Below are 71,816 nucleotides of genomic sequence, written 5' to 3' on the forward strand. Positions count from 1 at the left end.
CTCCCAAGCACCTCATCTTCCGCACTGCTCCAAGCAGGTGCTCAGGAAGTGCTGCTGGGCCCATAAAGAAGTCGGCTGGGCCAGCTTGGGCATTATCAGATCACCAGGCTCCCAGGCCCGTGCCCGATCCGAAACCTAGTTCAACACCGGGAGCTAAACTAGATCAAGGAATTTCTTCCCTGCCTCTCCCCAGTCACTTCTGAGCAAGAAATCCACTCTCCCTTAGTCACTGCTTCCTCTCAAAGCGCCTTCATCAAGCCAGTCAGCTGTTTCCTGCTCAAACCATTCTCTCATGGGCTGAGGATGACTAAAGGGGCAAATCGTGTCCTTAGCCCTTTCTTCGATACCTAAGAAGTTTTCTGTTGTGTTTCCTGTTCTCGCCGGGCCCTGCAATCTCTATGCTTCCTTTCCACACCCTGTTCTTGCCTCTCCTGCCTTGCCTTCTGTCATTTCCCCCTCCTCTCTCACCCTCCTCGTTCACTTCTCGGGACATGGCCACGAATATCCACAAAAGCCATTTTATGACCCCACCTGATTATCTTGTAACTACCTGAGACCTTAGTACAGTGCCCGGGACATAATAAGTTGGGTTTTTGTTGTTGTTGTTGCTATTATTATCAGCTTTGGAGACTATCGAGTGAATTACTGCTGAAGCGAACTACGCGTCCACTGTTGGCCGAGACTTTTGAATGTATCTTCTGAAGTGCCGGTGTAACAGCCGAGAGGGATGAGAGTAATAATGAGCAGCAGCGTGGCTCAGAGGAAAGGCCATGGGCCTGGGAGCCGGGGACCTCAGTTCTAATCCTACCTCTGCCACTGGCTTCCTGGGTGACCTGGGACAGTCTCTTAACTTTCCTGTGCCTCAGTTTCCTCAACTGTAAAATGGGGATTAAATACCTATTCTCCCTTCTATTTAGACCGTGTGGGACAGAGACCGTGTCCAACCTGATGGACTTTACAACAGCGCTCGATGCGTATTCAGAGTTTAATAAGTGCAATAATAATTATTACGGTATGTGTTAAGAGACTACTCTGTGCCAAACACTCAACTAATCAGCCGGGTAGATACAAGATAATCAGGTCAGACACAGTTCATGTCCCATATATGGGCTCACAGTCCAAGGGGGAGGAGGAACAGCGATTTAATCCCCATTTTATAGATGAAGAGAGTGAGGCACAGAGAAGGTCGCACAACAAGGAAGTGGCAGAGCTGGGTTTAGAACCCAAGTCCTCTGACTCCCAGGCCCTTGCTCTTTCCACTGGTCCACGTTGCTTCCCTAAGTTTATTGTTGTACCGTACTCTCCCAAGCGCTTAGTACAGTGACTTTCACACCGTAAGCGCTCAATGAGTACGACTGAATGAATGAATGGAACATCTATCCATCAGCCAGGGGTATTTAGTGAGCACCTACTGTTGGCAGAGTATTGTAGAAATTTTCCATTCCACTTTCTCCACGGCAAAACCGAACTATTTCCATGAAATTTCCCCCTGCCTCTATCATGTAAACGTATCTGTATATCATTTCAGGGTCTTATTTTCCCCTCTAGATTATATAGGTTTGCAGAGAAGACCTGCGTCTCCTAGTTAATAGCGTCAGTAGAAATAGTATCAGCAGTAATGAGAGCAGAAGTAATAATTTTAGTAGAAATAATAATAGCAGTAGCAATAACAGAGAAGCAGTAGACAGTAGACAGAAGCAGCATGGCTCAGTGGAAAGAGCCTGGGCTTGGGAGTCAGAGGTCGTGGGTTCTAATCCCGGCTCCACCACTTGCCAGCTGTGTGACTTTGGGCAAGTCACTTAACTTCTCTGTGCCTCAGTTACTTCATCTGTAAAATGGGGATTAAAACTGTGAGCCCCACATGGGACAACGTGATCACCCTGTATCCCCCGGCGCTTAGAACAGTGCTTTGCACATAGTAAGCACTTAACAAATACCACCATTTATTTCATTTATTTAGAGAAGCAGCATGGCTCAGTGGAAAGAGCCCTGGCTTGGGAGTCAAAGGTCGTGGGTTCTAATCCCAGCTCCTCCTCTTGTCAGCTGGGTGACTTTGGGCAAGTCACTTCACTTCTCTGGGCCTCACTTCCCTCATCTGGAAATTGGGGATGTGAGCCCTATGTGGTACAACCTGATGACCTTGTCTCTATCTCAGCGCTTAGAACAGTGCTCGGCACATAGTTAGCACTTAACAAACACCAACATTAATATTAGTAGTAGTAGCAGTAGAGATTGTAATAATCACAATAGTAATAATAGTCTTATACTATCATATTAATAATAATGTTGGTATTTGTTAAGCGCTTACTATGTGTCGAGCACTGTTCTAAGCGCTGGGGTAGACACAGGGGAATCAGGTTGTCCCACGTGGGGCTCACGGTCTTAATCCCCATTTTACAGATGAGGTAACTGAGGCACCGAGAAGTTAAGTGACTTGCCCAAAGTCACACAGCTGACGAGTGGCAGAGCTGGGATTCGAACCCATGACCCCTGACTCCAAAGCCCATGCTCTTTCCACTGAGCCACGCTGCTTCTCTGTCTACTGCTACTACTGTCTACTATATTATACTTGTTAGTATATTATATTACATAATGTATTATATATACTATATATGTATTATATATACGATCTATATGTATAATGTATTCTATATACTATCTATGATACTATACTATACTATACTATCTATGATACTATACTATATATCAGCATATATATATATATATATATATATATATATATATATATATATATATATATATTACACTATATAGTATATAATTTAACATATTACTATATGTTGCATAGTGTATATATATATATATATATATATATATATATATATATATATATATATATATATATGCTATATACACACTATACTATATATATATATATATATATAGTATAGTGTGTGTATAGTATATCATTTATATTATATTCCTATACATCATTTAATGTATTATATATATTATATATTATATAATGTGCTATATATACTATATACAGTATGTTAAATAATATACTAATATATAGCACAGTCATATATACAGTGTGTATATATATATACATATATGTGTGTGTGTGTGTGTGTATATATGCGTGTGTATAATAATGTTGGTATTTATTAAGCGCTTACTATGTGCCGAGCACTGTTCTAAGCGCTGGGGTAGACACAGGGGAATCAGGTTGTCCCACGTGGGGCTCACAGTCTTAATCCCCATTTTACAGATGAGGGAACTGAGGCACAGAGAAGTTAAGTGACTTGCCCACAGTCACACAGCTGACAAGTGGCAGAGCTGGGATTCGAACTCATGAGCCCTGACTCCAAAGCCCGTGCTCTTTCCACTGAGCCACGCTGCTTCTCTCTCTCTCTCTCTCTCTATATATGTATATATATATGTGTATATATATGTATATATAGTATACCATGGTATATATTAGTATTATACTTATACTATACTATAGTAATAGCAGCAATAGCTATAGTAGTAATCTTGATAAACTCATTGTGGGCAGGGAAAGTACCAGCTAATTCTGCTGTATTGTACTGTCCCAAATGCTTAGTACAGTGCTCAGCACGTGGTTAGTGCTCAGTAAATACCACTGATGGACTGATTGATAGATAATAGGTAGTAACTGCAGCCATAGCGTTTATTGAGCTCCTGCATGGTCTGGTGCCAGATGTTTGGGAGGCCCAGAATGAAGAAATGAAGATGTGACACACTCCCTGCCCACAAGAGGTTTAGACGCTAAGCGGGGAGACATACCGACTTTACAACTAGAGAAGACTAAATTAAAGACAGTGAGCAGACATATTTATGGGTTAGTGCTGAGGGAGGTGTAAATTTGTTCAGAAGCACTAGACTTGGCTGAAGGGATGATGGGATTTAGAAAGTGGGAAGTTAATTGGGGAAAACTTGTGGAGGAGGTGAGATTTTAAGGAGGGTCTCTTAGTACAGTGCTCTGCACCCAGAAGGCCCTCAGTGAATGCTATTAATCGACTGACTCATCGATTGATTTCCAGACATTCCCACTTGTTTTCCTCTCCTACAAGCAGCTCCAGCTTGCTTGAACCTTTCTGGAGGAGCAGCGTGGCTTAGTGGAAAAAGCGCGTGGGTCAGAGGATTGAGTTCTAATCCCAGCTCTGCTACGTGCTTGCTGTATGACCCTGGGCAAGTCACTTCACTTCCTGTGCCTCAGTTATCCCATCTGTAAAATGGAGATTTAACACCTGCTCTCCCTCCTACTTAGATTGTGAACGCTGTACCTGTCTGACCTGTTCATCCTGTACCTTCCCCCAACGCTTTGTACGGGCGCGTACGATTTATTTATGGTAGTCCTTAAGTGCTTACTATGTGCCTGGGACTGTACTAAGCCCTGGGGTAGATACAAGCTAATCAGGTCGGACACAATCTCTCTCCCCAGTGGGGCTCGCAATCTTCATCTCCACTGTATAGATGAGGTAACTGAGGCGCAGAGAAGTGAAGTGACTTTCCCGAGGTCACCCAACAGACAGGTGGATTAGAATCCAAGTCCTTCTGACTCCTAAGCCCATGCTCTATCCACTAGCCCATCGGATACCAGATACCATTATTATCATTATTAGTGTTGCCATTGTTATTATTATTATGATTACTACTACATCTTTGGGATCTCCCTTGCCGGATTCACAGTGCTCAATTCCCAGCGAACCACGGGGCGGCCCCTCCCTGTAACTCCGTCTTTGTCTTTACTCTCACAACCCTCGGGCTCCACCCAAAGTCCTTCCACTCCACTTCGTCCATCGGCTCTTTCCTTCTCTCTCCCGGCCCCCGTCTCCCTGCCCACCTCGTGAATCGCGGTCCTTCTTACGCTCCCAACCCCTTCCGAAATCCCGTCGGTTCAGGGATGGCTCCTCCGTGGGCTTTCCCCCGTCACGGAGTTCGTTTCAACTGGCGTGGCTTGTGTCACGCCAGCCGTTCGTGCCCAGACAGGAATTCTTCGAGCTTCCTTCCTTGTGCTGACCCCTCCGCTCTTGCCAAATTTAGAGGATTCGATGAGGCCCCACTGAGCACAGCGACGTTTGTTCTAGAAAGACGCCTCTTGGTTCTGGCCCAAACTTGCCCCTGCCATCTCAGGAGCGCTTTTTGCCTTCCTGTCTCCTCACCTTATTGTAATCTCCCAAGCGCTCAGCCGTGCAAACAATAGGTGCTCAATAAATACCTCTGACTGATTGATTGATGCCCAAGTTTCTTCACCTGTAAAAATGGGGCCGGGCACTCTCTCCCTTCCCTAAAGGGACTCTGCCAGAGAAGAAATTTGTTCGCACTGACTTGTGGTGTCATGGGTTAGGGTTGTGTAATAACTAAGTATCGCTCCTAGGCTAGAGTTCAATCTTGCCCCTCCCCCCTCCCCTCTTCCGACCAAGGGCCCGGTGCTCTGACTTTAACTCCTTCGTTTCTGGAACTCCCTGTAGCCTCTCGGAACTCAGCCACCCCGCCCACGGTACTTACGTGAACATCTTTAAATCATATACTATAAATTACTTATCCTTTCGTATTAATGTCCGACTCCCACCCTACACTGTAATCTGGTTATGGGCAGGAAACGTGTCTGCCAATTCTCTCGTATTCTACTCTCCCAACGGCTTAGTACAGTCCTAATAGTAAGCGTTTAAGCAATACAACTGTTTGACCGATTGACTGATTGAAGTTGGCACTCTCCATGCCTTGAGATAGTGGCCCTATGCACCGTGCAGACAGAACAATAATAATAGCAATAATTGTGGTATTTGTTAAGCACTTACTATGTGCCAGGACCTTATTAAGCTCTGGGGGGATATAAGCAAATCAGGTTGGACACAGTCCCTGTCCCACAGTCTTAATCCCCATTTTACAGGTGAGGTAACTGAGGCACGGAGAAGCGAAGTGACTTGCCTAAGATCACAGAGTAGACAGGCGGCAGAGCCAGGATTAAAACCCATGACCTTCAGACTTCCAGCCCCATGCCCTCTCCACTACGCCATGCTGCTCCCCCAGACTCAGCAGGGCAGAGTTGGGGCAGCAGTGAGCAGTGAGTAGGTTGGGGTTCGAGGAGTGGAGTCATTCAGTCAGTCCATAGCAATTATTGAGCACTTACTGTGTGCAGAGCACTGTATTCAGCGCTGGGGAGAGTACGATGTAACGATAGACATATTCCTTTGAGTGTGGGGGTTGGGATGGAGTAGGACGCCAGCGAGGTTAGATGGGAGGGAGAGAGACGATTGAGGGCCTTGAAGTCGAGGGTGAGGGGTTTCTGTTTGATGCAGAGGCTGAGCCGCAGGCCGCTGGGCCCAAACCTTGCTCGAGACATGACCCGGGCTCCGTCGAACTCCCCGCGGATGCTGCCTGGACACTCTGAGCCAGACGGTGCTGGGAGGGGATGTGCGGGGATGTGTGGGTGTGCTGTTGGAGGAGGGAAGGAGGAGGGTCTCAAGAGGACCCCTTGAAGCTGCCCCCGTCAACAACAATGGAGAGGAAAGATGGGGATAAAAGGCAAACGTGGAAAAATGAGTCTCCTCAGGTCCCTGGACTGTAACCTCTCCGTGGGCAGGGAACGTGTCTACCATCTCCGTCGAATTCTATTCTCCCAAGAGCTTAGTACAGGATAAGCGCTCAATAAATAGCAAGGATGATGGGTCGCATCTAAAGAGGACTGCAGAAGGAACCATTAACATCTCCTCCAAGAGGCCTTCCCAGACCAAGCCCCCCCTTTCCTCTTCTCCCACTCCCTTCTCCGTCGCCCTGACTTGCCCCACAGCGCTTTTGTAGGGTCTGTAATTTATTTATTTATATTAATGTCTGTCTCCCTCCCCCCGCTCCAGAGTACAAGCTCGTTGTGAGCGGGGAATGTGTCTGTTTATTGTTGTGTTGTCCTCTCCCAAGGGCTTAGTACAGTCCCCGGCACACGGTAAGCGCTCAGAAAATACGAATGAATGAATGAACGCGCGTTTGCGATTGTCGCCGACTCTGAGCTTGTGAACGGAATCGTCTCCCTCATTTATGCCGCAATGTGACAAGAAATCTATTATACGCCTCATGAGAATTTTGCCTATGATTTGGGATGGTAAAGTCGAGGACTTAAAATTGAAATTGCCCCCTGCATAAAAAATCCTGGTGGTAAAAGAGAGTCCAGCGGCCACACGATGCATTAAAAAATGAGTATTCCCACAGTATCTAGGCTCTTCCAAAGCGTGGTCATGTCTTTCTCTCTCTCTCTCTTTCTGTCTCTCTCTCTCTCCCTCTCTACTGTAATAAATTCCAAACTCTGGCTATTTCCACCTTGACTTTGCTTCCAAGTGTATTCTGGCTCATTCATTTACAGGAGTTTCACGAAAATGCCTTCTGACTGTCTTAAATCACGCTTTTGCGTGTTTTTTGGCAAATAAAGGGTACCATTTAAAAAAGACAATGGCTTATAATTAAGTCCAATGAATTTAGTTCATTTGCTTCATTTAACCGTAATTAACTCTTCTTAAGGATGAATAGTGCCCTAGGGCAGGAGCTGTCTTGTTGTATTCTGAGAGCCAACATCTCTCTCTTTACATAATCTTTGTGTGGGAGAACAATAAAATCGTTGCAAAATTATGTGGTTAAAATGCAATATCATTTACATCCCCATTTTACGGTGCTAATGCTAATAGCAGTGCTCTTTTTAAATTTACTTTTCCCATAAAAAACAAGACTGTTACTCCCATTGTGAGAAAATATTAAACGGAAGCGATGAATATTTCGTTTCTTCTAAAATGTCAAGTTTTGTCTCCCATTCTTTCACTCCCATTTGGAGGGCTCGGACATTCTTGCGATCACTGAATCTGTGCTGAGGACTTCCAATTCGGAGCCACGGCATGGCTCAATGGAAAGAGCACGGGCCTGGGAGTCAGAGGACCTGTGTTCGAATCCCAGGTCCGCCACAGGCCTACTGTGGGTAAGTCGCTTCGCTTTTCTGTGCCTCCGTTCCCTCATCTGTAAAATGGAGATATGACACCTGTTCTCTCTCCTACTTAGTGAACCCAGTGTGTGACAGCAACTGGGTCTGACCTGATTATCTTGTATCTTCCCCAATACCTAGAACAGTGTTTGTCATAGACTAAGCACTCATCATCATTATTATCATTATTAACGTTATTATCGATAATAATGATAGTAACTCTTAAGGGTTCCATCGATGGATTAAAAATATCAGCCATTTCAGGAATATCTGTAGCAGGAAAAAGTCACACTGGTGTCTAAAACTTGGAAGTTGTCTTTAACCTGGCCTGCTCTTTCCGATCCTTTCGGGTTTCCTGGGGAGAGAGCGTGGCAGGGGGTTGAGAGTCAGGAGACCCAGCTCGGCCACCCCTCTGCTGTGTGATCTTGGGCAAAGCACTACCCTCTCTGTTTCCCCGTTTTCTCATCAGTAAAACAGGGATGAGAAGAAAACCAAAATTCCACTTACCGGTACATCGTTGGTGAAATAGGCGAGGGTAGAATAAGGGAGACTTCTGGCAGGTAGTTCCCCGATTCAAGGCTCACGGTCAAATGTGTTACCCCGAGTGATAGTTGAGCTTTATGGGCTCGGTAAAAATGCGAGAAAACAATTAAGGATGAAACTCGTCTGGCCGGTCTACTTGACGGCACCTTTTGTATGGGCTCAAGGAAGGAATTAACCAAGGAATGAAAATTTCCTTGTGTTACCCATTTAGAAATTAAAACGTCAACAACAATAGCCCCAACTTAGATGGATGACCTCACGCCCGGACAGAACCTACCTAAGGGGCTTCTCTGCAAGTGGGTGAATCAGGATGCTGAGTCAGTCGTGACTAATTTCCACGCCATGCTAACTCAGGGAGTTGGGGGACCCATTTGGCCCCTAGAATCGGCCCTGCCGATTGCCCATGGAGAAGGATTTTCAGCCTGGATTGCCGGGCCAGCGGAGCAGTGCACGGTATTCAGTAGCCATCTCTAGCACTTAAAAATAATAATAGTATCTGTTAAGAGCTTACTTGGTGTCAAGCATTGTTCTAAGTGCTGGGATAGATACAATATAATCGGGTTGGGCACGGTCGGTGTCCCACAAAGAGCTCGCAGTCTTAATCCCTATTTTGCAAATTAGGCAACTGAGGCACAGAAAAGTTAAGTGGCTTTCAAGTGGTGGAGTCAGAATCAGAACCCAGATCCTTCTGACCCCAGATCCACGCTCCGTCCACTAGGCCATCCTGCTTATCATTCACTTACTTATACCCCACATCGACACTTAAGTATATGAACTTTTTCCACGGTATATTTAATTATTTACTCTGTTTACTCTTTCATGGCATTTGTTAAGGCTTACTAGGCGTCATGCACTGTTCTAATTTCTGAAGTAGATACGAGTTTATCAGGTTAGACACAGTCCCTGTCAGTGAGTCAGTGGGTCATATTTTTCGAGTGCTTACCGGGCACAGAGCACTCTACTAAGCCCTTGGAAAAGTACAATTAAACAATAAACAGACACATTCCCTATCCACGGTGAGCTTATAGTCCAGAGGGAAAGACGGACATTAATATAAATAAATAAATTACAGATATATACTTGACTGCTGAGGGGCTGGGAGGGGTGAAAAGCAAAGGGAGCAGATCAGGGTGATGCAGAAGGGAGTGGGAGAAGAGGAAAGGAGGGCTTAGAGAAGCAGCGTGGCTCAGTGGAAAGAGCACGGGCTTTGGAGTCAGAGGTCATGAGTTCGAATCCCGGCTCTGCCACTTGTCAGCTGTGTGACTGTGGGCGAGTCACTTAACTTCTCGGTGCCTCAGTTACCTCATCTGTAAAATGGGGATTAAGACTGTGAGCCCCACGTGGGACATCCTGATTCCCCTGTGTCTACCCCAGCGCTTAGAACGGTGCTCGGCACATAGTAAGCGCTTAACAAATACCAACATTATTATTATTATTATTATTAGTCAGGGAAAGCCTCATGGAGGAGATGGGCCTTCGATAAGGCTTTGAAGGGGGGGAGAATAATTGTCGGTCCCTGTCTCACACGGGGCTCACGGTCTAAATAGGAGGGAGTAGGATTTAATCCCCATTTTATAGTTGAACAAACTGAGGTTCAGACAAGCTAAGTGACTTGCCCAAGGTCACGCAGCAAGCAATTGGCAGAATCTGGATTAGAACCCTGGTCCTCTGACTCCCGGGCCCATGCTCTATCCACGCTGCTTCTTGTAAGTATGTTTAGCTCTGTCATCCTATTAGAGCCTAATTCATTTAATTGTACTTACTGAGTGCTTACTTTGTGCAAAGCACTGTACTAAGAGCTAGTCTAATCTCCTCGTGGGGAGGAATGCATCGCATCTCTGCGTTCCATTCTCCCAACTGCTCAGCGCAGTGCAAGGCATCCGGTGGACGGTAGATTAATGTTGTCACCACTACAAGGATAGCTAAGGCTGCTGGAAGGAGGTGGAAGGAGAGGGACGAGGGAGACAACTGCCCCAGAGAGTGGGGAGGAATCCAGGACGGCTAAGTCACAGTCCCTGTCCCACATGAGGCTCCCAATCTAAGAGGCAGGGAGTGCAGGGATAGTAATAATAATAATAATAATTGGGGTATTTGTTAAGCGCTTACGATGTGCCAAGCACTGTTCTAAGTACTGGGTAGATACAAGGTGATCAGGTTGTCCCACGTGAGGCTCACAGTCTTCACCCCCATTTTCCAGATGAGGTAACTGAGGCACAGAGAAGTGAAGTGACCTGCCCAAAGTCATACAGCTGATAAGCGGCAGAGACGGGATTAGAACCCACCACCTCTGACTCCCAAGCCCGGGCTCTTTCCACTGAGTCACGCTGCTTCCCTATATCACAGCCCCGGCTTACAGACGTGAGAAGCGGCGAGGTCTTGTGGATAGAGCAGTGCCCGGGAGTCGGGGACCTGGCTTTTAATCCTGGCTCCGCCACCTGTCTGCTCTGGGATTTTGGGCAAGTCACTTCACATTTCTGTGTGTCGGTTACCTCATCTGTAAAATGAGGATTAAAACTGCAACTCTCATATGGGACAGGGACTGTGTCCAACCTGATTATCCTGTATCTAGCCCAGCGCTGAATACAGGACCTGGCACATAGTAAGCACTTAACAAATACAATTAAAAAAAAAAAAAAGAAAAAAGAGACACAAGGGATCGAAGTGACTTGTCCAAGGTCACGCAGCAGACCAGTGGCAGAGCCGGTGGTCTTCTGACTCCCAGACCTTTGCTTTTTGCTCTAGGGTGTGCTGCTTCAGTGAAACATAGGATTTATGAAGCCCTTGCTGCGTAGACAACATGGCAGTCAGTGGTTGGGAGAGTACGGCGGAGATGAAAGACACGGTCCCTGCCCTTGGAAAATGTGCAATCTAATGGGAGAACTGAGCAGACAAAGAGTATTTACGATTAATGGGAATGGGAGAGGGGAATTAAGTTTTAGCTGCTGATGGCAAGAATAAAACGGACAGGTGAATAAGTGAATAGAGTAAGTTGACAGATCTACGCTCATTAGGGCGGCTGGGGAGAGCCGCACCTTGGGCGATTCGGATCGATACGTACAGCGATCAATGGTATTCGATGAGAGCTTGCTGCGCGCACAGCGATACGCTAAGCGCTTGAGAGAGGACGATACGCACGAGTTGGCAGACACGTTCCCTGCCCACAGGGAGCTTCCGGTCTAGAGGTGTAGGCAGACATTCACATAAATAAATTTGGAGAGGGCGTTTCAGGCTCTGGCCACGGCCGGGGGGCGGGGGGAGAGGGGGTGAACGTGGGGTCATATTTGGGACAGACAAGAGCGAGGCACAATGAGAACATGGATTTGGGAGGAAGAATGAACACCGGCTGGGGAAGAGCGGAGAAAGAGAGCAGACGTATAGGAAGGAGAAAGTTGGCAGGCGGCCTCCAAGTCGGATGTCGGGAGTTTCTGCTTGACGCGGATGGAAAATGGGAGGTTTATGACGTGTGGAGAGATGCTTTGAATCTGATAGAAAGAGGGTTCCAGAGTGTGCTGAGGCAGTATTTTAGTCAGAGCTGGTTCCAGGGTGGTGGCCGTTTGGGTGAAGAGGAAGAGGAGGATCCGGGAAGGAAATGTGGTAGAGGAAAGACCGGCGGTATTTACCGCCAGGGGTAATTTATGTAAAAACCGATCCACCGGGAACCCCAGGAAGGTACCGGCCGTGCGTTGAATTTCCACACACATCTTCTTCCAAATCCACAACTGCGATACTCAGATTACCAAGAAGTTTCGTCTTCTCCCAAGCGCTTAGTAAAGGGTTCCTCGCACATGAGAGCTCAGTAAATACTACTCCGATCGATCGATTGACTGACTGAGAGTAGGAAGCACAGAGAACTCCAGCCAATGATCTCTCTTAGTCTCTCCAAGTCCCAGGGTCTTTGGGCTCCTTTCTCCATTACTGATTCCAAACGCCGGGACGTGAGAATGAGGCTTTCTGTGTCTCGACCAGGACCATCACTGGTGGAGAGGCCAGGGCTAAGCGGAAGGGAGGACAGGAGGTCAGAAACAGCTAAATAATAATGATAATGTTGGTATTTGTTAAGCGCTTACTAAGTGCAGAGCACTGTTCTAAGCGCCGGGGTAGACATAGGGGAATCGGGTTGTCCCACGTGGGGCTCACAGTCTTCATCCCCATTTTACAGATGAGGGAACTGAGGCCCAGAGAAGTGAAGTGACTTGCCCACAGTCACACAGCTGAGGCAGTGGGAGTGGCTACCACCACCCGTCTTACAACCAGGGTCCACACTGTACCTGCCGAGGGTGTGGTTAGGTTGATGATGACGACAGAATATGTGGAAATCCAGGATATAGGGAACTTCACACCCAGTGCTTCTCTGCTTCCTCCTTAGATGGAAAGGAACTCTGGGGGACTAAGGATGGAATTATGGAGACCTCTTTTAGTGGGGCTCAATCGATCAGTGGTATTTATGGAGCGCTTACTATGTGCAGAGCACTGTACTAAGCGCTAGGGAGAGTACAACGGAATTAGCAGGCGCGTTCCCCGCCCACGGCGAGCTTACATCACAACCCTCTTCTACCTCCCACTACCATCCTGCGCTATTGGAGAGGCCCATCTTCAGAGTCAGGCTCAAAGATGAGATCATAAAAAGGCAGTCAGTCAATCCATCGATCGATCGGTCGCATAATTGAAAGCTTACTCTGTGCTAAGCACTATACTCACGAAGCGCACGGAAGAATACAACAGACTTAGAAGGCCCGATCCCTCGAGGTGAGGAGTTTACACTCTAGTGAGGGGTTACAGACATTAAAAAGACTACAGATAGTAGTTTATCTGTAGAGAAGTGATATTACCTAGTGGATAGAGCACGGGCTTGGGAAGGATCTGGGTTCTAATTCCGACTCCGCCACTTGTCTGCGGGGTGACTTTGGACAAGTCGCTTCACTTCTCTGTGCCTCGGTTCCCTCATCTGTCAAACGGGGATTAAGACTGTGAGCCCTATGTGGGACAGGTACTGTGTCCAACCTGATTAGCTTGGGTCTACCCCAGTGTTTAGTACAGAGCCTAGCACACGCTATAAATGAAAAAAAAAATAGGGCGAGCAACGGAGCTTAAATATAGGAATATAAGTGGTACCGGGGAGCACCCATGTGATTTGGAGGTGATTACCCTATAACATGACGTGGAAGCCCTGAAGTGGAAGTAGGGGAAGTGGAATAGAAGCGAGAGAGTCGAGAGCCCAGGGCGGTGAGAACTGGGAATTCCCAATGCCTGACTCAAAGTCTCCCCGGTTTGACTTACTGTTCACATACTCACTTCTCCCGTTCTTCCATCTGTTCAGAACTCCCTCCAGCCTCGGTCCGGCCAGAGCACGTCCCTCCCCACCTTCAAAACCTCCTGCGATATCAACCTCTCCCGGTGACATTCCCTCATTCATTATCATCTTCCCGGTCATGTTGTCTCATCAGCCACTTTAACCCAAGGGTGGACAACTGTTTATGGCCTGCATTTATGCATTTGTTGATTTCTTTGTTCATTCATGCATGCGTTTCTTTATTTGCTTGCTTTTGCTTTCATTATTATCATTAATGGTATTTGTTAAGCGCTTACTATGTGCCAAGCACCGTTCAAAGCGCTGGGGTAGATACAGGGTAAGCAGGTTGTCCCACGTGGGGTTCATAGCTTTAATCTCTAGGTTACAGATGAGGTAACTGAGGGAGAGAGAAGTGAAGTGGCTTGCCCAAGATCACACAGCAGACAAGTGGCAGAGCAAGGTTAGAACCCAAGTCCTCTGACTCCCAAGCCGTGCTCTTTCCACTAAGCTACGCTGCTTCCCTAATTTATTCCTCCCAACCTCCCCAGCCTCTAAGTTCCTTGTGGGCTGGGAACGTGTCTGCCAACATTATCCTATGTTCCTAAACCTGTATTCCATTTGTTGTGATACATTTGGCAATTTCTTTGTGCTTATCTCCGCCATTAAGATTGTAAATCCCTTGAGGGCCGAGACTCCCAGGATTTTTCCTTCCATTGTATGTTCCCAGGGTAATGTCAGTGTCCTGCGCACAGAGAGGATAAATGAATGCTGAGGAGGACAAGAATGATGATGATGCCCATGGTGATCATGAAGACGGTAATGATGGAATGGTAACGGTAACAAACGCCAACCGATCAATCAGTCGTATTTATGGAGCGCTCACTGCGTGCAGAGCACTGTACTAAGTGCTTGAGAGAGTACAATACAATATATCATATTAAAAAAGTGTGGCGATCGGAGCTTGAGATGCCCAAGGTCATTGATAAAGTGTGGCGATTGGAGCTTTAGATTTCTAAAGTAATTGATAAAACCATAAGGGCTTCAGAAGCAAAAGGTTCCCCCATCTTGCCCCGGTCACTGTATGTCATAATAATAATAATAATATTGTTGGTATTTGTTAAGCGCTTACTAAGTGCAGAGCACTGTTCTACGCGCTGGGGTAGATACAGGGTAATCAGGTTGTCCCATGTGGGGTTTACAGTCTTAATCCCCATTTCACAGATGAGGTCACTGAGGCACAGAGAAGGGAAGTGACTCGCCCACAGTCACACAGCTGACAGGTGGCAGAGCCGGGCTTCGAACCCATGACCTCTGACTCCCCAGCCCGGGCTCTTTCCACTGAGCCACCCTGCTTCTCCAACCCATCAGTCAGCCAATCGAGCGAGGGTTATCAATAGTTATCAATATTTTAGTATTATTATTTAAATGTGGCTTATTGTGGATATGAATACACGTATCAATATGTATCCACCATTCTATTACATTATATTAATGGATTGTATTAAACATTTAACCCAATATTTATCGAGGGTTACTCTGTGCAGTAACCTCTCCTAAGTGCTCGGTAGACAATCGCTCTCTGAATTGGTAGACGGGATCCTTTGAGGCAACAAGCTTCCTCCACTCATCGAGTCACCAATCACTCAATCAGTGCTATTTACTGAGCGCTTGCTGGGTGCAGAGAACTGTCGTAAGCACTCGGGAAACTACGGCACAACAATCCACCCATCAGTGGCATTTACTGAGCGCTTACTATGTGTTTTTGAGTGCTTGCTATGTGCCGAGCACTGTTCTAAGCGCTTGCGAGAACGTTCCCGCCCGTAATGGTAGATGTGATCTCTGCTTACCAGGAGCTTACAGTCAGTCTCCGGAGAGGAGACAGACCTTCTTAAAATAAAATTAGTTCGAAGAGACCCTTTGGGTTAGAGGGATTTCAGGAGGCATTTGAAGGTGGGGAGGGTTGGGGTGTGGTGGATGTGATGGCCGAGGGGAGAGGGAGTTTCAGGCCCGGGGGATGACCTGAGTGTAAACTCGCTGTGGGCAGGGAATGGGTCTGGTTTTTTTAATATATCGTGCTCTCCTAAGTGCTTAGTACAGTGCCCTGTAGGTGCTCAATAAATACGACTGACTGACAAGGAAGCAGAGGCCGGCGAGAGATGGGCTTGGGAGCAGTGAAAAGTGGGCCCAGGGAAACAGAAATAGAGGACAGCTAATAAGAAAGGTCGAGAGAGGTAGGTGGAGAGCCCTAAATCCAACGGGAAGGAGTCTTGCTCGACGCGCAGGGAGACGGGCAAGAGGCTTCCGAGAAAATACCGTCCATCCTTCCGTAAGACACGTTCACGCCGCGCGTTTTGGATTGAGAAGAGGGTGGGGAACTGGGCAGGTTCTTTGGGCAGGGTTCTTTCAAAGAGGCGTGTTTGTCAGGAGAAGACGCAGTGCAATAATGGAGATAACAGCTGTGTGCCGATTCGAGGCCTAGGTTACAGCTTACACACCACGCTGCAAGTTTTCCTTAACTCGGGGTTTGTCAAAACCATCACTTCCGTGTTAACAGAGAACAGACCCACGGAAACCCATAGCAACGACAGCGACGACGGGAAAAATCAAGTTCCGCTCACTAAGGCCCGGCTGAGTAATGAGTTAGCTCATTCTAGGCTCTAAGCTCTTTGTGGGTTAGGAACGTGCCTAACAATTCAGTGAAATTGTTATATTGTACTTTCCCAAGAGCTCTGTGCAGGGTTCTGCGCACAGTAATCGCTCAATACAATTGATTGATGGACTGAGTAGTACTGTCATTGGCTATTTGAGGGGCTACTTCAGAGAATGGATTATTGTTTTCATTTTAAAAAAATCGAATGACGGAATAAAGAACATCTGATTAGAAGCTAGAATTCGCCACACGATTTTGACTGAGGTTTTTTTTAGGAATGAAAAAACAACTCAAATAGAGCGGTAATTGTTGTTTGTTTATTTAGCAGTAATTCACAACTTCTTCCATTGCAACCACTTTTCTTCCTCGTACTCGTGCGTCTTAGTGCTGGACATTAATGGTTAGACCGGTTTTTTTCCTTCTGGGGAAGTTTCATAATCTAACCTCTTTCTGCCATCAATTTGCTAGCAAGTCCGTGAGCATTTAACCTCAAAACAGATAGCCGCAGAGTCACAAAGCTCTCATTAAAACTGAAATCTCATTTCCAACCTATTTTCAACTTTCCCGGAATAAATGATTTGTACCTGAGGTTCTGAATGAGCAAAAGAGAATGAATCCATGTTGATAAACTTTGAAAGCAATATCAAGTTGACAAGCTAAGCAGCAGTGAATTATTTCCATAGACCTAAATCACGAGGTACTAGACAAAGACATATAAATTATATCCTCACACCCAAGTATCTGGGTGATGCATCTTTGAGAAATGGGTACCTGGAAATGGTATTTATTAAATGCCTCCTAAGTACAACTTTGGGGCGTCTATTAAGTACAATGCCCCGGACGAAGCCTTCGGAGGGTGCAACGGAAGCAGAGCAAATCAGTGGGAGCGAATCCCTCCCGAGGTTGGTCGCGTGGGGTCATTCCAGGTTTCTGAGGCTTCGGTTCTATCCGGTTCTCCAAACTGTCACAGAATCGATAAATCAATGGTGTTGACTGACCGCTTACGAGAACATTGTAATTTCCTCCTTGGGAGAGTGCAAAACAACAGAGTTGCAGACCCGTTCCCTGCCCACAAGGAGCTTACAGTCCACAGGGAGAGACAGACAATATATTAAATTACGGTTAAGTCCGTAAGTGCTGTGGGGCTGAGGGTGGGGTGGATATCCGAAAGCAGCGTGGCCTAGTGGGCCTGGGCGTCAGAAGGAAGGACCTGGGTCCTAATCTCACGTCCGTCATTTGTCCGCTGCGTGACCTTGGACGAAGCACTTCACTTCTCTGTGCCTCAGTTACCTCATCTGTGAAACGGGGATTAAGACTGTAAACCCCATGTGGGACAGGGACTGTGCCCAACCTGATTTGCTCCTATCCACCCGGGCTTAGTACGGTGCCTGGCACATAGTCAGGGCCTAACAGGTACCAAAATCATCACTATTATCAGGAGTAAAACCCATTCAGAATTATTTTGTGCGACGAAGCTTAGAAAACTGGTTTGAGAAGCAGCATGGCCTAGTGGAAAGAGCTCAGTCCTGGGAGTCGGAGAACCTGAGTTTTAATTCTGGCTCTGTCGGTTGCTTTCTGTGTGATCTTGAGCAAGTCATTTGGCTTCTCTGTGCCTCAGTTTCCCCAACCGTAAAATGAGGATTAAATGCCCGTTCTCCCTCCCTCCTTGAACCGTGAGCCCCATGGGACAACGCCCAGCCTAACTTGTATCTACTCTACCACTTAGAACAGTACTCAGTGTTTAACAAATGTAATAATAATAGCATTAAGGAAATACCAATATTCCCCCCACCCCCCTCAAGTGCAAAGGTTCTGCGAAGGGAAATCCAAGGTAAGCTCGTTGTGGGTAAGGAACGTATCTACCAACTCTGTTGCACTGTACTCTCCCAAGAGCTTAGCACAGTGTTCAGCACACAGTAAGTACTCAATAAATCCCATTGATCGATAGGGAAATGAATAGACAATTATAGGGTCCGGACCTACACGGCCTGTGGAAATCACTGGGCTGCGTAGGTCACGGTTCCCAAAGCACTTAGTACGGACAGTCCGTTCCACAAGGTATGCACTCAGTAAATGTCACTGTTTGATCAGTAGAAGGGGTTTTCATTAAGATGATCTGTAGGAGAGTGTGCGAGATTGGGAAGAAGATGGAGCAATCTCATTTGGCAGGTGAATTTAAGCCCAGGGTGGAGTGGGCGAAGAAGGTCCCTTAGGATCGAATGGTGGAAACAGCAGTGCTCTTTAAGGGTCAGACCTATGGGATTCATTCAATCGTATTTATGGAGCGCTTACTGTGTGCAGAACACTATAGTCCTTAGCAGGGGATGGATATGAACCCGAATCAATTCACCATGGCTTCTGGGGGCATTTGGGTAACTCACCATCCTTCCCTGAATAAATCTGAACACTCCTGAGTATTCCAAGGGGCCTCCCCATCCAACTGGGAAGGTCTGTCTAACTAGGAGCACCTTACCTATCAAGACTAGAAACTCGCGGGCGGGGAATTTGTCTGTTTTATATCTTACTCTCCCAAGCATTTAGTACAGTGTTCTGCACAGAATAAGCACTCAAAAAATACGAGTGACCTGTCTAGTTGGGAGGAACCAGTTAGACTGTAAGATCCTGGAGGATAGTGATCAGGGAGTGACCGAAGCAGCGTTGACTGGTAGAAAGAGCCCCGGCCTGGGAGTCAGCGGGACCTGGGTTCTAGTCCCGGCTCTGCCGCTTGACTGCTGCGTGACCTTGGGCACGTCGCTTCGCTTCTCTGGACCTCAGTTACCTCATCTGGAAAATGGGGATTAAGACCGCGAGCCCCACGTGGGACGTGGAGTGATTACATGGAGTGATTATCGTGTATCCAGCCCAGCGATCAGTGCAGTACTTGGCACATAATAAGCGCTTAACAAATACCACAGTTATTATCGGGTTTACCAATTTTCTTGTAGGAGCAAGTACTTAGTAGGGTTCTCTGCGGAGAGGGAGTGTTTAATTGAGGATCACTGATTGACTTATTAGTCGATTGGAGGAACCTTCCATCTTCTCATTTAGATAGATGAGCCGATGATGTCGTCTCTGTTCCTAGCATGGGAGGGGGACGCACACCTGTTGGTCCTCTGCTCTCCCATGTACCGAGGGGGTTGCAGAAGTAGTGATGGTATTTACTGGGCGCCTATTTTGCGCAGGGCCCCGGACGAAGCTCTTGGGAAATACTGCAAAAGCGCAGTCAATCAGCGGTATTTATTGAGTGCTTACCGCGTGCGGCGCACCGTACTAAGCATTTGGGAGAGTAGTGATAATAATAATGTTGGTATTCGTTAAGCACTTACTATGTGCAGAGCACTGTTCTAAGTGCTGGGGTATACAGGGTAATCAGGAGGCTCACAGTCTTCATCCCCATTTTACAGAGGAGGTCACTGAGGCACAGAGCAGTTAAGTGACTTGCCCACAGTCACACAGCTGCCAGATGGCAGAGCCAGGATTCGAACGATACAGTAGAGTTGGTAATAATAATAATTGGGATACTCGTTAAGAGTTTACTATGTGCCAAGCACCGTACTAAGCCCTGGGATAGATAGAATAATCATCAGGTCCCACAGCCTAAGTAGGAAGGCCAACGGGTATCGAATTGCATTTTGCAAATGAGGGAACTGAGGCACAGAGACGCTAAGTGACTTGACCAGGGTCACACAACAGGTAAGTGGCAGAGCTGGGATTAGAACCCAGGACTTTCTGACTCGCAGGCCCGGGTTCTAGCCACCAGGCTAAACTGCTTCTCTGGACACAAACCCTCTTCACGAGGAGTTTACAGTCTAGAGGGGAAGGCAGACAGTAATATAAATAAATTACAGATATGTACATAAGTGCCGTGGGGCTGAGGGACAAGTGAATATAATAATTATGGTATTTGTTAAGCGCTTACTATGTGCCGAGCACTGTTCTAAGCCCTGGAATAGATACAAGGTAATCAGGTTGTCCTACGTGAGGCTCACAGTTTAAGGGCTCACAGTTTAATCCCCATTTTACAGATGAGGTAACTGAGGCACAGAGAAGTTAAGTGACTTGCCCAAGGTCACCCAGCCAGACAAGTGGCAGATCGGGGATTAGAAGCCACGTCCTCTGACTCCCAAGCCCGTGCTCTTTCCACTGAGCCACGCTGCTTCTCAGAAATAATAATAATAATAATGTTGGTATTCGTTAAGCGCTCACTATGTGCTGAGCATTGTTCTAAATGCTGGGGTAGATACAAGGTAATCAGGTTGTCCCTCGTGGGGGTCACGGTCTTAATCCCCATTTTACAGATGGGGTCACTGAGGCACCGAGAAGTTAAGTGACTTGCCCAAAGTCACCCAGCTGACAGGTGACTGTCTCTATCTGTTGCCGACTTGCGCGTTCCAAGCGCTTAGTACAGTGCTCCGCACAGAGTAAGCGCTCAGTAAATACTGTTGAATGAATGAATGGTGGAGCCGGGATTAGAACCCATTCATTCATTCATTCAATCATATTCATTGAGCGCTTACTCTGTGCAGAGCACTGTACTAAGCGCTTGGAATGGACAAATCGGTAACAGTGCCCTTTGATAGGCTTACAGTCTGACCTCTGACTCCTAAGCCCGGGCTCTTTCCACTGAGCCAAGCCGCTTCTTGTATATCAGGCGCTTACGCATCCCCTGCCCACAAGGAGGGTGCACTCCAATGGGGGCGGATAGAAAGATTCACAAGCAGTGGAGACCCGCTAACGTTACCGAAGGTGCAGGCTCCGTCGGGCCCAAGTCCGGCGAGGGAGACATCGGGCCCGAGAACCGGAATGAAGCCGTGGGTTTCGGGGCTTGGTTTTTTCAGACGCCCCCCGCCCCCCCCCCACCGTGCCCTCTCATCCCCCACGGGCCACTTCCCCGCCGAGCGAGTGGGCAGAAACGGGAGCAGGCGGCGGTTTCCCAACCCTAATTAGTCACCTGGCATAAATCGTGACCTGCCTTGACGAGAGGCCTCCACAGCTCCGAAAGCCGCAACCTTCGTGTTTCCTCCGTCCCTCGCTCACCTTCAGTTTTCAGTCTGCTGCTAAATCCTGTCAGCTCTTCCTGCGCAGCACTTCCCGGAGACACCCCTTCCTCTCCATCTCCAAATGGCCGCCACCCTGGTCAAGGCGATTATTATGTCCTGGCTAGACTACTCAGTCAGCTTCCTCACTGCTCTCCCCTCTTCCGCCCTCTCCCCTCTCCGGGCCGGATTCCTCTCTGTTACCGGATCATTTTTTTTCCAAAATGGCTTGCCAGTTCTCAAGGACCTACGGTGGTCACCAGTTCCTCTCCATATCGAACAGTAACTCCTCATTACTGGATTTAAGAAGATCCTTCGGCTCTCTCCCTCTGAAATATCAACTCTCTTCTCTTGGGAGAAGCAGCGTGGCTTAGTGGATAGAGCAGGGCCCTGAGCGTCAGAAGGACCTGGGTTCTACCCATGTCTGCTGTGTGACTTTGGGCAAGTCACTGAACTTCCCTGGGCCTCAGTCACCTCATTTGTTAAATGAGGATTAAGAGTGAGAGCCCCATATGGGACAGGGACTGTATCCAATCTGATTAATTTATATCTATCTTAGCACTTAGAACAGACCTTGGTATCTAGTAAGCATTTAACAAGTACCATTTATTTCTTCTCCCACTACACCCCAGCTCACACCACCATTTAAAGAAGAATAAAGCCAGCCTGTGATAACAATCTAATAAAATATAACGGAACCAGCTTAACCGTTCTGCACAGTTCTCCTCCAGGATAATTGGCAAACTCCCTGGCTATCGTAGCTATTTCCCTCTCCCCAAAGTCCTTTATCTTTAATGAGCGAGGTCTGGTGAAACACTTTCCATTCTACTATTCGATTCCTATTTGATTTAAATATGGTTATCGTTAAAAATAGTAACTCACTCTACTTCTATGTTTCATTCTCTACGTATACCCGATTATTTCGAACTGCATTCTCATCGGGCTAGGCCCAAGTTCACGTCGATATCTCCGGAAAGGTAAAAGTGCAAAGTGTGTGATTTCTAGAAGTCAGATTGTTTATGTTTATGTCTCGTTTCGTTCTGTTTTGCTTTGCTGTCTATCTCCCCCGTTCAGACTGTGAGCCCGTCACTGGGCAGGGATCGTCTCTATCTGTCGCCGAATTGTACCTTCCAAGTGCTTACTACGGTGCTCTGCACGTAGTAAGCGCTCAGTAAATACTATTGAATGGATGAATGAATGTTTAATAATAATGTTGGTATTTGTTAAGCGCTTACTATGTGCAGAGCACTGTTCTGAGCGCTGGCGTAGACACAGGGGAATCAGGTGGTCCCACGTGGGGCTCACGGTCTTCATCCCCATTTTACAGATGAGGTCACTGAGGCACAGAGAAGTGAAGTGACTCGCCCACAATCACACAGCTGACGAGTGGCAGAGCCGGCATTCGAACCCATGACCTCTGACTCCAAAGCCCGGGCTCTTTCCACTGAGCCACACTGCTTCTTTAGAAATAATACCTGCCCCCCCCCCCCGCCCATTGCAATTAGAAATAACATCTCGCCCCTGCCAGATCCCAGTTGGAAATATCTGGCCCTTCCCCGATCCCGGTTAGAAATCGCATCTGCCCTCTCCCCAGACGCAGTTAGAAATAATATCTACCCACTCCCCGATCGCAAATCCTTTTAAGGGTTTACAAGGGGAATTTCCCAAATCGGGTACCTTGCAAATTTCCTTTTAGTTCGGCCTAATCTCCCTGGACACTTTGATTTCAGGGTTACAGGGTGCAACGCGTTCCCACAGGCTCCCAGAGAAAGGAGCATGTTTATCGAGAGGCTGGGATGGGCCCGGGGGGGGGGTCTGGATCGGGCCTGTTTTACAGGTCGGCGATGCCATCTACAGGACGATGCCTTTCAGGACAAAATGCCCAATCGATAGTATTTGATAGTATTTATTGAGCGCCTACTACTACTACTAATGATGTTGGTATTTGTTAAGCGCTTACTATGTGCTCCGAAGCACTGTTCGAAGCGCTGGGGTGGACACAGGGGAATCGGGTCGTCCCACGGCGGGCTCGCAGTCTTCATCCCCACTTTACCGGTGAGGTCACTGAGGCCCAGAGAAGTGAAGCGACTCGCCCACAGTCACACAGCTGACAGGTGGCGGAGCCGGGATTGGAACCCGTGACCTCTGACTCCAAAGCCCGTGCTCTTTCCACTGGGCCACGCTGCCTACGTGCAGGGCACTGTACTGAGCGCTCGGAAAGTACAATTCGGCAACGGAGACGATCCCCGCCCGATGACGGGCCCGCCGTCTAACTGCCCACCGTCTTCTGAGACACGGTGCGGACCTTCGTGATGTAGACAGATCGCGTTTCACAGTGGGAAGGGTCTTCCGGTGGTCTATTTCATTCATCCATTCACCCAATAGTATTTATCGAGCGCTTACTACGTGCAGAGCACCGGACTAAGCGCTTGGAATGGACGGATCGGTAACAGATAGAGACGGACCCTGCCCTTCGACGGGCGCGCGGTCTAATCGGGGAAAGAAACGTCCGCCCGAACGGGGACGTGAACCCCGGACCCTCAGATTAAAAGTCTGATACTCTACCGACTGAGCTATCCGGGCATTTCCATTTTAATTTGAAAAATCGGCTCTTGACTTGGGCCCTGAGCTCTCTCAGATCATTCCAGGGCTTCTCCTAAGAAGAACTGAAGCGGCGAGGCCTAGGTGGTAGAACTCGGTCCCGGAGACAGAAGGACCCGGCTTCTAATCCCGGCTCCGCCACTCGACTGCTGTGTGTCCTTGGCCGAGTCACTTAATGTCTCCATACGTCGCTTGCTTCATCTGAAAGATGGGGATTAAGACTGAGCCCCGTGTGAGACGGGGACCGTGTCGACTGCGCTCGACACAGTCGCGCGACATTATTAATACTGTCGACGGTCGTGTTAATAAATACTATTACTACGAGCGCCGACTGACCGATTTGAATGTCGCGGCTCTGAGCGGGACCTGAGGGGTGAATTTGGGGTGGGACTACAGAGGGAGGGGCCCACGGGGGTGAGGTTAAGAGAGAAACGATTGACTGAGGGCCAATAATAACAACGGTATCCGCGAAGAGCTCAAACGCCAAGCGCTGTTCTAAGCGCTGGGGGAGATGCAAGGTTATCGGATTGTCCCAGGTGGGGCTGACAGTCTTCATCCCCGTTTTACAGATGAGGTAATCGAGGCACAGAGAAGTTAAATTACCTGTCCAAAGTCACACAGCTAAGTGGCAGGATTAGGACCCGCGACCTCTGCCTCCCAAACTCCACTAAACCACGGTGCTTCTCACAGACCCACCCACAAGGGCCCAGATACGTGGATCCACCCAAACATGCACCCGTACCCTCACCCGCATTCTCTCTCTCTCTTTCTTTCTCTCTTTTCAGGCAATGACACGTAGACACGAGATGTTGGGTTGGTGGGGAGTGAAGACGAGACTGGACTCCACCCGTTCTGAAGAGGTTGTTCCTCACTAAGAATGATGTGGAAGAGTCCCACCCCCACCCAGGAGCCCTGAACTGCCTCCTTCTTCCCTCTGACCCACTTAAATAATAATAATAGTAATTGTGGCATTTGTTAAGCATTTACTATGTGCCAAGCATCGTACTAGTTAGTGCTTAACAGATGCCATAATTAGTACGCTCCGGGCTGGATGCAAGCAGGGTTGGACCCAATCTCTGTCCCACGTGGGGCTCACGGTCTCAATCCCCATTTTACAGATGGGGGAACTGAGGTCCAGAAAAGTGAAGTGACTTGCACGAGATCGCAGGGGAGAAAAGTGGGGGAGCCAGGATTGGAACCCAAGTCCTTCTGATGCCCAGGCCCGTGCCCAGGCCACGCTACCTCTTACCAGGTGGGATGGGACTGGAGACCCAAGAAGCTGGGAGGGCGTAGACTGGTCCTTTCGGTGCTCGTGGTGCTGTTTAGGATGCTGGCTAATGATAATAATAATAATGTTGGTATTTGTTAAGTGCTTACTGTGTGCCAAGCACTGTTCTAAGCGCTGGGTAGATACAAGGTAATCAGGTTGCCCCACACGGGGCTCACCGTCTTCATCCCCATTTTACAGCTGAAGTAACTGAGGCACAGAGAAGTTAAGTGACTTGCCCCGGGTCACACAGCTGACGATAATTGGGGTATCTGTTAAGCGTTTACTAGGTGCCAGGCATTGTTCTGAGCGCTGGGCTAGATACAAGATTGGATACAGTCCCTGCACCAAATAGGACTCACAGTCTTAATCCTCATTTTACAGATGAAGGAACTGAGGCACAGAGAAGTGACGCGACCTGCCCAAGGTCACACAACAGAAAAATGGTGGAGCTAGGATTGGAACCCAGGTCCTTCTGACTCCCAGGCCCATGTTTTATCCACTAGGCCACGCTGCGTCCCTGGCAGCGTGGCTCAGTGGAAAGAGCCCGGGCTTGGGGGTCAGAGGTCATGGGTTCAAATCCCGACTCGGCCACTTGTCAGCTGTGTGACCGTGGGCAAGTCACTTCACTTCTCTGCGCCTCAGTTCCCTCATCTGTAAAATGGGGATTAACTGCGAGCCTCACGTAGGACAACCCGATTACCCTGTATCTCCCCCAGTGCTTAGAACGGTGTTCTGCACAGAGTAAGCGCTTAACAGATACCAACATTATTATTATTCATTCAATAGTATTTATTGAGCACTTACTATGTGCAGAGCGCCGTACTAAGCACTTGGAATGTACAAGTCGGTAACAGATCGAGACAGTCCCTGCCCTTCGATGGACCTACGACGACGGGCTTACAGTCTGACAATAATACTATGATTATTCTTATATGATGATGTACAGAGGTTGTCTGCTCGTGTCCTTCTGAATTCCTGGATCCCTGACCCTCCCACCCTGGCTCCAGAGTTGCTGCATTCCATTCCCAGATCCCGATGACCGCGGGGCCATTTCGAACTCAGGCAGAGGAGGCTGGCTCCTTTCCGGTTTTCGGGCACTGGCGATCCTTAGTTTGATCCTAGGCCGTGACTTTCGGGGCTGCGGAACCCCTTCAGCACCTCTGAAAAGCCATGAATAATGATTGTGGTATTTGTTAAGCGCTTACACACGCCAAGCAATATCCCAAGCCCTGGGGTAGACAGAAGATAATCAGGTCCCACGCGGAGGTCCCATTTTAAATAAAGTGGAGAACAGGGATTGAATCCCCGTTTTGCAGATGAGGGAAATGAAGCCCAGAGAAGTGAAGTGACTTGTCCAAGGCCACTCAGCGGGTAAGTGGTGGAGCCGGAATTAAAACCCAGGTCCTTGGACTCCCAGCCCCGTGATCTTTCCACCAGGCAACGCTGCTTCTCTTAAAGTAAGGTACCGAGCCCCGGTGAGAAGGGAAAGGCAGGTAAGGCTTCCCCAGGGGCAATTTGGCACCTCCCTCCAGGAGAACTGTGACCAAGAGCGAGTAATGGGATGGAATGAGGATTTCCCTTTCCTGTGAGAATTTTATCGATGAATTTCCGGCGTCACGTGGGGCTGAGCGTCCGTCGTGCACTCGGCAATTGCAGCACTAAACATTTAATGTGAAATTTCAGAATGAGCAGCTTTCAGAGACCGTAACTAAACCGTATACGGTACTAAATATCGATGAACAAGAAAGGGTATCCCTCCCTTCGCCTCCCTCGTCCCCTCCCGCCACGCGTTGCCTCGTCCCAGGAACTCCTTCGTCAGCGATGAATGAGTCTTCCCTCGGCTTACCATTTCCGTTCACTGCTGCGAACCGTGCCCCTCGGATTTTCTTCGCTAATTCTGATTGCCCGCTTTCTCTCATCTGCACTAGAAAAACCTGGTTGCTCTTCTTCGCCCCCCCCCCCCGTCCCCCCCCCCGCCCGGCAAGGGCCCTCCGTTCTTCCAGAAAACTCTGAGCACCTCAACACGGAGCTATATCTTCTACCACATCGTATAACGTTCTGGTTCCTTTCGTCCTTCCCCCTCCCGGCCCCCAACGCCGGTTCATCCGACGGAGAGGGGCAGTGAGAGGGATCCCGGCGCCCAGGGATTGAGTGGGAGAAACGAGCGGGTTCGTCGCTCGGAGCTGGGACTTCCCCGACCGGGGCTTCCTGAAGCACAGCGTGGGAGGTAGAAGCAGGGAGGGCCTGTAGCGGGTGTCGGGGCGAGAGGGTGGACGCCGTGACCATCCCGCCTCAGAGCCCCGTTTTGGAGGCGATCCAGTCACGGTAGGCCGTCACTCGGGTGTAGACGCCGGGCTTATTGGGCTGAGCGCACTCGTCGCCCCAACTCACGATCCCCATGAGGTACCAGATGTTTCGGACATCCGAGCTGACCAGCGGCCCCCCGGAGTCGCCCTGCGGGGAGGAAAGAAAGGCGTGTTTGTCGTTCGCGTTCGGCATTAGCACGGGAGGCGGCGAGGCCGGCACGAGAAGCGGCGTGGCTCAGTGGAAAGGGCACGGGCTTTGGAGTCGGGGGTCGTGAGTTCGAATCCCGGCTCTGCCACTCGGCAGCTGTGTGACTGTGGGCGAGTCGCTTCACTTCTCCGGGCCTCGGTTACCTCATCTGGAAAATGGGGATGAAGACCGTGAGCCCCACGTGGGACAACCTGATTCCCCTGTGTCTACCCCAGCGCTTAGAACGGTGCTCTGCTAAGCTGTTTAGTGTGAGCGCTTAACAAATACCAACATTATCATTATCACGGAGCACGGGCCTGGGAGTCAGAAGGTCATGGGTTCTAGTCCCAGCTCCGCCACTTGTCTGCTCTGTGACCTTGGGCAAGTCACTTCACTTCTCAGTTACCCCGTCGATAAAATGGGGATTAAGAGTATGAGCCCGCTGAGGGACTGAGTCCAAACTGATTACTTCGAATCTACCCCAGTGCTTCGTACGGTGCCTGGCACAGCGTAAGTGCTTAACGAATACCATAAAAAAGGGAGTTGGATGTGTAGGATACTATATTTAAGAACTGAGGGGGAGAGCCAGATTGACTCCCTTGAGGGCCTGTGCCTATTCGATTCTGTGTCACCCCCCGCCCCCCACCACTCCCCGTTTAAATCTTTTCCCGAATTTAAATGTTAACTACCGTAATGAACGTTAACGAAATGGGAACAGTGCTGACATTGAGGCTAATTATGCTGTACTGAATTTGCCTTTCAGTGAGCAAGAAGCTGATCTGTGATTACAATTCTGCCTTCAAATAAATAACGTGCATATATTTCGTGAATTTAATGAAGGCTCTATTTTTGAAGGTGGGAGGAGGCCCCCCTTAGCCTAATGCCCCTTAAAGCCCCCGCATTAATACAGTCAGGATGCGGCGGTGTCAACCAGCTCTGACGTTCGTGCTTTTTAATCAATCGATCGTATCGATTCGGTGCTTACTATGTGCAGAGCACTGTGCTAAGCGCTTGAAGACGCTAGATACCTCTGTCGGCTCCGAGCCGTCTGTCACCTCAGCGCTCAATAAATCCGAGCGACTGACTGACTCGCGTGCTCTTCGCTTTTCCTTCTGCTGTGATGAGTCGACCGGAAGCAAACACTCACTTAGGCCCCTCGCCGATTAGACCCTTTATTTCCCGGCTCGACTCTCCCTCAGTGTCATCAACGAAGTTGGATCTGTGACCTTTGGGCGTTTGATATTCGCCCACCCCCAACCCCACAGCACTTATGTAAGTATCTATAACCTACACATTACAAATTATTCATTTATATTAACGTCCGCCTCCCTTTCTAGACTGTAAGCTCGTTAAGGGCAGGGAACGTATCTACCAACTCTGTTGTGCTCTCCTAAGCACTTAGTACAGTGCTCCGCACTCAGTAAGCACTCAATAAATACGGAGGAGGAGGGGGAGGAGGAGGAGGAGGAGGAGGAAGAGGAAGAGGAAGAGGAGGAGGAAGAGGAGGAGGAGGAGGAAGAGGAGGAGGAGGAGGAAGAGGAGGAGGAAGAGGAAGAGGAGGAGGAAGAGGAAGAGGAGGAGGAGGAGGAGGAGGAGGAGGAGGAGGAGGAGGAGGAGGAGGAAGAGGAAGAGGAGGAGGAGGAAGAAGAGGAAGAGGAGGAGGAAGAGGAGGAGGAGGAAGAAGAGGAAGAGGAGGAGGAAGAGGAGGAGGAGGAGGAGGAAGAAGAGGAGGAGGAGGAAGAGGAAGAGGAGGAGGAGGAGGAAGAGGAGGAGGAAGAGGAGGAGGAGGAGGAAGAGGAAGAGGAGGAGGAAGATAGGTTCTTATTTTCTAAGATCTCCTCACGGTGGCAGCAGAGACAGGGTAAAAATTAAGGGGTTGGAGGGGCAAATTAAAATACGCCTGGCAGGCGATCTGTCAGTCAAATAGGTAAGCTGATAATCTGTCAGTCAGACAGGCGTATTGACGAATAAGGGGGCCAGAGGTGACTGCAACCTCAACAATCTCTTTTGCCTTTAAGGGGCTAGAGCTGGGAACGTTCCCAGGGTAGTCATCTTCTTTTGGCGTTGTTTTTTTTGGGGGGGTCAAGGATGTGTCCAGTAGAATACCTGATTTTCCCCAAATCTGCACACAGCAGAATGAACCCGCATCATTCAAACCCATATTTCCAGTGGGCAGGGAACCTGTTTTCTGGTCCTGTTGAATCTCCCAAACTCATAATACAGTGTACGGCTAATCCGATGACGGTACAGATAATCAGGTCCCACGGTCTAAGTAGGAGGGAGAACGGGTATTGAGTCCCCATTTTACAGAAGAGGCGAATGAGGCCCAGAGAAGTTAAGGGACTTCCCCAGGTCACACAGCAGACGAGTGGCAGAGCCGCGATTCGAACCCGGGTCCTTCTGACTCCCGGGGCCTATCCAACTAGGCCACTGGGCCACGCAGAAGGCCGCTTGGCTCCCAAGCCAGGGGTTGGGGTTGACTTTAACCTACCTGACAGGCATCTCTTTTTCCTTCCAAGAACCCGGCGCACAGCATTCCGGGACTGATGGCGTTGTTGTAAATCTGGGGCTCGTTGCAGATATCTGAGTCTATGTAATTCACCTGGACCTGCCACAGGGCATTTTGGCTCATTCCTAAAGGGGAGAAATGGTGTTAGCATCTTCCAGTGCACAAGAGACACTGCGCACGCTCACACGTGTGCACCCCCCCCCCCACCCTCTCCCTCACACGCACACCCCGAGTCGATGAGAGTGTACAGTAGCCAAGTGCCATCTCGGTCACGTATTTTACATTGCGAAATGGAGTGGGCACAGAGCTAGTGTCCTTCCGAACAACTTGAAACGGGCAGTGCGGGTGCCCAGGGATGAACCTTTGTCCGGGATATCGACCCATCTTTACCCAGGATGTCAGGTTGCCCTGCAGACCTGAAGGTCCCGCCGGGCAGGGATCACGTCCACCTACTCTACCCACTTGTCCTCTGGCCCGCTGCGTGATCTCGGGCAAGCCAGTTAACCTCTCTCGCCTCAGTTCCCTCATCTGTAAAATGGGGATGAAGACCGTGAGCCCCACGTGGACAACCTGATCACCTTGGATCTACCCCAGCGCTCTGAACGGTGCTCGACGCATAGGAAGCGCTTAACGGACACCGGAATGGTTATCGTCATTACTGTGTTGCACTGTACTCTCCCCGAGCGCTTAGTACGGTGCTCTGCACACAGTAAACACTCAATAGAGGCTACTGATTGATTGACCTCTGCTCAAGACAAGAGTGGAGGTGACAGTGGTCTCCACTTGACTCTAGAAAGGGACTACAGAAATGTGAATAGCCCTCAAATACAACTCATTTCTTAGATTTCTAAAATGGTGCTCACTGCCCTTCTGAGGTTCCGGGTTAAAGCTCCGCTACTGACTGGCTGCATTTCCTCGGGCAAGCCATAGACACTCACGTTTTCCGCCCACTCCCCCGCTTCTCCACCTGTAAAACGGTAGAACAATAACAGCTCTACCTACCAGGCTATTGGAGGAATAATCGGCCGCGCCCTCGAATACAGAAAGATCCACACCACGGGTTTCCGGGACGCCACTGTCCCCTCCGAGGTGGGGCGACCTGAGCTGAATTTGCAATCCTCGAGAAGCTTGACTTATTCTCTGAGAGTGGGAATTAAGGCTGGCCCTCCCGGTGGCGTCTGGCTATGGGTTTCCCAACCCTTCGGTGAATACCGAGATCCGGGAACATTCCCCCGCCCTTTGGCTTTGGGCTTAAGGCCTCACCATCGTTCTCCCGCGCTCCAAATCCCGTCACGAACATCGCGTCGCCATTTTTTAACGTGCGGGAGGCGTCCGGAAGACAAACCCTGTGTACAGCATTCGAGTAGGGAACGGGTGTGGAAAGTTGGGCCAAGGAAATGTCAAAGTCATGGGCTGGGTAGCGGTAGTTTTCATGAACAATGATCTTCTTGAGAGTACGTCTCTCCATTCCTGGTTTTACAGTGACCCCGAAGGAAACAGTCCACTGGCTTGGTTCTGTATAACTGAAAAATATAAAGGAGAGTCAACCTTCCCTGACTGAGTCGATGACATCGATTAAGAGCTTACTCTGTGTCAGGCACTGTACCGAGCAGTAGTAGTTACATCGATCAGTGATACTTAAGGAAAGCTATAATGTATGCAGAGCACTGTGCGCCCGGGAAAAGAATACCCAGGAAGGGATTAGACACGGTCCCAGACGCTCAGAGGTCTCAGAGTCTGAAAGTAAAAGGAGGGGAGAGGGAAGTCTGCTCCATTCAACTTTTCTATTTTTTTCATTCAATAGTATTTCATTCCATAGTATTTACTGAGCGCTTACTATGTGCAGAGCACTGTGCTAAGCGCTTGGAATGTACAAATCGGTCACAGATAGAGACGGGTCCCTGCCCTTTGACGGGCTCACGGTCTAATCGACGGGCTTTCCTCATCTATAAAGTGTGGATAAAATATCAATCTTCCCTCTTCTTCGACTGTGAGCCCTATGGGTGTCGGGGACTATTTCCCTTTTTATTCATCTTCTGTCGATCCGAGTGCTTAGCCCATTGTGACCGCAGAAAAATGCTTTTCTTATCATGATGATAGTGATGAGCTGCTCCTTTTATTCTAAAATGGTTTTTAACAGTCCACAAATATCGCACAAGCAGAGTACAGAGCCCTTTTGAAGAGCATGTTTAAGAAGAGACAGAAAAGGAGCTCCCAATCTAATGACAGATCAGTCAGGAGTTGTGGATGGAATCCCACGTGTTCAGAATAACCCTCCATCTGGATAGCCGAGGAAGGGCGAGTAGCGCGACTTAGGGTAAAGATCACGGCCCTAGGAGTCAGAGGACCTGGGTTCTCTGCCACTTCTCTGCCGTGTGACCTTGGACGAGTCACTTGACTTTTCCGCGCTTAGGTTCCCTCGTCTGTGAAATGGGGATTGAGACCGAGTCCCACGTGGAAAGACGGATTAGTGTCCAATTTGGTATCTTGTGTCTAGCTCAGTGTTTAGTACGGTGCCTGGAGCCTAGTAAGTGCTTAACAGATGCCTTTTTCTAAAAAAAATTAAAAATAACGACAGAGCATAGTTACTTGGAATGTCACAGCACCTCTGATTCCTAACCCCCTACTCTGTGGTTCCAGCCTGACCCGACCCGGCTGCATCTCCCCGCTCCCCTCCATCCGGAGGCCCCTTCCCCCCCACCGCCGGTCACCCCCGTCCCGTACGTCCTGAAGCAGTGCGCCGCGCTGACGAGCCAGGAGCCGTTGATCAGGGTGGCCCCGCAGCGATGGATGCCGTTGTACTGCAGGCTGGCCTGCCAGGGCCATTCCCCCTCTTCCGCCGGGGTCCCGCCTATTATGCGGAGGCCGTCTCCCGTCGTTTTGCTCCGGCGGGTCCCACAGCCTGGAAGAACAACGCGTGACCGTGGGTTTATCTTAGGAGAAGAAATCACTGGGCGGAGGAGGGAAATCTCAGCCTGGAGAAGGCAAAACGGGGCTGCAGAAAATGCGACGGTCAGGGGGACAGAGTGGCTTCAGGTTTGCAAAAAGTGGCACAATCAGTGACTAAATCTATGCGTATGCATTCTATATATGTATATACGTGCATCTATATGTGTAACACAATATACAATTGCACAACTGTATAGACAACTATATGTATGTACATATGTAATGTATATGGACATTGTGTGTGTATTTATGTATTTATATCTATATACTTGTGTGCGTGTGTGTGTGTTTGTATAAAATGTATATGGACATTTTATACATTGTAGTCTCTTGGCCAGTAGGGGTTGAAGAAGGGCAACCGTAATATATATGGCATACGATATACAATTCTGCAATTGTGTATGCAATTGCACATATACGTTTATCCATATATGCATATACATATATCTATATATAATCGTATATATGGACATTTTGTACAGAGTTGCCCCTTGGTCAGTAAGTCAGACGATGTGGTACCCAATAAAAGAGCTCTACCATCCCATTTCGCTCCCAACTCCTTGTGAGAGAAATAAATAAGGAACTGTGGCAAAATGGGACAATCTAGATAGGTCTTTTATAGTTGGCCACACCGCCTGACTACTAGACCCGAATGGGGCAGAGACTTGCCTTGGTCTTGGAGCATTTCATTGTTTACATTTGGGTATTGCAATCCGTTGATTTCAAAAAATGATCAATGGTTTGAACTTACAGCTGTTGAGATAATCATCAGATTGTTTCTTGTTGATTCCTGTATCCAGGGGAGATAGAGATCGGTCAGAGTGTCCCGAAGTCCACCCAATTACGCCACCCATCGTCGCTCTGCTTATCCCGCCACGGCACGACAGCGAGATGCTGCCAGTCGATCGATTCATTCATTCGATCATTCTATCGTATTTATTGAGCGCTTACTGTGTGCAAAGCCCCGTGCTGAGTTATTCTGCCACAACAAGCCAACCAGATGCTACCAGTTGAGAAGTAGCGTGGCCTAGTGGATAGAGCACAGGCCTGGGAGTCAGAAACTCCTGGGTTCTAATCCCGGCTCTGCCACCTGTCTGCTGTGTGACCTCGGGCAAGTCATTTTACTTCTCTGTGCCTCAGTCACCTCATCTGTAAAATGGGGATGAAGACCGTGAACCCCATGTAGGACATGGACTGTATCCAACCTGATTAGCTCGCATCAACCCCAGCGCTTAGTATGGTGCCTGGCATATAATAATAGCAATGATAATGTTGGTATTGGCCAAGCACTGTTCTAAGCGCTGGGGTAGATACGAGGTAAGCAGGTTGTCCCACGTAGGGCTCCCGGTTTTCACCCCCATTTTCCAGATGAGAGAACTGAGGCACAGAGAATTGAAGTGACTTGCCCAAAGTCACACAGCTGAAAGGGGGCAGAGCCGGGATTCGAACCCAGGAACTTCTGACTCCCAAGCCCGGGCTCTTTCCACCGTATAGTCAGGGCTTAACAGATACCATAAAAAAAAAATTTTCAGTCACACCTCTCATCACTGATCCATTTATCCTGCCACAGCAAGCCAACCAGATGCTGCCAATCCAGCTACCCCACCCACCAATGATCTGGGTGGCCTCGTACCCATAGCGCAACCAGACAGGGGACAGGAATCTGTAGCCATTGGCATCATCTTGCATCTTCCAAGATCACTAAACACGGTCTTTGGCACCTAATAGGTTCTTAATAAGTACCGTCATCATTAATAGCACCCGGGGGGGAGTCATTACCATCTCAACAACTTCTATTATTATAACAACTGAGAGCGATCACCCGACAGGCGCCCAACGAGAGCCAAAGTCTCACCCGTGAGGTTGACGGAGTTGGGATCCACTTTGGGGGTCAGCGTGTTGGCCTTAAGTTTCGTGCTTAGAACGTGGGTCACGATTTTCTTCGCAGCTTGTGGACTGGTGGTAGAGGGAAATCTAAAATCCATCAGCATGTGGGCCATCACGCCCGCCTCTGCTGAACTGTAAATGGTCAAAAAATAAAGAAAACCCAAAAAATGAACATCGCGGTCGCGTTTTCTGCAGCCCTGTTTTGTCTCATCCGGGCTGAGTTTTCTCTCCTTTGCACGGTGATTTCTTCTCCTAAGATAAACCCAAGTCACCAGTCGACATCATCGATTCTTTCCACCGAGAACCTCAGTTGGTGACAGTTGTGTTTCTGAAATCTGTTTCCCCTGAGTCATGAAAACACGGTGAGGAGTCTGGTTTGGCTCAGGAGACCTTCATTTTTCAATTTTGCATTTGTAAAGGGACCGTTCCTTCACACCACCTGACTTAAGTGATGCTCCAGGACCCTGGAGTCACCGGTTTCAATTCTTCCCAGCCTTAAGCCCCGCGACGGGCGAAGCAGTCCTTTGCGCGGCTGGGAGAGTGGGCCGTGGGGGGTGTGCTCGGGAAGGCCAGGGTCTGTGCCTCCACGGAGGCCCCTGATGGCAGCTCTCCACAGGCTCCTTGAGCCCGCTCGTCGTGCCAGACTTCGACTCTGAAAGCCTAGCTCCCATTCTGCTCTCCCCCAGGGCCTGTTGGCACTCTCTGCCAACCGCTGGTCAGATGCCCTAGAGCAGCAACAGGGAGGATCCCTCCCCCCAAGGCCGAGCAGGAGGGCCTGCGATGTCCTCAGGGCAACCGGCCCCTGGCCCAAGCGGGGGAGGGGAGCTTCAGGGAAGTCTGGGCTGCCTTTCTCTCCTCCACCTAGCCCCAGGTGCCATCTGGATTCCCACTCCCCTCGCCCCCTGCTCCATCTCCACTCCCAACCCCATACTCGGGAGCCCCGTGGGACCTTCCTGGGTTGGGCCCGAGGAGATTCTCCATCTCCGGAACCCCGTTTCAGAGGGGGCCTGGAGCTCCTCTCCACCCTCCCACCCCCCAGGACAGTTGAGGGGGAGATGGGATCCCCCTGGGCATCAGACATCCGGCAACGCTCCAGATCCGCCCGAACCACCTGGGAGAGAGGGGGCTCTGTTTCGTGGGGTGCAGCTGAGGATGGGGGAGAAGCCCTCACAGGAGCGAAGCATCGATTTCCACCTTCATTCAAGAAGTCCAGACTGAGGCTTTCGCTGTCATCCCAAACTCTCGGCGCCGTGACCTCTAACCCCTCTGGGAACGGCCTGCACTTATCCGAGGCCTCGGGTGAGGGAGGAGGACATTCCCGAGGACACAGAATGGAGTTCCTCGCCCGGCTGTCTGGGTCAACTCTGTAGCAGGTGCCTCACCCTGTCAAGATGCGGGGTGAGGAGACAGGGAGAGGGACCTGTGGCAGTTTCCCTGCTGGGGGATTCACGCACCTGAATTGGATGACTTGAGACTTGACGTACTGGCGTCGTAGTGAGGAGCTGAGAAAGGCCTTGCTCACCTGTTCGAAGACACGCGCGACACGTCAGTCACCACCATGAGCCAGGAGAGCGGCCAGAGGGAGGTGACCTACCCCACTGCTGAGAGGGAGCCGCTACTGCCCGCTCGGCCGGGTGTCCCGCGGATCCGGAGCCTCCATCCCGCGGGCAGCCTCAGAGAGGCGACTCACTCCCTGACCTCTGGCTTTAATGGGGAAGGCTGCCATGAAAATATTTACAACTCAGACAGAATCTCCCAGGTTCCTCACTCTTGTTTTGGGGAGGACAGAGAAAGATCCGGTTTAAAGAGATAGAAGGGGGAGCCTGTTCTTTACTGTTAAGCTGCCAGAGGCCCAATTTTCTCTCTTACTGCCTACGTAGTTGAGCATTCTGGGGCTGGTACGTCTACCCGGTTGACAGATTGCATTTCAGTCTTTTCCTCTAGACCGTAAGCTCGTCATGGGCAGGGAACGTGTCTGTTAATTTTGTCGTTCGGTATTCTCCCGGCACTTAGTACGGTGCTCCGCACAGAATGAGCCCTCGATAAATACCAGACTGATTGATCGATTCCAGCACATTTTCCCCTCTCGCACCTCTCAGTCTCTCTCCCCCACTCCACTTCAGGTATATAAGAAGAATTATAGTCCAGAGCACTCTGCATCTACCCTTGAGCCAATCGAGAGACCCTCCCGCCCCACTGATTCATTCATTCATTCATTCACCCGCATTTATTGAGTGCCTACTGTCTGCAAAGCACTGTACTAAGTGCTTGGGAGAAAAGAACCTGACACTGAGGGCTTTTTATTCCTCCGAAGCTGAATCGTGAGTAAAAACAAAATGGGATGGCATCAGATGTCCTCACCGTCGGTTGGTTGACTGGGGACGGGTCATCGGGGCTGTTAAAAAAAAATCTCCTTAGGTCCAGGCTCGGGGATCAAGACCAGGGTTGCCTTGATTCCCACGCGGCCTTGCCATTAGCTTTCACGCCCACGTGTTTCGCAAAAGCCTTCCAGTGACCTGGATGTCAGGCATGGTGAAAAATGCTTTGGAATTGGACTCCGGCAGGATCTCTCAGCACGTAAATATATTTTGGTGAGTCTTCTCACCTTCACCCAGACACTCAGAATAATGATAATAGCAGTAATGATGATAGTGATAATAATAACAATAATATTTTTAAGCACTACGGGCCAAGCCCTGAACTAAACACTAGCATAGATAGAAAATAATTAGGTTGCTTCAGTCCCTGTCGCCAAAGGGGCTCACAGTCTAAGTAGCGGGGAGAACAGGTTTTTGGGGGAGGGGGTGTTTTAAGGTTATTTGTTCAGCACTTACTTTGTGCCACACATTTTCTAAGCCCTGACTACAGGATAATCAGATTGGACCCAGTCCACGTCCTACACGGGGCTCATAGTCTTCATCCCTATTTTACAAATGAGGTAACTGAAGCGTAGAGAAGTGAAGTGACTTGCCCAAGATCACAGAGTAGGTAAAGTGGCAGAGCTGGAATTACTTGATCCCTTTAAACCTTGATATCCACCCCACTCACAGCCCAACGGCACTTGTGGACATACCCGTAAGTTATTTTAATGTCTGTCAACCCCGCTAGACTCCTTTCGGGCGGGGAAACGGGTCTACCAGTTCTCTTGTCTCGCACTGTACTGCTCAGCACAGTGCTCCGCATACAGTAAGCACTAAATAAGTACCACTGATTGGTTAGAAGGAGGCAGAGGAGCTGGGAGACAGAAGACCTGGGTTCCAGTTCCACCTCTGCCGCTTGCTTGCTGTGTGACCTTGGACAAGTCATTGAACTTTTCTGGGCCTCAGCTCCCTCATCTGTAAACGGGAGATTCAATACCTGTTCCCCCACCTACTTACCATGTGAGTCCCGTGTGGGAACTGATGATTTTATATCTACTCCAGAGTGTAGAACGGTGCTCGGCACGGAGAACGTACTCAACAAATATCATTATTAACATTATTATTTTAAAGGACCTCGAGAGACCGTACTAAGTAAATGTGAGGGAAATCCTCACTCACCAGAGTTTCGATAGCCTGGCTCATCTTGGTGTAATTCTGCGTGCCTTCCTTGCCAAAGTCGGGATAGCGTTGGTGACTGGAGAATTTTAAGGTGCTGATGTAATTGTACGGCTTCTTCTGATCTGCAGAGAGAGAGGAGAAACAACAGATTAATCGCTGCAGGCTCTTTTGGGTGCTTTAATTCAATATAACTCAGGCAAGCAGTAAAGATCTCCTCACTTCCCCACCCCCTCCCAGCTCCCAAAAGTTTCTGGGGAAGGATCAGACAGGAGAAAACCTCTTGTCGATAAAGCCAAGGGAAGACCGGACTCCAGAAGGTCTTCCCAAAGAAAATACCCAGCCGACAGCCTGGGGAGGCCAGACTTTCACCCGCCTCTAGGAAGGGGACTGGTCGAGATGGTCTCACGAGGGTCCGTCCAAACCTACAATGCTTCAGGAAGAATGTTTGGAGAAGCAGCGTGGCTCAGTGGAAAGGGCCCCGGCTTAGGGAGCCAGAGGTCATGGGTTCGAATCCCGGCTCTGCCACTTGGCAGCTGTGTGACTGTGGGCAAGCCACTTTGCTTCTCTGTGCCTCAGTGACCTCAGCTGGAAAATGGGGATGAAGACTGTGAGCCCCACGTGGGACAGCCTGATCACCCTGTATCTATGCCAGCGCTTAGAACCGTGCTCTGCACATAGTAAGCGCTTAACAGATACCGACATTATTATTATTCAGGAAGCCCACGCTCCTGCCTCTAGATGGGGTTGGTTCTGTCGGGCAGAGAGGATGATTCGGCAAGTCGGTAGGAGGACTATTCAAGATGAAAGGAATTCCACTGCTGTCCTCAGTCTGGATCTGCCCCCGGAGTAAAGGCAATAGCCAGAATTTTTTTTTAATGGTATTTGTTAAGCACTTAATATGTGCCAGGTATAGGTCTAAGAGCTGGGGTAGATACAAACTAATCAGGTTGGACACAATTCCTGTCCCACATGGGGCTCACAATCTTAACCTCCGCTTTTATAAACGAGGTCACTTAGGCCCAGAAAGGTTAAGTGACTTGATCAAGGTCACACAGCAGACCAGTGGGGGAGCTGGGCTCAGAACTCAGATCATTCTGACTCCCAGGCCCGAGCTCTATCCACCAGGCCGTGCTATTTCTCTAATTTCCAGAACGATGATCGACTCCAAGGGCTCCATTTCTTGAAATGACCAGGCAGCTCCAAATCGTGCCTTTTTTCCGTTCAGACACGCAGAGATTACTTCCTCTCTGCTCCTCTTGCCAGGCAAGGTTGACCGGGCAGGCTAAGTTTCCCCAACAGTTCTAGGCTTTTCACCAGATAGCCACGCCGGGGTGATCGTCCACCCGGAACAACAGTAAAGATCAGGGGTTCCCATTCTGTATGACTGAAAACACAGTCAAGTGACAGAGTTGGACCCTCCGTGATTAGCCGCGGGATTGGGTTATGTGGTTCTAATCCCGTCTTGTCCACGGCTCTGCTGGGTGACCTTGGGCATATCACTTCACTTCTCTGTGCCTTAGTTACCGCATCTGTAAAATGGGGTAAATTTTGTTAAATGGGGTAAATTTTGCTCAAATAAATAAGCAACTGGGAGAACGGCAGCATGGCACAAGGCACAAGGCACATGGCACCAAATCTGTAAAAGACTACGAGCCCCAAGCGGGACATGGACTGTGTCCAATCTGGCCTGTATCTACCTCAGCGCTTGGTCCGATAGCTAGCGCAGAGTAAATGCATAACAAATGTCAGTTAGAAAAACCGGTCAGTTGGACAGCGGTTGTAAAATAGAAGCAGCACTGCCTAGTGGATAGAGCACAAGCCTGGGAATCAAAAGAACCTGGGCTCTAATCCCGCCTCTGCCACTTGTCTGCTGGATCATTTGGGGGCAAGTCATTTCACTTCTCTGTGCCTCAGTTACCTCATCTCCAAAATGGGAATTAAGCCTCTGAGCCCCAAGTGGAACAAGGACTGCGTCCAGCCCGGTTAACTCGTATCTACCCCACCGGCGCCCGGACCATAGTAAGTATTTAACAAATATCATAAAACGATAAATTGTAAACTCCTTGAAAGCTGGGATCCTGCCTGTCAGCTCTACTGTGCTCTCCCAAGCCCAGTGCTCCACACGGAGAAGGCGCTCCTTAAATATCATAGCCTGATGACAGAAAACCAAGATTTTTATTCGTGAGACACAAGTTTCCGGCTTCAAGAACTCAGTCTTACTCGGCAATATAAGAAGCGGTTATTATGCCAGCGGCGTATCCGTCTGCCTGTAAATCAATTCAGTGGTATTTATTGAGCACTGACTCTCGTATCTGGTTTTCGCCTGGTTGTATATTCCAGGGGAAGCTGCACTCAGATAAATAAGCAATTGGGAGAACAGCAGCATGGCACAAGGAAAGAGCTTGGGAGTCAGAGGAGCTGAGTTCTAAACCCTACTCCACCTGTCCGCTGCATCATCTGGGGCGAGTCATTTCACTTCTCCGTGCTTCAGTTACCTCATCCGTAAATTGGGGATTAGAACTCTGAGCCCCACACGGGACGGGACACGGTCAGCGTCCAACCCGATCACCCCGTAACTACCCCGACGCTTGGTTCAGTGACTAGCACGTGTTAAGTGTCGAACAAATAACGTTAAAAAAGGAAGGAATTTGGCTTCAGAGTCTTAACTCGGGCTGATCCAAGTGGCCGCCAGGAGAGACGCTGGCCTCCGGATCGAGTCGTTCCGGTTCTGATCCTTTCCCTTCCTTGGAGCGAGAAGCAAAGTGGGACCAAAGAAGTGATCCGAGGAGCTGAGAAAGAGGAGGTTTAGAGTAAAGGGTTGGCAATTGCTCTGCTTCTAGCCCTCTTAGCCAACAGCCTGCAGGGTTTTTCTTGTGGGTTGCACGTCTCCATGAATAATAACAATAACAACGGTGGAATTTGTCAAACGCCTACAATGTGTCAAGAACCGAACTGAGCACCGGGGTAGATCCCAGATAATCAAGTTGATCACAGTCCCGGTCCCGCATACGGCTCGCAGTCTAAGTGGGAAGGAGAGCAAGTATCCAATCCCTATTTTACAGATGAGGAAAACGAGGCACGGAGAGGTGAAGTGACTTGCCCGGGGTCACCCGGGAAGACGAGTGGCAGAGACTGGACTAGAACCCAGGACCTCTGACTCTTAGACCCGGGCTCTTTCCACCAGGTCAAGCCGCTTCTCGTGACGGCAGGGATCATGGCCCTATCCCTGTGCAGAGCACTGTACTAAGCGCTTGAGAAGTACAGTTCAGCAGCAAATGGAGGCAATCCCTGCCCACACGGGCTCACAGTCTAGAAGGGAGGAGATTGACATCGAAACAAGTAAAGGGGCATCGGTAGCCGTCATTAGAAATAAATAGAATTATAGATCTATACACGTCATTAATAAAAATAAATGGAATTATAATTTTAAATATGTCCACAGATTCACAAGTGCTGTGGGGCGGGGAGGGGGATAGAGCAAAGGGAGCGAGTCGGGGCGATGGGGAGGGGAGGGGGAGCAGAGGAAAAGGGGGGGCTTAGTCTGGGAAAAGGAGGGTTTAGTCTGCTCCACAAACACCGTTAGACGCTCAGTAATAATAATAATAATGTTGGTATTTGTTAAGCGCTTACTATGTGCAGAGCACTGTTCTAAGCGCTGGGGGAGATACAGGGGGATCAGGTTGTCCCACGTGGGGCTCACAGTCTGAACCCCCATTTTATAGATGAGGGAACTGAGGCCCAGAGAAGTGAAGTGACTTGCTCACAGTCACAGAGCTGACAAGTGGCAGAACTGGGATTCGAACCCGTGACCTCTGACTCCCAAGCCCTTACTCATTCCACCGAGCCACGCGCTTCTCTAAATCCGGCCTATCTGACCGCTTGAAAGGCGGACATAACCAGCTTAGCCCATCAGTTCAGCGAGAACTGGAATGACACCTGCCGTTTGCTGAGCTGTTCCCCCCTGGGACCTTGAGGACTTGTGACGAACCCTACACGATAATATCTCTCATCACAACCGCGTCTGTACAGGTGCGCGGTGCGTGGTTCGCTTTGGTTTCCGGAAGCCAGTCTCCGGAGTCACGTCTTCCTCATGACTCCGACGACGAGTCAGATGGTCCCGGCCAATGACGGGGAGGATTTTTGATGGCTCATTCCCTTGGGAGGGGCCCGATGAATTCCTGAAGCATCGGAAGCATGTGACTCAGTCACCGAGTGTGACCATTTGGATTTAGAAGATGGGGTTGGGTAAGGGGTGGGAGAACGGATCGGCTGCCAATTTCTAGGAGACCCCGCGCGTGGGCCTGGCCCCTACCCTCCGCAGGCAGCGCTAGGCCCCTCCGGTTCATACCAGACACTCCAGTATGGACACATAATAATGATAATGATAATAATTGTGGTATTCGTGAATAATAATAACGTTGGTATTTGTTAAGCGCTTACTATAGGCAGAGCACTGTTCTAAACACTGGGTTAGATACAGGGTGATCAGGTTGTCCCACGTGGGGCTCACAGTCTTAATCCCCATTTTCCAGATGAGGTCACTGAGGCCCAGAGAAGCGAAGTGACCCGCCCACAGTCGCACGGCTGATAAGTGGCGGAGCCGAGATACGAACCCTTGGCTTCCGACTCCCGAGCTCGGGCTCTTCCCACTGAGCCACGCCGCTTCTTACGATGTGCCAGGCACCGTCCTAAGCACTGGGGTAGATACAAGGTAATTGGGTTGGACCCAGTCCCCGTCCCACATGGGGCTCACGGTCTGACTCCCCATTTTACAGCTGTGGTAACTGAGGCCCGGAGAAGCCAAGTGACTTGCCCGAGGTCACAGAGCAGACAAGTGGCAGAGTTGGGACTAGAACCCAGGTGCTTCTGACTCCCAGGCCCGCGTCCTCTCCATTAGGCCCCGCTGCCTCTCGAAACGTCTCTCGATGTGAGCTCACTGTGGGCAGGGAACACCATTACCAACCGTCATATCGCACTCTCCCGAACACTTAGTTGTAGCGTTCTGTACACCTCAAGTGCTCCATCGATACGGCTGACGGAACGGCGCAGACACGTACCCGGATTGTAATCCCGCTCGGCCGGCCGTCTGCCGTGCGGCCTGGGGCAAGTCATCTAACTCGCTGTGCCTCAGTTTCCTCAGCTGTAAAAGAGGGATGAGATTCTTGTTCTCCCTCCCCCTCAGACGGACGCTCCATGTGGAACAGGGACAGAGCCCGGCTGATTATCATCTTCTATCTATAAGTAGGATACTTGACACGTAGTGTGCACTTAACCAATACCATCATTATTAGCTCACTTCTCTGGGCCTCAGTTTCCTCATCTGCAAAATGGGAATTCAATGCCCATCCTCCCTCCTACTTAGATTGCGTGCCCCGGGTGAGACCTGATTATCTTGCATCTACTCCGGCGCTTAGAACACCTCTTGGCATATCGTAAATGCCTAACGGATACCCTGGGGATATTTTTGGCCAGTACCTTATTCAAGCAAGTCTAGTGTCACTCAGTCGGTCAGTCAATCAACAGTATTTGAGCGCCAACTGTGTGCCGAGCACTGGAGTAAACCCCTGAGAGAGTACGATACGATTAATAGACGTGATTCTTGCCCTCGGGAACCTCCTAATCTACAGGGGGAAGCAGACACATGAAAAAATTTATAGATGAAAGGAAGGAACGGAAGCAGAAAATGGGGATCATATATCAAGTTGTCGGCTGGACTCGGGCCACAACCTCTCTTGTGGAACGAGAGAAAAATCAGAATCTCACTGCAGTGGGAATAGCCACATAAGCTCCAATAAAATCAGAGGCGTTCCTTTGCTTGTGGGGACGGGAAGAAGAGTAGAAGCTGATTTTAGGAAGATGATGATAATGTCGGTATCTGTTAAGCGCCCACTATGTGCAGAGCGCTGTTCTAAGCGCTGGGGGAGATACAGGGTCATCGGGTCGTCCCACGCGAGGCTCACAGTCTTCATCCCCATTTTACAGATGAGGGAACTCAGGCGCGGAGAAGCGAAGCGACTCGCCCACAGTCACACAGCGGACAAGTGGCAGAGCGGGGAGTCGAACCCGTGACCTCCGACTCCCAAGCCCGGGCTCTTTCCACTGAGCCACGCTGCTTCTCATAAGATGGCAGCCAGATCTTTCATTTCCAGGAACCTTTGAATAATAATAACGCTAACGTTGGTATTTGTTAAGCGCTTACTATGTGCAGACCACTGTTCTAAGCACTGGGGGAGATACAGGGTCATCGGCTCGTCCCACGTGAGGCTCACAGTCTTAATCCCCATTTTCCAGATGAGGTAACTGAGGCGCAGAGAAGTGAAGCGACTCGCCCACAGTCACACAGCTGACGAGTGGCAGAGCCGGGATTTGAACCTATGACCTCTGACTCCCAAGCCCGGCCTCTTTCCACCGAGCCACGCTGCTTCCCAAATAATAATGTTGGTATTTGTTAAACGCCTACTACGTGCAGAGCACCGTTCTAAGCGCTGGGGGAGAGACAGGGTCACCAGCTTGTCCCACGTGAGGCTCCCGGTCTTCATCCCCGTTTTACAGTTGAGGGAACTGAGAAGCGCAGTGACTCGCCCACAGTCCCCCAGCTGCGGGATTCGAACCCATGACCTCCGACTCCCAAGATGGGCCTCTTTCCCCTGAGCCACGCAACCTCCGAAGGGTTCCGCTCTGAGGTACGGGACCACGGCCGACTAACTCCCCGCGACTTACCCCGACATTTATGTACTTCTACTCCGCTTCAGTCCTTGCGCGTAAGCCCTTTTCCAATCGTCCGTTTAATGACTTGGTTTTATTAGTCTGTAAATGGTTTTCCAGCCGCCAATCCCGTGGGGGCGGAGGTTCCTCGTGGGTAGGGAATGCGTCACTCCCTGCTTTGGGGCTGCCCAACTGCTTAGAGCCACGTATGGCCCGAAGCGGGCGCTCTATAAGTGCAATTTCCGCTCCCGCACTCAGTCCGGCCCCCTGCCATAAGAAGCAGCGAGGCTCAGTGGAAAGAGGAGCCCGGCCTCGGGAGTCAGAGGTGGCGGGTTCTGATCCCGGCCCCGCCGCCTGGCAGCCGGGTGACCTCCGACGACGAGCCGCTTCACTTCTCTGGGCCTCGGTGACCTCATCTGGAAAAGGGGGATGAAGACTGTGGGACCCCGTGGGACCACCTGATTACCCTGGATCCACCCCAGCGCTCAGGACAGCGCTCGGCACATAATGAGCGCTTAACAAATACCATCGTCGTCATCGAGATAAAAAAATTTACTATTCATTCACTCCATAGTATTTATTGAGCGCTTACTACGTGCAGAGCACTGGACCGAGCGCTCGGAATGGACAGATCGGTAACGGATAGAGACGGCCCCTGCCCTTCGACGGGCTCGCGGTCTGATCGGGGGAGACGGACGGACGAGAGCGATAGCGATAAATACTATCTTGGGGTGAGTAGGGGTTCAGGAATCAATCCCATCGATTGTATCTGTTGAGCACCTGTTGTGTGCGGGGCTCTGTACTAAGAGCTCGTGAGCGTACAATACGACGGAGTTGGTAGGCGTGTTCCTTGCCCATAATAATAATAATAATGACGCTTACTATGTGCAAAGCCCCTTTCTAAGCACTGGAGAGGACATGAGGTGTTCAGGTTGTCCCCCGGTGAGGCTCGCAGTCCTCATCCCCATTTTCCAGATGAGGTGACTGAGGCCCAGAGAAGTGAAGTGACTCGCCCGAAGTCACACAGCTGACGAGCGGCAGAGCCGGGATTCGAACCCGTAACCTCCGACTCCCCGGCCCGGGCTCTTTCCACTGAGCCACGCTGCTTCTGGAACACGGTCTAGAGAACGTGCTGTGGTGTAGACTTTTCAGTTGCGCTATTATCTGGGTCTTGGCGCTGACCTCTTTAGTGGTTGCTAGCATTTAGCAATTTGTAATAATGACCACTGTTCTATTTGTTTAGCTCATGGTGGGCAGGGAACGTGACTGCAAATTCTGTTGTAGCGTAATAATGTTGGTATTTGTTAAGCGCTTACTACGTGCAGAGCCCTGTTTTAAGCGCTGGCGGAGATAACAGGGTAATCAGTTTGTCCCACGTGAGGCGCGCGGTTAATCCCCATTTTACAGATGAGGTGTACTCTCCCAGGTGCTTAGTAGAGTGCTCTGCACACAGTCAGTGCTCAATAAACGCCACCGTTTGACTGATTAAGCATTTACTCTGGGCCGAGCCCTACACGGAACGCTTGGGCAAATACGGTACACTGAGGTAGACCCTCTCGCACATGGAACTCCCGGTCTAAGCTGGGGGGGAGAGTGAGAATTGAATCCTCATCTTCCAGCTGAAGAAGCCGAAGCACAGAGAGGTCAAGTGACCTGTCCACAATTTTACACGGCCGGCAAGCGTCGGACCTGGAATTAGAACCCAGGTCTCCTTGCTTCCAATTCTATGCTCTTTCCACGAGGCCGCCTCTCCCTATTTCCTATCGCTCTCAGTCCCGGCCCTCTTTCCCGGCAAGGGAGGTAGATCTGAAATACGGGATGGCGCCGCCTGCCTCACACCCACGAGTGAGTAGTCGGGGCTCGGCGGAAAGAGCCCGAGCTTGGGAGCCAGAGGTCATGGGTTCGAATCCCAGCTCCGCCACTTGTCGGCTGTGTGACTGTGGGCGAGTCACTTCACTTCTCTGGGCCCAAGTTCCCTCATCTGTAAAATGGGGATTAACTGTGAGCTTCACGAGGGACAACTTGATTACCCTGTATCTACCTCGGCGCTTAGAACAGCGCTCTGCACATAGTAAGCGCCTAACGGACACCAGCGTTATTATTAGTAGCAAAGGTAATGCTTAGCACAGAGTGTAGTGTGCCGCACTAAAGGCTTGGGAGAGTGGAGCTGAAGGAAAATGCTTCCAATGGGCCCAAACCACACTGCCAACTATTCTCTTATCCAGTAGCAAACCCAGGCAGACCAAAGGGAGAGAAAGAATTCCTGCGGATGAAAGCATTATACGAAAGCGGGTGGTTAACCTTGGCTGGATAGACGGATGGATGGGTGGATGAAGGGATGGTTGGATGGAGGGATGCAATTCACAGCCCGAGATAAACGCAGACGGGAAACGGAAGGGGAGGGAGGCTTGGCCAAGCAACGCGGACGATAAAACAGCAAGACCCTACTCACTGTATCTCACGTAGTGAACGATGAGGCCGATACACACCGCCAAGACGATCAGCGACGTGAAGGCGATGAACCCAATGACCCATGGCTCTATCTGGGTTCTTCTTTTTCTGACAGGTACCGTGGTTTGTCTAGAGAGAGAGAGAGAGAGAAACCCATCATCAAGTAACTGAGAGCAGAATCCCCCCCCCGCCCCCCAAAGAATGTAGCTATTTCAATCAATCGTTCGGTCAACTAATAATATTTGCTGAGTGCTGAATGTGGGCAGACCACTCCGCTAAGTGCTCCGCCCAGAAATGGCCACTGTGTTATCCTTTCTCCTTCATGGGGCTTCTCCGTTCCCTACTCCCTACGGATGTTTCTCACGTCCGCTGCATTCGTCCATTCAATCGCATTTACTGAGCGCTTACTATGTGCAGAGCACTGCACTAAGCACTTGGAATGACAATCTGGCAACAGATAGAGACAATCCCTGCCCGACAACGGGCTCACCATCCAAACGGGGGGCGGGGGGGGGGGGGGCATATCGCAAAGCAAAACATAAGAAAACAAAACAAGTAGTCTGGTGTAGATATCATCAAGATAAATAGAATCATAGATGTTCTCAGAGGAAGGTTTCCCAGGCACGGAACCCACCAGTGATGCAGTTGATCGTGACTACGACTGTGAAGCGGAAGGAACCGTGGGAATAGTGTTGCCAATCCCACCTCACCTCCTGTCTGCCGTGTGACCTCGAGCAAGTCATTTCACTTCTCGATTCCTCAGTTTCCTCTTCTGTTAAATGGGTATTAAATCCTACTCCCTCCTACTTAGACCACGATCCCCGTGAGGGACAGGGACCATGTCAAACTTTATCTTCATCTACCCTAACAGTTCAATGCTCGTCACACAGTAAGCGCTTAACAAATACCATAATCATTATTACTGCGTCTCTAGATTTCACAAAGTGAAAGGGCGAGGAATTTTTCTAGAAGTCTCCCAGATTTTCTGATCCTTTCCAAATGCAAAACCTGATCCTTTATTATTTAGTATTTCCGGAAATGCTATCGGATGAAATCCCAAGAGCTTAGTACAGTGTTCCGCACAGAATGAGTGCTGAATGAATATCGCTGATGGACTGATCGATCCCAGAGAAAAGCCAGACGCATGCATGGTTGTCCCGCCCCGACAGACAAGGGGCCATCTGTGTCTCGCCAAGGGTGTTGGGCACGGTGGACACCGGGATGTCCTTCAAAGGCAGAAGCGGGCTGACGGGCAGATAGGACGGGAGATCGGACGCGAAGGATTCTCGGTGAAGGATCAGGCAACCCTGTGACCGACTCACTGTGGGAGCCTGGGTGAGTCACTTAACCTCCGTGAACCCCGATTTCTCCCCGTGCAAAACAGGTTGAACGGTAGAGGCCCCTCCCTAACTTTCAGGGGGTTGTGAGGCTAAGTGTGCTAACTGGGGAAACGCGTCCAGGGCCTCTGAGAAGCAGTGCAATTCTCATTATGACTGTCATTCTTATTAAATCAAGTAATAATGATAATAACAGGACTTCACTCCCTAGGCCTCTTGATTTTTTGTTTTTCCTCAAAACGAAACTTCCCCTCTCTTCGCAGCTTCCCGAGGCTCCCAGTCCCCAGCGAGGTGGTTATCTGGGGGTTCCACAGTGGGTTGCCCGGTGACCTCGGGGCACGTCTCTGACCATTTCCTGGACCACCTTCCTCCTTTAGGCCTGTAGCATCCCGGTAACCTTGGGATTATCTGCGTCTCAGGATCCGCCCATCCCAGCATTCTCCCTCTCTCTGCCCCTCCCATTATCGCCGCCAAACTAAGCCCTGCTCTCCCCGCCGGCCCCCAGCCTCTGACCCCTCGCTCAAGTTCTTCCCCCAGGAGTTCCATCTCAGTCCTCACCTTCAAAGCCCTCCCTCCCAAAATCCTACTTTTCCAGAAAGGCTTCCCCAGTTCATTCCCATACCCTGAGTCATAGCAATAGCAATAATAATAGTCATAATAACATCTGTCAAGTACTTACTGTGCGATAAGCACCGTACTAAGTGTCGAGGTAAATTAATCAATCGTATTTGAGCGCTTGCCGTGTGCAAAGCACTGTGCCAAGTACTTGGGAGAGTACAGTATAGCAATGTGATAATAATAATAATGGTATTTGTTGTTAAGCGCTTAGTAAGTTCTTAACAAATACCATAATTGTTACGTTCCAGACACTGTTCTAAGCACTGGGATAGATATAAGATAATGGGGTTGGACACAGTCCCTGTCCCACACAGGGCTCACGGTCTTAATCAGCATTTTACAGACGAGGGAACTGAGGCCCGGAGAAGTGAAGCGACTTGCCCGAGGCCACACAGCAGACATGTGGCGGAGCCTGACTTAGAACCCATGACCTCCTGACTCCCAGGCCCGGGCTCTATCCACTGGGCCATGCCGCTCCTCACATTGCCCGTTGAATTACCGTTTAGAGGATACGGGACGATCGGGTCGGACCCGGTTCCTGTATCACAGCCTCAGGGGGATGGAGACAGGGATTTAATCCCCATTCTACGGATGAAGAAACTGAGGCGCGGTTTCCAAGGCGACAGAAGCCACCTCCAGCACTTTTTTAAATTTATTTGTAACCATCCTCCGCGCACGTGGATATAGAGGTAGTCAGTCGCTACTTTGCATGTATTTTATGCCTTTCTCCCCCATTAGATTGGAAGCTCCTTATGGACACAGGACGTCCACAAGAAGCAGCTGGGATTTTTGGCTTATCTATCCCTGTCTCTACTCTCTTCTAATGCCAGTTCTCCTCCTCCCTGCTCCCCTTATTACCACATTATATGTGTCCGCCTTCCTCCTCCATTCGATCTGATGCTCTTCCAGGGTTCTTTAATACTAATAATGTCGGTAATTTATTAAGCGCTTACTATGTGCAGACCACTGTTCTAAGCGCTGGGTTATATACAGGGTAATTAGGTTGTCCCACATGAGGCCCACAGTCTTAATCCCCATTTTATAGATGAGGTAACTGAGGCACCGGGAAGTTAAGTGACTTGCCCACAGTCACACAGCTGACGAGTGGCTGAGCTGGGATTCGACCCCATGACCTCTGACTCCCAATCCCGTGCTCCTTCCACTGAGCCACGCTGCTTCACTTCCACAGTACTTCGCCAAGTGCTTAGTACACTGCTCTGCAAACAACAGACGCTCAGTAAATACTGTCGAGGGAACCCGTCACCTCAAGGCTCAACACCTCTGCCCAGCATCCTCTGCTGAAGAGTAGAGGGCGTTGGGTTCATCTTCTGCGTCATGTATGCGCTTGGCTCTTCGACCTTTGAGCACTCGATATTCTCCCCGCCCTCAACCCCACAGCACTTATGGACATGCGTGTGAATTATATATGATAAATTATTTATTTATATTGACGTCTGTCTCCCCCCTCCTAGACCGGAAGCTCCCTGTGGACGGGATACACCACTGATGATGATGCGAGCGATCAATAAATACGACCGACTGAACCGACGACGACGATCTTCGGCACTTTCCCGGTGACTAAATAGAGGCTCCGAAATCATATGATCCGCTGAAGGTCCTTCGGAGGCTCGGCGGCAGAGCGGAGGATAGAGCGGGCTTTGGAATGGATTCGGTCCTGTGATCTGTTAATTTATCTTCAGAGCTGAAAATGCTTCCACGGATGTCCCTGCCATTCTTTTATCACCTGGCTTCCTCATCTCCGCCCGCCATCTTCTCCCTCTCCGCCCACCCATTCACACATTCATTGATCCAGTTGTATTTTTTGAGCGCTTACTGTGTGCAGAGCACTCTACTGAGCGCTTGGGAGAGTACGGTACAACGATAAACAGATACATGTTCCCTGGTGGCCCCTTCCAAGCTATAAAGGCAGACTATGACCAAACCCGGGAAGGAGCGTGCCAGGATTTCCATCCGGCATTCGTCTCTTCTGAGGAAAACGCCCATAGCGATGTCAGGAGGCATGGCGTGATGGATAGAGCCCCGTCCTGGGAGTCAGAAGGTCATGGGTTCCAATCCTAGCTCCGGCACGTGGCTGCTGTGTGACCTTGGGCAAGTCACTTTACTTCTCTGGGCCCCAGTTACCTCGTCTGTAAAACGGGGATTGAGACCGTGAGCCCCGCGCGGGACGGGGACTGCATCCAACCTGATTAGCTTGTATCTACCCCAGCGCTTAGTACCGTGCCTGGCACATAGTGAGCGCTTAACAAATACCGTAATTATCATTATATATGCAACATGGTATTTCCCGGGGTGAAAACACAGCAGGGTCATCTGTGGCCTTTGCAGGAGAAAGGTACCGGAAGAAAGCCATTCCCTCCGAACTCCTCTCCCGGGCCCACTGGGATACGAGCCCATTCCCGCCGGGTGGATAACGTTGGCTAAACCGTGTGCAGTCCCGGCAGGCTCACACCCTTGATGACTGACCTAGATAGCAAGTTTTCTATTTAAGAAGTTGCAGGAGTTGCCACATTCCCTGGCTTGTTGCCAGTGAACATTTCCCCTTGGTTTTGGCTTCTACTGCCTCGTTCATTTCTTTCGTATCACACCCGCCCATGGCCACACGGTCTTCGATAACGCTGACAGAGATTATTCTTTTCTCTTGGTAAAGTCCCAGAACAGGCAACTTCCAGGTCAGTCTGACTGGGAGCCTGGAATGGGGAGGAATTATAATAATGATAATAATGATCATAATAATAGTGGTATTTGTTAAGTGGTTACCTTGGGCCAAGCACTCCACAAAGCTGGAGTCGATACAAGATAATCAGGTCCCTCATGGGGCTCATAGTCTAAGTAGGAGGGAGAACAGGTATCGAATCTCCATTTTGCGGAGACTGGAACTGAGGGGCAACAAGGAAGTTGAGTGACCTGCCTAAGGTCACCCAGCGGACGAGCGGCGGAGCTGGAGATAAGAACCCGGCAGGTTCTCTGACTTTCGGGCCCCTGATCTTTCCACTGAGTCACACCTTTTCCCAACAGCAGGGAAAAGAAGGTCAGGTCTCTGTCTTCATCGTCATCATCGACGTCATGAGACGCAGCGAGGCCTAGTGGAAAGGGCACGGGCCGGGGAGTCAGAGGACCTGGGCTCTGATTCCAGCTCCACCTCTTATCTGCCGTGTGACCTCGTGACCTGATTTCTCTGTGCCTCAGTTCCCTCCTCGGAAAAGTAGGGCTGTGAACCCCATGGGGACAGGGACTGCGTCCAACCTGGTTATCTTGTATCTACCCTACCGCTTAGTACAGTGCCTGACACATAGTAAGTGCTTAACGGAATCCAAAAGCAAAAAAAAAATCATCAACCAACTAGGTGCCGAGCACCCAACTACACTTTCAGTAATGATGGTGCCTAATTCAGGAAATAAGAGCTGCTTTTGGTAGTGGAGACAGGAAGCCTCCTGGAAGACCTTTCGTCTTTCCACTTTGCTTCTTCTAGCCCAAGGGTTTAATCTTCTGCAGTTGACTTCGGTCATCTCTCGAACTCCTCCTAGGAATCGGGCACATCCTCCAATCCACCAATCTATTTCTTCCTACAGAACTGATTCCGGACAGCGACCTAGAGAGCGTAACACCGGCTGAGGCCGTTTGGATTTGATCTTTCTATCTGCCACTCACCCACCCTCACGCGAAGAGAGACACAAGCTCTCAACTTTCAAACCCTGTTTAATAATAGCGATTAAGCTTTTCGTTAAAGGTTTACGACGTGCGGAGCACCGCGGTCGACACAAAATAATCGGCCCCCTCCGTGGGGCTCACAGTCTAAACAGGTATCGAATCCCCCTTTTTACAGATGAGGAAACTGAGGCACGGAGAAGTGAAGTGACTTGTCCACGCTCACGCAGCTGGCAGGTGACAGAGGCGGGATCGGAAGCCTGGTCCTCCGATTCCTAGGCCTGGGCTCTTTCCACTGAGCCAGGCGGCTTCCCAACCATCTGGAAAGTGACTGTAATATCAGCTGCAACTCCATTACCAGAGTGCAATGAAATGGTCTGTACTGAAAATGGCAGGTGATAAGATCCGCCAATTCATTGGCCCAAAAGCTTTTTACGAACAGTAATAGCAGTGATTCTTGAAAAGCTCTGATCTCAGTGGCATTTACTACGCTCTCCAATCCAATCTGGCCCCACATTAGGCTAGTAAAGCAGGCACACCCCTTGCTCTTTAGGAGCCTCCAGTCAAAGGCCAGAGTTTGGGTTACAGGTAAGGTCTGGCGGGAAATTCACCGAGCACCCAAGCCGTTTCACTGGAGCGGATGTTTCAGGGATGTGCCCGCGGAGATCCCTGATTGCCTGTTGGATGGAGTTTCTCAAAATGCCGCCCCGCGTGGGTGGAGATGGAAGAAATCTGGGGGATGATCTGACCTCAGTCAAAATAAATAGTGACGTGTTTGGATTCTGCTCGCAGCAGTTGCTCAATGCGACAGGAATGACATCCTGTTGAGTCCCAGTGGGCAGAGAGCAAATCAGCTATGCGGCTTATTGTCGGGGGGTGGGTCTGCTGATCCCAGCCCAGCGCGCTCTCTCTCTCTTCTACACCTCTGCTCAACCCTGCGGTACTTCAAATTCACACAGCTTGGCCTCCAAGGGCCCTGAAGAAGAAGAACAAAGCGGCACGGGAAGCAGAGTGGCCTGGGGGAATAAAGCCCAGGCCTGGGAGTCAGAAGGATCCGGCTTCCAATCCCAGCTCCCCCACTCGCCTGCCCTATGACCTCGTGCAAGTGGTTTAACTTCCCTGGGCCTCGGTTCCCTCCCCTGCAGAATGGGGATTCAGTATCCGTTCTCCTTCCTACTTAGACCGTGAGTCCCTCGTGGGACCTGAGGATCCTGCACCTGCTCCGGAGCTTAGTACAGTGATTGGCACATAGAAAACGCTTACCAAACGCCACAAGAGTCATATTACAAATAGAAATGATTGCTGTCGCTCCACAAGCTCTTGAGGATACTGCTGATCGCCATTTAGTCAGCCTGCCGTGCGTGCTGACTGCCCGTGTGGTGTGCTGAAGGCCAGCCAATTGTATTTATTGAGCATTTACTGTGTGCGGAGCACTGTGTCGAGCCCTTGGGAGAGTACAGTACTACACTAAACAGACACATTCCCCGCCCGCAACGAGTTACCCTCGTCTCCATCGCAGACTCACCGTCCGCTGCCGACAAACCAGCGATCTCTTGCGCTTCCCTGCCTCGGTCTGTAGAACAGATCCGATCACGATGCCCGCTGTGGTTTTTGCAGCTATGACACATCGAAAAGGTGTTTCGGGACAATCTATCGATCAATCGTATTCACTGAGAGCTTACTACGGGTGGAGGATTCGATGGATGGCATCTACTGCGTGCTTACTGAGGCCCGGTGTGGGCAGGGGTTGTTCTCTCTGTATTGCTGAATCGGACTTCCCAAGTGCTTAGTACAGTGCTCTCGAAGCGCTCGATAAATACGATTGAATTGAATTTCAGAGTAGTGTACTAAGCGTTTGGGAGAGTAGAATCGCACAGAGCTTACAGAGCTCCCTCCCCTCTGTGAGCTTACAGTCAAAGAGCCGAGCGCTTGGTAGACTACAGAAAAATAAAGTCGGTAGACACGGTCCCCGCCCATAGAACGGCCTAGAGGAAAAGAGTAGGGAAAAGAGTAAAGAAAAGTAGCAACTGATTTAATCAATAGATCAGCCAACTGTCATTATTATTATTATTAACAAGTATCCTTCCTAAATGTCTAACGCTGTTGTAAACACTGTTAGAGAAGCGGCGTGGCTCAGTGGAAAGAGCCCGGGCTTGGGAGTCAGAGGTCATGGGTTCAAATGTCGGCTCAGCCACTTGTCAGCTGTGTGACTTTGAGCAAGTCACTTCACTTCTCTGTGCTTTAGTTGCCTCATCTGTATAGAACGGGGATTAAGACCGTGAGCCCCGTGGGGGACAGGGACTGTGTCCAACCCGATTTGCTTGTATCTATCCCAGGACGTAGTACAGTATCTGGCACATGATAAGTGCTTAAAAAATACCACAATTGTTATTATTACTGTTACCTAGCAAGAGATCACCGCATTCCCCAGTTATTAGTAGTAGCCGTCTCCTGTTCTTTTCCCTTCTCTTCCCTCCCGGGGGGGGGGGGGGGGGGGGACAGCCACCGGCTTGCAGGGGATCCGTATACCTTGGGAGATGGCGGTCAGTGACCCGGACCTATTCCGGAGCCCAGAAATCTTGGAAGAGAATCCCTGGGGCAGGGGCCGGGGGAGTAGCTGACTCTGGAAAGTGAGGGGTGGGGGTGCCGGGAGCCGGGGCCGGTGAAGAGGGTCTCGTCGGTCAGCCGTCCCGTCGTATTTATCGAGCGCTTATTGCGTGCGGAGCACCGTACTGAGTGCTTGGGAGAGTATAATATAACGATAAACGGACACATCCCCTGCCAGGTACCTGGGACTCAGAGTCCCCGCTCCACGTGGACCTCCCGGTCTGAGTAGGAGGGAGATTGAGTACTGAATCCCCATTGCACAGGTGAGGAAACCGAGGCCCAGAGAAGCTGAGCGACTTCACACGGCGAGCGAGCGGTGGAATCGGAATCAGAACTCAGGGCCGCTCACTGCCAAACCCGTGCTCCTTCCACTAGGCCAGGCTCCTGCCCGTGATCTCCTCCCTCGTTGCTCTCTGCGTCCACCCTCAGAGCTCGGTGGTTAGAGATGAAATCTTCGGGGTCCACCCAGTCCAACACCCCTCCCCTCCCCCGGGGCGCCCGACTCCCGTCAACTGGCCCCGGCCCGATCCCGGGAGCCGGGTGACGGGCCACCCACTCGGGCCCGTGAGGGTGAGTCAGGGAGCCAGGTGGCTCTGGGAATCTGCCCAACTAAATCGCAACAGGAAGAAGCCTTCGGGAGCCTCCTCCCCAACTCCAGCCCACCCCGAAGGCGACGGTAGTCTGGAGGACGGCGGCCATCCGTGGATTTGTTACCGCCACCCTGGTGATTTCGGCCCTCCGGTCCGAAATGCCCCCGGACGATATGAAATTTCAGCGACACGAGACGTGGGTCACGTTCCGCCTAACCTTCTACCCGACTCTGCGTCGACGGGGAGGGGAGGCTTCCATTTTTGCTGATGCTTGGGTCCTGCCCTCGGTTGATGCATTCACTCCCCCTCAGCGATGTTGCCCCGAAGAGGACCCTTCCCAAATCTCGGGGAGCCTTTTCGATCAGAAATGAACAGTGATTCATAGCGTAGCAGGAAGCTGGGCGAAGTATAAATAAATCAATCTCCACTGGAAGTGCCTCCGTTGGATCGTAAGCTCCTCGAGGGCAGAGATTGCCACACCACCATCTCCCCGCCTTAAATCCCCCCGTCGCCACGTCAGCCCTTAGCGTCACCTGAGCGCCGACGTACTCGCGACCTCCCTACCCGAATCACGTACTTGTCTTCTCGCTTCATTAATAATGACCGGTATTCGATAAGTGCTTACTATAAGTCAAGTGTCATACTAAGCACTGGGCTAGATGCAAGCTGGTCGTCTCCCAGACGGGACCCACAGCCTCAGAGACAGTTCGATAGTATTTATTGAGCGCTTACTACGTGCAGAGCACCGGACTGAGCGCCTGGAATGGACGGATCGGCAACAGATAGAGACGGTCCCTGCCCTCCGACGGGCTTACGGTCTAATCGGGGGAGACGGACGGACAGGAACGATAGCAGTAAATAGAACCGGGACAATGGCAGCCCTCTAGACTAGCTCACTGTGGGCAGGGGATCTGTCTGTTGTTATACTGTAGTCCCCCAACCGCTTAGTACATCACTCTGTACACAGTAAGCGCTCAATAAATACGACTGACTGAGTAGGAGGGAGCATGCATATTGAATCTCCATTTTGCAGTTGAGGAAACAAAGTTAAGTGACTTGTCCAAGGTCCCACAGCAGACAAGTGACAGAGCTGGGGTTTAGAGGTCAGGTCCTCTAGGCAGCGTGGCTCAGTGGAAAGAGTACGGGCTTCGGAGTCAGCGGTCACGAGTTCGAATCCCAGCTCTGCCACTTGTCAGCTGTGTGACCGTGGGCGAGTCACTTCTCTGTGCCTCAGTTCCCTCGTCTGTAAAATGGGGATTAAGACCGTGAGCCCCACGTGGGACATCCTGATTCCCCTGTGTCTCCCCCAGCGCTTAGAACAGTGCTCGGCACATAGTAAGCGCTTAACAAATACCAACATTATTATTATTAGTCAGGGAAAGCCTCATGGAGGAGATGGGTCTTCGATAATTATGACGTCCTCTGACGCCCAAGCCCGGACTCTTTCCTCTGTTTCTCATTACTTCTTCCTCTCTGTAGACCGTAAGCTCCTTGTGGGTAGGGACCATGTCTAGCAACTGTTGTACTCTCCCAAAGGCTCAGTACAGTGCTCTGCACGCAGTGAGTGCTCAATAAATACCACCGATGGATTGATCTGAAAAATATTTCGGTGTTCGTCTCCCCCGTTAGATTGTAAGCTCCTTGAGGGCAGGGGTGCACCCAAGCGTTTAACGATAATAATAATTATTACGATCATCGTGGTACTTAAGCGCTTATTATGCGCCAAGCTCGGTTCTAAGCGCCGAGGCGGATACAGATTAATCAGGTTGGACACTGTTCCTGTCCGACGTGGGGCTCATAGTCTTAATCCCCATTTTTACAGATGAGACAACTGAGGCACGGACTTGCCCAAGGTCACACAGCAGACAAGTGATGGAGTCAAGATTAGAAACCATAGCCTTGTGACTCCCAGGTCCGTGTTCTCTCCGCTACACCATCCGCCTCATTTAGAAGAGCGCGCACGACAGGAGCTCGACGACGACGATGACGGCTGCGTTTGCCCTAACGCTTAGTTCCGTGTGTTGCGCTCGGTCGGTGCTCAGAGAGTGCCGTTAAGTCCAGTGACCAGTAGAAGGGCAAGCCCGTTATTCTACCTTTCGCACATGTGGAGGGAGCACCAGCCGGGAAGTCAGGAACTCCGTGGCCTAGTGGATGGAGCAGAGGTCTGGGAGTCGGAAGGGCCTGGGTTCTAATCTCAGCTCCGCCACTTGTCCCAAAAACACGGTCCTCAAAAACACTGCTGCACATGACAATCGGGCCGTGCGTCTCTGCTGATGACCACGGTAATAATAATAACGGCAGTATTTGAGCGTGGCTCAGTGGAAAGGGCCCGGGCGTGGGAGTCAGAGGTCATGGGTTCGACTCCCGGCTCTGCCACTACCGTGGACGAGTCGCTTCACTTCTCTGTGCCTCGGTTACCTCATCTGTAAAATGGGGATTAACCGTGAGCCTCGCGTGGGACGACCCGATGACCCTGTATCTACCCCAGCGCTTAGAACAGTGCTCTGCGCGTAGTAAGCGCTTAACCAATACCAACATTATTATTATTATTATTATCACTACGTGCCAAGCACTGGCGTAGACACACGATAAACAGATCGGACACCAGTCCCCGTCCCACGTGGGGTTCACGGTCTACGGGGGAGGGAGAACACGTATTTAATCCCCGTTATAAGAAACCCGAATCACAGATTAGGTGAAACGACTTACCCAAGTTCTCACAAAAGGCAAGCAGCAGAGTTAAGAGAAGAACGCGTGTCCTCTGCTATATAAGGGCAGGATTATACATCACACTGGCGACGACGGGAACTGCCAACTGAGGAACTGGTCTGAATGGCTGATGATTAAAGATGGCCATCTGAGCTGGGCACCATTTCGGGCCTCTTGTCGAGCATAAAACCATAGCAGAACGCCTCACCTTAACAGACCTTTTAGTTTGGCCGACAACAGTAGGATGGTCCTTACTGTTTAAACCCCAAGTGACACGTATAAATATTTCTGCTTCCCCTCCTTGAACTCCTCCAGGATCTATCTCTTCGTAATATCTGTGCTCGCTTCCTACGTGCCAAGGACTGCACTGAGCATCGTAGATACAAGACAGTCCGATCAGATACAGTCCTGTGTGGGGCTCAAAATCCAGGGATGGGTAAACAGCTATTCAATCCCCATTTTACAAGATGAGAAAACTGAGACGCAGAGGAGTCGAATTTTTTTATGGTATTGGTTAAGCACTTAGCAGATATCGAGCCCCGTTCTAAATCCTGGGGTGGATAAAAGGAAATCAGGTCGGACACAGTTCCTGTCCCACAGAGGGCTCACAGTCTAAACTGGCAGAAAGATTTAATCCCCGTTCTACAGATGAGGTAACTGAGGCACAGGGAAATGAAGCGACTCACCCAAAGGCCACCGAGTAGGCGAATAACGGAGCCAGGATTTGAACCCAGCGGCCACTCTGGGGTTCTTTCTTTCACAAACTCCTGGACCCATTTTCCTGGAGCCATAAGAACTGACAGACTACTGGATGGCGAGCCGCCTCCGGACGGTCAAACGGGTCCCCCGTCTCACAAACCCTCCCAAGGTCCCTGTGGTCCGATAAATCCGAATTCATAGAGCACGGATTACTCTGTGCATCGCTGATATTTCCTGGGTATGATAGAGACCAAATTATAAGGATTCGTGCAATTCCAAACGTAATTCCAGGGATCTAGTCTGTCTCCGACAATTCCACCAACGGATACGTGGCCGAGTGCGTGGGCTCTCCTCTTAGGTGCATTGGTCATAATCGATATTATTGTGATAATAATTGTGATATTTATTAATTGTTTGCCAAGCTTTGTACTAAGCAGTCGGGTCCCACATGGGGATCACAGTCTTGTACTGAATCTCCATTTTGCAGATGAGGAAACTGAGGCACAGAGAAGAGAAGCGACTTGCCCGCGATCACACGGCCGGCAAGCGGCGGACGCACGAGATTAGGACGCCTCTGATTCTCAGGCCTGTGCTCTATCCACCCGGCCACACCGCTTCTGCTCAGGGAGTGTGTGGGTGTCCTCTTAGGCCTTGCATTGCCTCGGTTTGGAATGCCCTGCACCCAGTAAGCGCTCGATAAATGCGATTGAACGAATGAATAAAACGTGACTCGGTGGAAAGAGCCCGAGCTCGGGAGTCAGAGGTCATGGGTTCAAATCCCGGCTCCGTCACTTGTCAGCTGTGTGACTGTGGGCGAGTCATTTAACTTCTCTGGGCCTCAGTTCCCTCATCTGTAAAACGGGGATTAACCGTGAGCCTCGCGTGGGACGACCCGACGACCCCCGTATCTCCCCCAGCGCTTAGAACTGTGCTCCGCACGTAGTAAGTGCTTAACGAGTACCAACATTGTTATTATTATTAAAAATGGGAGGGGCCATCATTACTCTTAATGAAAACAAAATGATTTTTTCTAAAGTTTAAAAAGTTCACAAAAAGGGTTAAACTTCTGTACTGCTAATGGGGTCTATGCCCTTACACATTCTCCTGTTCTTGGGGTTGGTTTTGTCTTTCTTGAAGCCTTCCATTCTCTTCTCATTTTGCTGTCACCAATTTGTTTTTCAGGCAGAAGGAACGTAAACCAAGATCATGAGCCCAAATCTCCGGTCCACAGTTCTCGGGAGTCTGGTAGGAGAAAGCGAGTGCTCTCTGTTTCTTTTTGAATTCTCTGGGGGTGGTTCCTCCTCCGGCTTCCATCACCTGCCTCCTCTCTCCCCCAACCTCCGTCAGCTGCTTCCCCCTCTGCCCCCAGCTTCCATCATCAGCCTCCTCCTCCCCCACCCCTCGTCTCCGCAGGGCAGAACCCCCCCGCACCTAGTTGCTTCCTAGCATCTGTGGAAAACGTCGGTGTCCAGCTCGATTCCCTTGTGTGCACCCCGGCGCTTAATACGGTACCTGACCCTTAGCGCTTGATAAAAACCAACTAATACAGAATCAAAGACCATTTCGGTATTTTGGTATCTATAAAATGGTCGTCAACCCGGCAGGACCGTGTTTCCTTAAGCAGCCCCCTTTCGCGGTTGAGAAGACCGAGGCTCAGGGGGACTTAACATCATTTATTCATTCATTCAATAGTATTTATTGAGCGCTTACTGCGTGCAGAGCACTGTACTGAGCGCCTGGAATGAACAGGTCGGCAACAGATAGGGACGGTCCCTGCCGTTTGACGGGCTCACGGTCTGATCGGGGGAGACGGACGGACGAGATTTAGTAATTCAGGGGGTCAGGAGGAATTAGGATTCACTATCCCTCAGCTTGGCTTTTACCCGTCCGTGACGAACCGAGCTCAAGACCCGGATGGAAATCGGAAAGGTCTGTCGCAGACTATTAGATCAGACGTTCGGGACGGTCGTGACGGCCTCGATGGCCTGGACCCACCCGCGCCCGACCGACCGGGCCAAACGAAGCTTGGATTTCCTAACCGGGTTTTCTTTTTTACCCGGGCCCTAAGCTTTCAAACAGATTACCGTTTCCTCTTCCACCCAGACGCCTAAAGTTGTTGCGGTATCCACCCTTCAGTTCCCCATCCCTGCTGAAATCATCCCATCCTCCCTAATTATCGGGACTGTGCCTACTTTAAGGAGCCGTGACACACATTCAGTTCTGGGCCCTCGTTCAGGAGGGAAGGTGACAGGAGAGCAGGCGAAGATGCCTCCTTGATGAAAACTTCCCTGTGCTCCTTTAAATTAAACAAAGGGTGACTTTCCAAGCACTTAGTACAGTGTCCCGCCCCCGCAAATGAGAACTGCGGTATTTGTTAAGTGCTTACTATGTGCCAGGCACTGTAAACGCTCACCAATCACGGACTGATTGACTCATCTGAAGCAGGTTCAGGTATTTTTGAATATCTTTCCCCTAAACCTCGCTCGTACACCTTTGATTTTTCTACCTTTCTATTCCCCTCCATTTGGATTCTATAAAAGGTATTTATTCTACAGTTTCCATCGAATGTGCTCAGGGTAGTGGCTGGTTCGTTTTGAAGTAGGAGGCTATTACACCATTCCTTCTTCCCTCCACTCTGCATAAACCCTCATTATACACCTTCTCTTCCAACATTCCTCCTTTCTCCTTTTTTCAATAGGGTATTGGTAAAGCGCTTACTATGCGCCCGGTGCGCTAAGTGCCGGAGTAGGTACAAATTAATCTGGTTGGACTCCTGTCCCACACAGGGCTCCCAGTCTTAATTCCCATTTTGCAGATGAGGTAACTGAGGCACCGGGAAGCCAAGGGACACCCAGCAGACAAGTGGTCGAGCCGGGGTCAGAACCCAGGTCCCTCCGGACTCCCAGGCTCTGCTCTATCCACTATCTACCGAGAAGCGGTTTGGCTCAGTGGAAAGAGCCCGGGCTTGGGAGTCAGAGGTCATGGGTTCGAATCCTGACTCTGCCACTTGGCAGCTGTGTGACTGTGGCCGAGTCACCACTTAACTTCTCTGTGGCTCAGTTACCTCATCTGTAAAATGGGGGTGAAGGCTGCGAGCCCCATGTGGGACAACCTGATTACCCTGTATCTACCCCAGCACGTAGAACAGTGCTCGGCACATAGTAAGCGCTTAACGAATACCAACATTGGTATGATTATCATTAGGCCACACTGCTCCTCTCCTACTCTTCTTTCCTCCACTCCCCATTTTTCTACAACTTCTTCGTATTTCAGTTGGGATTTTTCTCCCAAGAGAAAGAATATTAGTAGAGATATCGGTCTGACTCGACTGTAACTTTGTTATAGTCTCATGTTCTTATGTGATCAACATAGTATCTATGAAACGCCGACCCTCTGCCCAGCACTGTGCCAAGTACTGGAGTATATTCAAGATAATCAGGCCGGACACATTCCCTGTCCCAGAATCTAAAAGGGAGAGAGAGGAAATATTTTCTTCTCCATTTTACAGAAGGGGAAACGGGCTTAGAGAAGTGAAGTGACTTGTCCAAGGTCACACAGTAAGCAAGCGATGAAGCCGGGATTAGGACTTGAAACCTCTGACTTCCAGTCCGCTGCTCTTTCCACTGGGTCACGCTTGCCCTCCCTTGTGCTGGTTGCTCCTCTGACTAAATACGAATTGAAACAATAGTTTGAGGAAATGATAGACTAAGGAATCTTGGTCTTGCCCATTCGGCTGCCATTTACGCCACTTAACGACCATAATTAAATTCACTGCTGTTTGTCATGGGGCATTTGTGGCTTCTTCCCTTCTCTTCTGCCAGGTAAGATTTGACCTTCCCTTCACTCTAGAGTTTAACTGTGGGGACGACTGTTCCGTGACTTTTGCTCCTCTTGACCTTGCCACTCTAGTTTATCTTTTCACACATCTAACAGACTGGCCCATCAACCCTGGTGGCTTCAACCGGATGGAGTCCATCAGAACCAAGTTGCAAACTGGGTTTCGGGCAAGATGTCCTCAAACCCCCCCCCTAAAACAACCCGACGATCCCCTAAAATAACCCAACCGGCCTCTGAAGATGCCTTCGTCTTCTACTTCCAAATATACTCCTCTACCCCCTACCCTTTCTGACTCTCCTTGAAGTGGTTTGCTTCTGCAGCGTGGCTCAGTGGAAAGAGCCCGGGCTTCGGAGTCGGAGGTCATGGGTTCGACTCCCGGCTCGGCCGCTTGTCAGCCGTGTGACTTTGGGCGAGTCACTTCACTTCTCTGTGCCTCAGTGACCTCATCTGCAAAATGAGGATTAACTGTGAGCCTCACGTGGGACGACCTGATTCCCCTGTATCTCCCCCAGCGCTTAGAACAGTGCTCTGCACATAGTAAGCGCTTAACAAATACCAACAGTATTATTATTATTACTATTCTGGTCAACCTTTCAGCTTCCAGACCTGCTCAGAGTCCAACTCTAGGAAAGCTGTCGGTCAAGGGGGACAATTAATCAGGTGGGTCACCTTTGACCTGGGAGCCCGTCAAAAGGCCGACTCCAATTCTCGTCTCCTTTTTTCACTAAAGGAAGGGGGAAACAATCACTCCCGGGCACCCAGACTACGACTTCTAAGATGATTTTCCATCACACAGAAGTACTTTCCCATTAGAGGATGAGTTAATAGTATTTTGTTCCTGAACTGCTTGTTTTACCTTTCTGAAGTGAATAAGGTATTTAGACACCACTCTTCATATTTAAAATTATACATCGTCTCCTTTCAAAGTGGCTTTTGATTTGAGTAGTCTAATAAAATATGCAACTCAGAGAATATAAAAGTATCATTTAGCACAATCAGAATATAAAATTATTTTCAGAGGTTCCTCTGAATCAGATACTGTTTTTCATCGTGTTTGAACTGGACTCTGGGAGGAAATAGGATTTCATTTCAGAGTGATAGATTAGTAGATTATGTAAGGCAAATTTCCATCCATCATCATTTCATTAACCTCAAGCATAGTTCATTGTTTTGGAAGTCATGAAATAGTCTTCAGATTCCAGCGATAAATCGGCAAGGCCCCTAGAACTCCAAATCTTTTTTTCCTCTAGTTCCTCACACCCACATTTTAAGAAAATGAATGCTTTCAGTAAGAAATCAAAGCCATGCCGATAGGAGCCTTGTTACCAGGCAAACTCAACTATCCCCCTAATAAACAGACACGTTCTTCTAGCTGGGAAGAGAGAGAAAAGAAAAAAGAAAAATGAAAACACCTACTTTTCCCAGCCGAAATCATCCGGCATTTCTAGAAGAGAAAGCAATGTATGGAAAGAAAAATATGGAAAATAACTGATGATCTTTTCCGATATTCTTCTGAGCCTCCTCCATCGACCCGGCCCCGCATCTCTCCGTTGCCCGTGCCCCGTGTCTCTTTCGATTATGAACCACCCGAAGAAAAGGCAAAAGTGAACTTACTGGAACATCTTCTAGCAACGAGAAGCTCTTCGAGGCCACTTACGCGCCGTCCCAAGAGCGACAAGCAAGACCGAGCCGTCCGGGTTATATCAGATGCTGCCGTGGGCTGGATGGGGATGAGGAAAGAAGTCACCGGCAATTTAGCTAGAACTCGTCTGACAGGGTTTCACTACAGCTGCTGGGATTGGCCATGCGACAGGAAAGAAGGGTATGGATTTCCAGTTTCAGCGAGGAGCTACGCGGGCCACGCCGGCCACTCGGAAAGGACTTTCTAGTCCTGGGTCGTGCAGAACTCAAACGCGAACGGGTAGGAGAGTAGGAAATCCACGGAAAAGATTGTCAGCTACTGACAGCTGAGGTTCACCCTTCCGAGTCAGTCCCGCCTGGGCTATAGGTTAACTGCTACTGACGGGGCTTTGGTGATCGTGAAAACCGATAGCTTGAGTTTATAAAATGCCTTCGAGGCTCCTGATGCACATTGAAAAGCCAAGTTGTTTGCCATGTTCCTGTACTGTAGTGGGCAAGTGTTACACCTTCATTTCCAAACCGAAGAAATTAAAGCTCCAGAAGAGCTGCTTACAGTTTTACATCTAGTCAACGGGAGAGATACGTATCCTGCTGTTAATTCCAGTTTTTTCTCCCTCTGTCAGACCGCCCCATCTCCCCGACTCGCTCCCTTCGCTCTACCCCGCCTCCCCACCCCAGAGCACTTGCGTACATATGTACATATCTATAATCCTATCTATATTAATGCCTGTTTACTTGTTTTGATGTGTATGTCTATAATTCTGTTTATTTATAACGAGGCTGTTGACGCCTGTTTACTTGTTTTGATGTCTGTCTCCCCGCTTCTAGACTTTGAGCCCGTTGTGAACAGGGATTGTCTCTCTTTGTTGCTGAATTATACTTTCTAAGCGCTTAGTCCAGAGCTCTGCATACAGAAAGCGCTCAATAAATATGATTGGATGAATGAATGAATGACTGCCCTAGTGGATTTTGGAGAGGAAGCAAAAATCCAAATTCACCGCCCACAATAATAATAATAATAATAATAATGTCGGTATTTGTTAAGCGCTTACTGTGTGCAGAGCACTGTTCTAAGCGCTGGGGTAGACACAGGGGGATCGGGTTGTCCCACGTGGGGCTCACGGTCTGAATCCCCATTTTACAGATGAGGGCACTGAGGCACAGAGAAGTGAAGTGACTCGCCCACAGTCACACAGCCGACAAGCGGCAGAGCCGGGATTTGAACCCATGACCTCTGACTCCAAAGCCCGTGCTCTTTCCACTGAGCCACGCTGCTTCTCCATTTGGATTTCACACTTTTCTGGAGCGGAAGGAAGTACCGGAGAGTTGTACTCTCTCAAGCACTTAATATAGAGCTCTGTGTACAGTAAGTGTTCGAAAAATACGACTGATTGATTGATTGACTAATTGAGTTGGAGAAAGTGGGATGAGAAAGGGGCAAACCTTAAGTCTTATCTGAGGCCAGCCTAAGGAATCACATTCAATCAGCTTAGCTTCCCGCCACTGTGACTTTCGACCAAACAATCATACTCATTAAGCGTCTACTGCCTTCAGAGACTATACGAAGCGCTCGAAAGAATACAACGTAATCGATCGATCGATCGTATTTATTGAGCACTTACTGTGTACAGAGCACTGTCCTAAGCACTTGGCAGAGTACAATGCAACAGAGTCGGTAGACACGTTCCCTATCCACCCATAAGGAGCTTACAGTCTCTTGTGCTGTGCTCATTTGTATATATTATTTATTACCCTCTTTATTTTGTTAATGAGGTGTATGTCTCCTCGACTCTATCCATCTTGATGACGTCGTTCCGTTCTGTTTCGCTTGGCTGTCTGTCTCCCCCGCTTAGACCGTGAACCCGTCAGTGGGCGGGGATTGTCTCTATCTGTTGCCGAAATGTACATTCCAAGTGCTTAGCACGGTGCTCTGCCCATAGTAAGCGCTCAATAAATACCATTGAATGAATGAATGAATGAAGACGCTCTGGAAGTCTCTGATCCGCCTTTGTATCCTAAACCGCTAAGACTTTCGGAACGCTGACGTACGATCGATTAATGGGGACTCTACTTCAGAAAAGGAACTATTTTAGGTAACACGTGATGATGATGGTATTTGTTAAGCGCTTACTATGGGCAAAGCACTGCTCTGAGCGCTCGGGGTTACGAGGTGATCAGGTCGTCCCAGGTGGGGCTCACAGTTTTGATCCCCATTTTCCAGATGAGGTAAATGAGGCCCAGAGAAGTGAAGTGACTTGCCCAAAGTCACACCATGAAGTGTGTGTGCTCGTCTGCCAGCGTGTGCGGGTGTGTGCATTTGTGTCTGTGGGTGCGTGGTGCTTCTTACGAAGAGAAATGGCGAGAATAAATCAGTGCTCCTATCGGCCCCTCACTGGAAATAGGATCTGTGGGTAGGAGATGGAGGGTGATAATCTCTTGGGTCTTTAGTTCCTAGTCCCACTTTTTATCTCTTCTCCATTTTGTCACCCCTTTCCTAGACCCACCGAAACTAGAGCTGGTGGAAGTGTGTGTGTGTGTGTGTGCGCTTGTGCGCGCTTGTGCCTGTGCCTGTGTGGGTCCGGGTCTGGGTCTGGGTGAGTCAATGTGATTGAGCAGGTGAATGCTCTTGCGCGCTTGCATTTTTGCGGATGGGAAGCGGCGGGGCTTAGTGGAAAGAGCACGGATTTGGGTCAGAAGACGCGCGTTCTAACCCCGGCTCCGCCGTGTGACCGCGGGCAAGCCACTGCACTTCTCCGTGCCTCGGTCACCTCATCTGTAAAATGGGGATTGAGACTGCGAACCCCGCGGGGGACACCTGAGAACTTTGCAGCTACCCCAGCGCTTAGAACAGTGCTTGGCACATAGTAAGCTCTTAACAGATACCATCATCATCATTACTATTATTATCATTTCTACAGAGCATTAGGTTTGAGTGGGTTTCGGAGGGTGATTGTGTGAGTAAGAGTTAGCGTGTGTTGAACTGTACTCTCCCAACCACCTGCCACTTGTCAGCTGGGTGGCTGCGGGCAAGTCACTTCACTTCTCTGTGTCTCGGGTCCCTCATCTGCAAAATGAGGATGAAGACCGGTGAGCCTCACGTGGGACAACCTGCTGACCTTGTATCTCCCCCGGCGCTTAAGAACAGTGCCCTGCACGTAGTAAGCACTTAACAAATCCCGACATTATTGGAGAAGCAGCGTGGCTCAGTGGAAAGAGCACAGGCTTGGGAGTCAGAGGTCGTGGGTTCTGATCCCAGCTCTGCCACTTGTCAGCTGTGTGACTTCGGGCAAGTCGCTTCACTTCTCTGTGCCTCAGTTCCCTCATCTGTAAAATGGCGACGAAGACTGTGAGCCCCACGTGGGGCAACCTGATCACCTCGTATCCCTCCCAGCGCTTAGAACAATGCTTTGCACATAGTAAGCGCTTAAAAATGCCATTACTATTATCAGTATAATGTTCTGCACGTAGTAAACACTCAGTCAATGGCCGGGGGGGGGGGGGGGGGTGTGAATAGGAATGTGCAGGTCGCTGGAGGGGTTTGAGTGTGAGTTTGCCTACAACTCTGTGGGAGTCCGTGTGCGAGGCCATGTGACTGTACACGACTGGAATCCTTCGTTTTATTTTCTGAAAATTAATTTGGTGACTTCAGCAAAAATGATCGGCCAGTTGGTTTTCGTTTTTGTTTTCCCTTACGTGGTATTCGTTAACCATCTGCTATGTGTCAGGCACCGACTGTGCCCCGGGGTAAATAAAAGATAATCGGGTTGGACACAATCCCTGTCCCACACAGGGCTCACGCTCTGAATCCCCACTATGTAGATGAGGTAACCGAGGCACGGAGAAGTTAATTGACTTGTCCGAGGTCACACGGCATACAGTCGCGAAGAGCCCCCGTTGGGGGAGATTTTAAAAAACGACAAAACCAACCTCATTTGGGGATTGCTGCTCTCTGATGACAGTCACATCATAGCCAGACTCGCCGGACCGGTTTCGTCCCAGTTGTACGTGGCTTCTTTCGTCGGCAGGCGGACGGTAAACCCCAAACATGGCCCAAGATGTACGTGTGTGTGTGTGTGTGTGTGTGTGTGTGGATCAAAACCCAGATAGAGCCCCACGCGGCTCTTCTGAATTATAGTAAGCCTAGGATGGTAGATCTGGGAAGGAAAACTGTTATTCGGGCCCGGTTCAAGAGGAGCCTGCAGACGGGTCTTAGCGAATCTGAAAAAGGTGAAAATTAGTCGCCGTATCTGCCGGAATGATTCCCTCTCCTCCAGATGTGAGCTCCTTTTTTAGGTGGGGATCACGCCTACCAGTTCGTGTTGGACTGTACTCTCCCAAGGACCCAGTACAGGGCTCAGTCCAGTGCTCTGCACGCGGTGTTCATTCATTCGGTAGCATGTATTGAGCGCTTACTACGTGCGGAGCGCTGTACTAAGCGCTTGGAATGTACAACTGGGCAACAGATAGAGACGGTCCCTGCCCGACGACGGGCTCGCAGTCTAAACGGGAGAGACAGACGGCAAAGAGAAGCAGAGCATAACAGGACAAGTCAACATCATCGAGATAAATAGAATCAAGGAGGCATATACCTCATTGACAAAATGAATAGGGTAATAAATGATATATGCCAATGAGCACAGTGCTGAGAGGAGGGGAAGGGGGAAGAGCAGAGAGTGGGGGGGAAGAGAGGGGAGGGGGAAGCATTTCTTAAGCGCCTACTATGTGCCAAGCACTGTTCTAAGCGCTGGGGTGGATACAAGGTAATCAGATTGTCCCACACGGGGCTCACAGTCTTCATCCCCAGATTAAGATGAGGGAAATGAGGCCCAGAGAAGTGAAGTGACTTGCCCAAGGTCACACAGCAGACACGTGGCGGAGGCGGGATTAGAACCCATGGCCTCTGACTCCCAAGCTCTTTCCACTGAGCCACGCCGCTTCTCTAAATGGTAAGCTCTTAATAAATACTATCGACGGATTGATCGGTAGCGGGGGTGATAAAAGTAGTAGCGGGCAGTGGTAGGAGCTGGGAAGCAGCGTGGCGGAGCGGATCGCGCATGGGCTTGGGAGTCATGGGTTCTGATCTTGCCTCTGCCGCTTGTCTGCTGTGTGACCTCGGGCAAGTCACGACCTCTCTGGGCCTCGGTTCCCCCATCCGTAAAAAGGGGATTGAGAGCGTGAACCCCACGTGGAACGAGGACTGTGTCCAACCTGATCTGCCTTGGCGCTTAGCGCGGCGCCTGGCACGTAGCGAACGCCTAATTATCAATTAATGAGTGGGAGCGATGGTATTTATTAGTACCGTTTTAGTATTCGGTATTGTTAATTAGGGCATTTATGATAACAGTAGCCGTACTGATTGGATTTTTTTTATCACCGTTCTATCTCGTAGGGGTTTGCCAGGTGCCGATTTCTGATCTCAGCTCCGGGGTGGATACAAGGCTAATCAGGTTGAACGGAGTCCCCGTCCCACGTGGAGCTCAGTGCACAATGCTAAGCACTGGGGGAAACCAAAATACAAAAATGACACGTTCTCTGCCCACAGGGAACTTACGCTCTAATTGGGGGAGGCAGGCGTGAAAATAATTAGAGATGATGGGCTAATAAAAATACTTCATGGAATGCATAATTGAAAAATGTATATATTTTAAGTGGTGAGGAAGGTTACAGATAATTACTTAAATGCTAGATGTCTCTGCAGCCAGTTCTCCTAAAATAAATATGGTGTTTGTTAAGCGCTCACCGTGTGCTGGGGTAGCCAGTCAACCGGTTAATCGTATTTCTTGACCACTCACTGGGTGCAGAGCACTGTACGAAGCACTTGTGAGAGTCCAATATAACAATATGACAGGGAGGCAGCGTGGCTCAGCGGAAGGAGCCTGGGCTTCGGGGTCAGAGGTCACGGGTTCGACTGCCGGCTCTGCCACTTGTCAGCTGTGGGACTGCGGGCGAGTCCCTTCACTTCTCTGTGCCTCATTGACCTCATCTGGAAAATGGGGATTAACTGTGAGCCTCGCGTGGGACGACCCGATGACCCCGTATCTCCCCCGGCGCTTAGAACAGTGCTCGGCACCTAGTAAGCGCTTAACAAATACCAACGTTATTATTATTATAACGGACACATTCCCTGCCCACGACGAGTTTACGGTCCGGAGGGCGAGACAGACGTGAAAATAGATTATGGCTATCTACGTAAGTGTAGAGCAGGTCCCTGTCCCACATGGGGTTTAAAGCCTAAGAG

The 71,816-nt window shown here is 49.9% G+C and overlaps 1 protein-coding gene and 1 non-coding gene across 2 annotated transcripts; both read right to left on the reverse strand.

The window, feature by feature from the left end:
• Positions 1-23,980: 23,980 nt before the first annotated feature.
• TRNAK-UUU lies at positions 23,981-24,053 on the reverse strand. The gene has a single exon. It is a non-coding gene; the product is annotated as a tRNA-Lys (tRNA).
• A 3,283-nt stretch (positions 24,054-27,336) lies between these two features.
• Positions 27,337-53,356, reverse strand: LOC100091770 (transmembrane protease serine 11E-like). Its single transcript, XM_039913278.1, has 10 exons — positions 53,205-53,356; positions 47,876-48,003; positions 38,719-38,840; positions 36,634-36,701; positions 35,148-35,311; positions 34,044-34,082; positions 33,068-33,245; positions 31,607-31,866; positions 30,326-30,468; positions 27,337-27,795 (listed from the first exon to the last, which is right to left on the reverse strand). Exons 1-10 carry the CDS (start codon positions 53,354-53,356, stop codon positions 27,634-27,636), a joined length of 1,416 nt encoding a protein of 471 aa, XP_039769212.1. The 3' UTR covers positions 27,337-27,633.
• Positions 53,357-71,816: the final 18,460 nt, after the last annotated feature.

This window comes from Ornithorhynchus anatinus, chromosome 10 (genome assembly GCF_004115215.2).
Source record: "Ornithorhynchus anatinus isolate Pmale09 chromosome 10, mOrnAna1.pri.v4, whole genome shotgun sequence".
Taxonomy (NCBI): domain Eukaryota; kingdom Metazoa; phylum Chordata; class Mammalia; order Monotremata; family Ornithorhynchidae; genus Ornithorhynchus; species Ornithorhynchus anatinus.

Bases quoted from the DNA above. Each gene is read 5' to 3' on its own strand.
- LOC100091770 (XM_039913278.1), bottom strand. From the start codon at position 53,356: ATGACCGAAGTCAACTGCAGAAGATTAAACCCTTGGGCTAGAAGAAGC. The intron at 48,004-53,204 runs GTGCTCGGCACC...CTCTCTCTCTAG, and splicing joins ATTACTGAAAGTGTAGTTGG to ACAAACCACGGTACCTGTCA. The intron at 35,312-36,633 runs GTGCGTGAATCC...GACCATTTACAG, and splicing joins TCTCAAGTCATCCAATTCAG to TTCAGCAGAGGCGGGCGTGA.